Source organism: Mytilus trossulus, chromosome 14 (assembly GCF_036588685.1).
Source record: "Mytilus trossulus isolate FHL-02 chromosome 14, PNRI_Mtr1.1.1.hap1, whole genome shotgun sequence".
NCBI classification, from domain to species: domain Eukaryota; kingdom Metazoa; phylum Mollusca; class Bivalvia; order Mytilida; family Mytilidae; genus Mytilus; species Mytilus trossulus.
The window spans coordinates 38,239,919-38,299,555 of NC_086386.1; the positions used below are offsets into that span (position 1 = coordinate 38,239,919).

The 59,637-nt window shown below is 32.0% G+C and overlaps 3 protein-coding genes across 6 annotated transcripts; 2 read left to right on the forward strand and 1 right to left on the reverse strand.

Annotated features, from left to right (window-relative positions):
* The first annotated feature begins 10,502 nt into the window (after window positions 1-10,502).
* On the forward strand, window positions 10,503-21,952 carry LOC134695709 (calcineurin subunit B type 1-like). Of its 3 annotated transcripts, none has more exons than XM_063557079.1 (6): window positions 10,503-10,547; window positions 11,703-11,742; window positions 15,203-15,379; window positions 17,136-17,195; window positions 21,433-21,617; window positions 21,769-21,952. In XM_063557079.1, exons 1-6 carry the CDS (start codon window positions 10,545-10,547, stop codon window positions 21,817-21,819), a joined length of 516 nt encoding a protein of 171 aa, XP_063413149.1. In that variant the 5' UTR covers window positions 10,503-10,544; the 3' UTR covers window positions 21,820-21,952. The 3 variants fall into 3 exon arrangements, with proteins under 3 accessions (XP_063413149.1, XP_063413148.1, XP_063413150.1); XM_063557078.1 differs by lacking the exon at window positions 10,503-10,547 and adding an exon at window positions 10,896-11,028; XM_063557080.1 differs by lacking the exons at window positions 10,503-10,547; window positions 17,136-17,195 and adding an exon at window positions 10,902-11,028.
* A 7,974-nt stretch (window positions 21,953-29,926) lies between these two features.
* Window positions 29,927-48,099, reverse strand: LOC134696727 (amyloid-beta precursor protein-like). Of its 2 annotated transcripts, XM_063558652.1 has the most exons (4): window positions 47,900-48,099; window positions 33,215-33,445; window positions 32,292-32,522; window positions 29,927-31,314 (listed from the first exon to the last, which is right to left on the reverse strand). In XM_063558652.1, exons 1-4 carry the CDS (start codon window positions 48,030-48,032, stop codon window positions 30,986-30,988), a joined length of 924 nt encoding a protein of 307 aa, XP_063414722.1. In that variant the 5' UTR covers window positions 48,033-48,099; the 3' UTR covers window positions 29,927-30,985. The 2 variants fall into 2 exon arrangements, with proteins under 2 accessions (XP_063414722.1, XP_063414723.1); XM_063558653.1 differs by lacking the exon at window positions 33,215-33,445 and having other exon boundaries at window positions 47,900-48,094.
* A 189-nt stretch (window positions 48,100-48,288) lies between these two features.
* On the forward strand, window positions 48,289-58,705 carry LOC134696729 (ubiquitin-fold modifier 1). Its single transcript, XM_063558654.1, has 5 exons — window positions 48,289-48,372; window positions 48,459-48,515; window positions 54,716-54,773; window positions 56,386-56,458; window positions 58,323-58,705. Coding segments are annotated over exons 1-5 (276 nt in total). The 5' UTR covers window positions 48,289-48,370; the 3' UTR covers window positions 58,409-58,705.
* Window positions 58,706-59,637: the final 932 nt, after the last annotated feature.

The window sequence follows — 59,637 nt, forward strand, 5'->3', positions numbered from 1 at the left end:
AAGTATGTTTCTCTTTGTCGTTACTCGTATACGAAACAAAACAAGCAATTACTTTAAGCTATATTTCATGTTTTTTTCCTCAATCATTTGTGTAACTATTCAAAAGTACTTAAGGCAAACATCAGATTTTTTTTCTCAATTAGCCTAGTTAAACATTTATACAAGGCATCAAGCTAACGTGAATATATAAATGGTAAAATAATTCTATTAACTAAGGTATAGTTTTTAATTTCTTTGTCATTTAGTCTCTGTGGAGAGTTGTCTCATTGGCAATCACACTAAATCTTCTTGTTGATAAATGTAGTGTTGCATTTATATTTATTTTGTTTTGCATTAATATTTTAGATTTAAATGTAATTAAATGCTATATATTTTTGATAAAGAAAACAAGTGATGTTAGCTGATCCATTGAGTTAAACTTTTTGCATTTCATTTTACAGTTCTATCTTATTGTGTGCTGTTACACCTCAACCTAAAACTAGGAGATCAATATACATTCACAAATACATTTTTATGTTTAGCCAGGCCACATTCTTTTTGTCCTTGTCCTAAGTCAGAGGCCTGTAATGCAAATTCGTTGTCATCGGTTCATAGCTTTCATTTTTTTTATCTCTAATTGTATTGTCATACATTATGATGTTGGTTTTACGCCAGTAGTTATGTAGCTTTCCCCACGCCATGTTTCGACTCCTTGTTGAAGGCCTTACGGTAACATGTAATTGCTAACATCCATGTCATTTGAATTTTGGTTGGTGTTTCGCCTACTTGCAATTAAGCCAATTCTTTAGACTGTTTTAATGTTTAAAGCATGCCACAATTTGTGTGTTCTTAGTTTACTAGCGAATAATTCACTTATGGTTCACGGCAGTTTTATACGACAAACAAAAGAACACTGATCATAATATTTAATGTATACCTGCCTTTCAAATTCCCTAGATTATATAATCGGGCGTTCACACCTTGGCTAATGTTTTTCTCAAATTCATTATAAGCTTTGAAAATTGTGAGGTCACTACGTCTGGAAAAATATATAAACCCGGAAAAATAAACTTTTCATTCAATAACTTTCCACAGCAGTCAAAGTGTTTATCCAGCAATGAAATTCACTTGACAAGTAAGTTTATTGATTGACTGTTTTAAGTACTACATGTAGCGACCTTTTAAAGATGTAAACAGCCTTTCGTTTCCTGTTTGTTTTACTTCCTGAAATGAAGTCGGGATGTTGCATACGTGAATAAACACAAACTGGTTCATCACAATTGTATTTATTATACTTTATTCACGAATGAATTTGCTTTTATGATAATCAGAATTTATTATTTGCATCATTTGATGAGAAAATATGTTTAATTCATATAATATTGACGTTAACACGAATAAGTAGTATCTTCAAAACAATATTCGCAATACATTTAATGTATACTATGATTTAAGTACTATGCAACGGTCCATGTTTTCTCTGTAAAATCGTTGTAATCTTTTCAATTTTAAAAATATGGAGTAAAACTGTGACGTTGAATCTAGCCTACAACAATATGTTTTTATGTCTTTATAGTAGTTGTTTTGTGTGATTAATCAGACCTTTTTCACTTTATTTACAAAGAAATGTCCTGGCTGATGTTAGTTGTGTATGATATAAAATTTTAATTTCTTTTGTAGTTTTTCGAGTTTCATTTCATATATTTCATTTACTATTTAGTTGACCCTTTTTCATTGACGGGCAATGTAATAGAGGGCGATATCTTTTTGCGCCAAAAAGTAACTCATTTGCGCCACAACTTAATTGCTCAAATACTTCTTTTGCGCCACCTTATTTTCAAAACTATAGGTATCATTTGCGCCAATAAAATAATCATTTAATTGCGCCAATTTTCTTTATCTTTGAGGTTGAGCCGGATGCACTTTTCTTCTTTCTATTTCTATATAAATTTACTGAAGCACATATCTTAAATGATTCTTTTCTAAATGTTCTTCAATTTAGAAGAGCTCTGAATTTATTAATTTTGAAGGTCGCTCTGACAACATATCGGTTGCTTTTCTTTTGCATTTGTTTAATGAATATGATACAATTCTCCATTCAAAATAACTGTATACACGATTCATCTGTGAATAGCCTAGCACAACACGACTTTACTGTACATCTCCACCTTATTTCTCCACTTTTCTTTACAAATGTCTGAGGGAATTTGTGTTTTTCAACAATGATGACCGGTTTTCATCTATCAGACTCTATTTTCTTGAATGGTCTATCAGACATCTTGACTCGTGAAAAAATATTCAATTACTAAATAATTGGTTTTTTTTGGTGAGTTTTCTTAAATTTGATGATCGAGTGTTTAGCTAAATCTTAAGTGGAAAAGTTAATTATAGTACATGTATGTTATAGGTAAAGCATGTACAGGTATGATATAAGTAAAAAATATTTACAAGTTAATGTGGCGCAATTTCATTTCATTTATTGGCGCAGTTAATACTGACCATCAAATTACAAGAGAGTGGCGCAATTAATACCTTTTCAAAACTATAATTGGCGCAATTTGATTCTGCCCGTAATAGAATACTAAATATATACAAGATACTTTGTTACTCTGTCAGAAATAATTGTGCGCAAAACAAATCCGCAATGTCAAAGCAGAAGATTTATCAGACGATGCTTGATACAGTTTATCTCATTCCAATTCAATTGTTTTCATATCCGGTTTTTTTATATAATATAAAAAAAAACGAATATGAAAACAATTATGAAAATTAATATCGTATGATCAGAAGTAAACAAGATAATATAGGCAGCGAAGAAAAACGTTCATGTCCCTTGGCTTTGCTTGGGGACATAGGAATATAATATGTAACATACACAATGAAAAACAGAACGATTAAAAGTTTACTATTTATTCTTTTCTATTTGTTTAAAGATCTGAAATAATTAAAAAAAAAAAAAAGAAATTACTATACCATCTTTATAAAAAACCGATCTAAACGTATTAAACATTTACCGCAGATAACGTTACAGACGGTAATCCCGACTGTCAGAATGCAGTGGAATAACAGTAATGTTTTAATAATACATCTACCACCTTCGTGGAAAAGGAGACGGTTGACATGTAAAGAAACGTTTTGCGCAAATACTTTGACTGTAAAGTACTAGTAAATAATAGATCTTTAGTTACTGGGTTTTTGTTTTCAATCCCAATTGAATTGCTATAATAAGTCCATTACATTTGATCCTGCTACACACGTTGCTTCCGTCGTTATCTAAAGTTGTTTTATTATCGATTCAATGCCGCTTTCTCCATATCCCCTTTATTTAGAAAAGATCAATTTTTCATTGACCTGATTTGTTCTAATTACACAAAAAATGAAATATGTTTTTCAAAGGTATAGGAAGTTATACTTTAGTTTATATAGTTTAACATTACCCATAAATGTGCAAGAATCACTCCCCTTGACACTTGATAGTTTAACAATACCAAATTAAATAAGCCAAATGTAATGGACTTCGAGTAGCAATTCAATTGGGATTGAAAACAATAACCCAGTAACTATATTTATACCGCACTCGTTCTATTTGAGCAGTCAAAATGTGTTGACCGTATATTTTTATGGCATATACAGTCACTGACATGATATCACTTTTTCTCATGAATATTTAAATAGAAATTTTCGAAATTATAATTAATTATTCATACGACCTATTCAACCTGTTCCTTTTTCCCATGTATACAACGACTCAAACTTATTTCTTTTACAAATTTTATTAAAAAACATTTCACTTGTTAATATTTTTGGTCTGCAAACTATAAATCATTATGTTCTATGCTGACTGTTGATATTTTAGTTCATTCTTAAACCAAATTCGTTTACCATCGATTGCGAATTTCAACAGGTAATGTCGATTTCATCGTGTTGTATATTTCTCCGCCTCCATGATATGAGGCATTTTTATAAAAGGGGGAAGTTCACCAATATTAAATCAAATGATAACATTAACACATTCAACAGCAATTGGAAATGGTTTTTTTTTTTAGATTGCAGTATAAAGACAATAATAGTGCATTGAATTGACATATCAACGATATAAGGATTCGGCCCGAAACGGGGAAATAGCGTTTCTAAGCCTCATCCTTATATCGTTGATATGTCAAGTCAATGCACTATTATTATCTATAAACAGATCTATTATTTACTTTAGAGTCAAAGTATTTGCGCAAAACGTTTCTTTACATGTCAACCGTCTTCTTTTCCACGAAGGTGGTAGATGTATTATTGAAAATGTACGGGGGTGGCCGGTTGTGTTTTGATGTTGGGTTGGACATGATTTACAATAGAGATTTCACAACTATATTCCACTATGATCTTTAATATTATATGTTATTCAGGTCTTAGACAGGGTATATACTGTGACATTCCCGGCTTAGAGTTTATATCCCCTTTCTGAGACCTGAATTACACATATATTACGGATTACCCCTGACTTAATGTTATTTTACGGTGCAGGTTTTTGTTCACAACACATAGTATTAGGTGAAAACCCTAATATGTTCGGCATACGTGAAGGATTTTCTAATTTGCTGTTATCATAATTTTATCGTGTATGTAATAATTTATAATAACACTTTCAACATTAAATTTAATTATTAAAAGTGTAAATTGCGTGATTTTGTACCAAAAATGTATTATTGACTGAAGCACGTCATTATTTTCCCTCTGTGAGCCTCTGACAATCTGATAGCTTTTGACTACGTCACATAGTAACCGGTGTTATGATGACGTTTTTCAGGTTCCATTTGGGGATAAAAACGTCGTATATACCCCGGCAGTTTCCTGAATATATACTGAAATCTCTGTGTTGTTATCCAATCACAAACCTCGACACATTTGTAATCCGTAATATAAATATATATATATATACCAAAAGTGCGCATATTCAGGGCACAGATTCTGACTTCTTCCTTCTACAGTGTACAATTTCAAGGTGGAACTTTTAGAACGCACCAAGTGTTTTACCTATAGATAATGCATGTATGTTCTCAGATTTTTTTTCTTATATCACGATATTGCGTCTCAAACGGTAACGTCAAAGTTTTACGTTTTACGGCGATTACCGATTATTTGGGATAAGTTCTGTATTTCGCTTGCAATTTTTGTTTTGCACATCAATATGGATACTTCTTATAATGTTTTGCTGTACTGAATATGCATGAATTGAATGTAACGTAAGCAACAAACAACAAAATATATCGTATTTGGGTAATGCATAAGCTATATGAAATGAGAAGATATATACAATATGATGAGTGCCAATATGACAACTCTCTACCAGAGATCAATTGACATAAAACGTATTAAATGTTTTTGCCATTTAGATTAGAAAAGTACAAAGTAGGTATATAGCCACGCTTTAGGCCCAATTTTATTTTCACTTTCAGTTCTATACACATGAATCCTAATGCAGAGAAATAAAAAAAAAGCAGTCTGTTTACGCTTCCCAAATTTGAAAATTTGACAAAGATGATTTGTTATTCTCTTGTGATACCATACTTTTTCATATCTTAAGAACCTCATCGAAACGAACAAACCCAGTCATCCAATTTATTGAATACTTTGTGGTCTTTTTGATAGTATATCTTACTATCAAGAAATTTCTATCTGAGGACCTATATTCAGATGATCCACCTTATATAGCGTACCCCGACTCGACAACGTTGAAATCGTACGAAAATCGTCCAGTGGACAAACTTGCAAGACATTTAATTTCTTTGAAAACGAAGTTATCAAAAATTATGTAGCTGTTATGTAAAGATAAAGCACAATTACGGAAAAGCACTTTTTAGCATGCAACCAATCTAAATTTTTAATAAATAACGTCGCAAATGACAATTTATTTGTAAAAACGGCCAAATCCGACATTGGACATCTTGCAAGACATTCGCCAGAAGCCGTTGCTTTTTCATATTCAGTGTGAGTGCTGCAAAAATTCGATTTTGATATGGTCTATGTATGTACTTTTGTGAGCCGAATTTACACAAACGAAATATCATATAATCTTATATTTTAAAATTTTGATAACTTACTGACATCTTATTGAATCTGACCAATATGATCACTATTTGTTTTTGCCAAAAAATAGCGTTGGTCATATCAGAAACACATATCCAGTAATATTGGTATACTTTATATATAAATATATAAAGCATATCATTCATTCGAATTTTCGTGGATATAACACTATTTTGAAGAACACAAACACCCCTGCCAAAGTGATTATGCGTATAGTCTGTTACGTCTGACACGCATACTTTTGACGTTTTGTCATTATGTTGTCCTTATTTTAGACAAAAGTAAAATATAATAAAGAATTTGTACTTTTTTTCGGAATAGTATTTACCTGTCTAGTCTATGGATATAAGTTTTATATAACTTAACTGTTATGATTTTATAGAAAAGCTGTTTATTAATGTGGACTGGTTGATTACACGATCTTGATATGTATTATCTTTTCTTAAACTTTTACAACTGATGGGGTGTTTTTGTAACATTTTTGATGGCTGCATTAGATCTAGAAATGTGTTTTTTTTTAGACACAACAATTTCAAAATGGATTATATGGTCCTGAACATGCCTGAAATATTTGCCACTGGACATTTTGCACCTCAAATCAATTAATTTAAATTGTACTTGAAAATCACTGTACACCCAATGAAATTTTAAAAGCTGAATCGCAGACTCTACCCCGATAGTTGGAAATAAAACTAAATCGGTTAGAATTAATAGGAAATTTACGAAACCAGACACAGGGATATCCATGGCCTGTTTAACAATGGCACCCCGCCATCGTTCAATCTGTCATACAAGTGAGAGGTTTGCTAACCATAAAACCATGTCCAATCCACCATTTTCTGCATACTAAGAAAATGCCTAGCTGAACCAATTCGGAATATAACAGTTGTCATCCATTTGTTTGATTTTGCAGTCAGATTAAGGACTTTCCATTTTAAGATTTCGTCGGAGTCGTTTTTTGTTGTTTTATTTATGTTGTTTTACTTTTTATTACCACCCTCTTGAATCTTTTGATTCACTCATTTATTAAAAAATGATTTCCTGCTAAATTTTAATAATTTTAATACACATTTTTGTCTCCTTTTATACCCTTTCTCCTGTCCCTTCTCTCTTTCCTCCCGCCCCTTCTCTCCCTTCTCCCCGGGCCCTCATATATAAGTTAGGGCAATAAGTGAAATAGGGCATTAAGCTAAAATCATAGGCAATGAGAGAATATATATGAGACAATATCTGAAAAAGTATATTTATACATGTAATATTAGAAATGTAATTAAGAAATGACTTTATATCCAGAATAAATCACATTTTATAGCTGACTATGCGGTATGGGCTTAACTCATTTTTGAAGGCCGTACGGTGACATATAGTTGTTAATGTTGTGTCATTTTGGTCTTTTTGTGGGGAGTTGTCTCATTGGCAATCATACCACATCTTCTTTTTTATATGACCTCAGTACATGTACATGTATGACTAGAACACGGTGTCATGACCTCAGTACATGTATGACTAGAACACGGTGTCATGACCTCAGTACATGTATGACTAGAACACGGTGTCATGACCTCAGTATATGTATGACTAGAACACGGTGTCATGACCTCAGTATATGTATGACTAGAACACGGTGTCATGACCTCAGTACATGTATGACTAGAACACGGTGTCATGACCTCAGTATATGTATGACTAGAACACGGTGTCATGACCTCAGTACATGTATGACTAGAACACGGTGTCATGACCTCAGTATATGTATGACTAGAACACGGTGTCATGACCTCAGTATATGTATGAAAAGAACACGGTGTCATGACCTTAGTACATGCATGACTAGAACACGGTGGCATGACCTCAGTACATGTATGACTGGTCAGTACATGTATGACTAAAACACGGTGTAGTGACCTCAGGACATGTATGACTAGAATCCGTTGTCGTGACTTCAGTATATGTATGACTAAAACACGGTGAAGTGACTTCATTACATATATGACTAGAAAACGGTGTCATGACCTCAGAACATGTATAACTAGATCACGGTGCCATGCCAGTTAACAGGAAACAAGGAGAAATACCACATATACTGACTTGTCTCGGCTGTAGCTGAGGTCATGTAACGTTATAGCAAATAATTTCACATTCACGAAGTGTTCTCCATAACTATATGTTCAACGGTTTAACTTGGCAAAAAATCGTTTTTATGAAATTTATAAATTTTGTAATTTCAAAATGCTGTTTTTCAAAAGATTTCTCGTATCGTTTTTTAAATATTGATCTTTGCACTTTGAGGTATTTGTTCGCTGAATTTTCAGTAGCCGCCACCTTTATGGTCTATGCAGTATAGTCATTGTCAACCTTAGCCGACACACTGGCTCCTATTTTAGATTGACTAGTTACTAAATGACGTCCTGAAATGCTAAATTTCTTTTTTTTTGTCGTGTGACGCCTTCTTATGAGAGAATATAGTTATCAAAAGTACCAGGATTATAATTTTATACGCCAGACGCGCGTTTCGTCTACATAAGACTCATCAGTGACGCTCAGATCAAAACATCTGAGGAAAAGATTATAAAGCGGTCTTTCGATACGTAATATTTTTTTGGACTATAGATTGACCTTTTATTTGTTTTTAACATGTATATAGGGTCTATATATATATATACATTGTAGGCATACAGTCAACTGCCATGTGACCGCCCAATCTCATATTTATAAGTCGTGCAAACATGGTTCATAAGTTTGAATGGGTCTACTCACGTTTAAAAATAAATACTTTTTCATGAGCCCCTGTGTCGATAATAAATCTCATGATATGTAAATATTCACTTTAAAATAATAAACTTCATTTAACATAAAAATATTGAGCTTAAATTCTATAAAATTGTTATAAAGCCATGTCGCCAATTTCGAATAAGAAATATGCAGCCAAAAAACTGTTCTGTGCACAAATTTCATCAGTGCTATTTCTTGTTTAAATCCAAATGATCCTTATATATGAACTATTGAATATGAAAGTAAGAATAATATCATTCAAAACACCGTGCCACAAAATGTTTATCGTCAATTTAGATGTGTTCAGTTTCATGATTCTTCCATGACGCCGATTTATAAAGTTTATCTCAAAATGAGCAATTTACAGGTACAGTGCTTTTAATATTTGTTTATTGGTTGAATAGAGTTAAATTTTGACTGAATTACTATCTCAATCTGTCATTGTACCCGAAAAATCCTCATAAATATTGATGCATACCTGAGATAAGATTATCTTTTATGAGGGGACGACCGTTTAAGTTCAAAGAGGGACTTTCAAGGGGGAGGGGATACGGTTTTCCTATAAAATTTATTCTGATCGACAATTTGATGATAAAAAATAGTTTGCTTGATAATGTTGAAAAATGAAATTAAAATGTTAGCGCTTTGTGCAAAACAAAATCTTACTCAGAAAAAAAAACCATAACCCAATCCCTCTTGAGGTTAAATGGTTGATACCTAAGAAGATATTTTATTTAAAATTTATTAAAACATGAACACACATTTCTTTTAAGACTGAGCGTTCCTAATGACAAGTTACTAAATCGAATGAGAGGACGAAATCATACTTTTAGCATAGTCCTACTAAAATGCGCCCGGGGAAGAACAAATAGCGCCCGGGGGGAAAGAAAATGCGCCCGGGGAAAATATATAGATATTTCATTGGCATGAAACAACTTTGTGTCGATGAAATAAGTTATGTGCATTGATTTAAAAAAATAAATTTAGACAAGTAATTTGTAAATTCAGATAATAGACATTTATAATATTAAAGCACAATCACACGTATGAATGTTTCAATTTTCACAATAATATATATGAATACTATTTCGAAAGACAGATAATTAATAGATCACAGTTTATGTGGAAGATTTATGAAATGTAAAACTTCAAAAGACATGTTTTTCAAAAACAATATTAAAATGAAAAATGTAAAAAAACAACTTAAATTTCACAGATAAATATTTATCTAATCAAAATTAAAAGAGTTATTCATGATAAACCAGCAAATAAAGCAGAACTATACATGTACAGTAGGTAAATGAAGGGGGTAAAAAGCAGGAGTTTCTGAATTGGTTTAATTCAAAACTAAGCATTAAATTCCTGATAAGCATAGACAGTGAAACAGTCAAAGTTTTAGTTTTATAAAAAGATATAAACAACACTTTCGATGTAGCATCGTACTTATCCCCATTTATATTAAGGACAAAACAAGCAATGATTTTTTTAAGGAAAAAAAATATTGTTATAAAATATTATTATTTTATTCTCCGGGGCGCTAATTTTCCTTCCCCGGGCGCTTTTTCCTTCCCACGGGCGCTTTTTCCTTCCCCCGGGCGCTTTTCTTTTCCCGGGCGCTCTCGTGCGCTCTCGGGCGCTCCCAGGCGCTTTTCAGTAGGACCGCTTTTAGCCTGTTCCAAACAGTATAATGCATCCTGGGATTGAAATCGTCTGCTATGGTTCGTCCCGTCTAGAAATCTTTCTTCTTTGTCATTCATAGTGTGACTGTGTCATCATTATATACAGATTTCGATGTTGTTGCATTAGTGAAAATTTCACAAATCGTACTTTTCTTTATGACTATACTATTCATTGGTACAAGTTTACAGAAACACATAAAAAAGGGGGAGGGGTAGACTTATTCCAAAAGTAAATTGTAAACCATGATACAGTAAACACATTGTCTTTACTACAGTTTTCGTTGAAAGATAAACATAAAAATGTTATCAGAGATATGATAACGAATAAATTGTTACTGTTCTACTTTGGAAAAACAAACCATGGCCATGATTGAGTCACGAGAACATCTTTTAACCGGAAGTTTACTCTTGACACAGTTCTCAGGGCACAATATCATGAGTATTCAAAGATCATTATAGAGCATAAATGGAGAAATTCAAAATCCCAGAAATAAAGGAAGAGCTTGATTTTGACAGACAGGTTATTTAATTAAATAGACCAAAAAGGCATAGAAATAAAAATTAAAAAATAGGGTCTTTAAACAGAAAGAGTCTCTACAGAATTAAGTGAAAGGCTAAGTCTTTCAAGACCTCATAACTATTTGGACCATAAGGTTCACATACTAACTTTTATGAAAAATTACCAATTAATAAGTGGTGGATTGAGAACTTATTATAAAGGGAGTGTGTGTTTTTAGGGGGGGGGATATATGTTAACTGACTGACTTAGGGGAGGGCCGCTCTAGTCAACTAAATTTTTCCAACAAAAAAAAGGCCCCTGGATCATGCACCTATCGTGCCTATGTAAATGTCTAATATAAATTTAAAAAAATACCTATATTGTGCTTTTACCATGACTAAAAATTTCACTTCCCCAATTTTAAAGAATTATAATTTATAAGACTAGTTTTTATTGTTCATGTTAGGACTTAAAAAAATCATTACATGCACTTCTGTCATTTAGAATCTGATATTAAAAATGCATGGATAATTTATTGACATAATCATGATAATATTGAAAATAATTGTGATGCCAGGCTGATGTTATAAACAATAGATTGTTAACTAAAAAATGAAGATTTTCCAATTCACCCATGTTTTATATGAAATATTAGTATTCATTGTACATTAACAGGATGAGCATTTTGTTTTCAGGGTAATCACAATTCCATTGATGATCATCTGGCTTCCAATTGTAAGTAACAAAATACTCAACATTTTAAAAAAAAACAATTTTGTTCAAAAAGAGAAAAATAACATGAAGTCATTTTATTTTAAAAGAATATATATGGTTTTGTAACCAGTTTCTCAGATAATAATTGTCCTCCACTACATCCAGCCTTATTTAAGCTCTCTAACACAGTTTAAGATTCTAATCTGAATCACATTTTTATAAGCCAGTCAAAATTTTGATGGGACATATAATATGGTTTACAAATGGAATTCCGGGTTATTCAATGATCTGACGGGTGTCAGACTCCTGGTTGATACCTCAGAATTGTGAAAATCTTGGGTCACACCCGCTTTAAATGACAGGTATGAATGTCTGGCATCTGTCTGTTTATACGTCTGTGTCCAGCGAGACATGTCCCACCGTAACTTATGAACGACTCATCCAAATTTCATGAAACTTAATACAGTTGTTCCCTGTGATGGTCAAACGATCTGTATACATTTTAGCGAAAATGTGATTAAAACTTTTTGAGTTTACTGAGGGGACTTTGTAACTAAAACAGGGGTGTATTTATTTTCACATGTCGCCTTGTATCTCAAAAACTGTTTATGATAATTGCTTTAAACTTTACAAACTTCTTAGTTATATTAATCTTAAGATCTGTATAGTTTTTGATGCCAGATGATTCAAATTATATTTAAGTTATTGAGTTTTTTGTAAAAAAAAAAGGGGGTGCTTTCACATGTCGCGCTGAATCTCAAAGACAATTTATGATTATTAATTAAGACTTTACACACTTTTTAGTTATATTTATCTTAAGATCTGTACACTTTTTGGTGATGATTCAAAATTTTATTTTAAGAGTCATATCATTGAGTTTTTGTTAAAAAAAGGTGGGTTTTCACACAGGGGTGTCCTAACCCAGGATAAAGGAGAGGTTCCAGCTATACAACCCCATTCAAATGCATTGATCAGCCCCCAAAAAAGGGGGTTTTAAACACCTGGAACCCCCCTGGATCTGCTAATGTCACATTGTCACGCTGTATCTCAGAAACTATTTATGATTATATATTATAAATGCACACAAGACAATGAGCCTATCATGCGCTCATGGCGCAGCTGTTTAAAATATTATTATAAAATTTATATCAAAAGCTGAAATATAGCAGTGGTTTCTCTAATGTTCTAAAATCATTGCTAATCAACTATTTTTAAAGAAGTTATGTCCCTTTATAATAAAAATTATAAAGAAAGTTGCATTGTCAGATTTTTATGCAATATATATGTAAGGTATTTATCAGCAATGTTTGGACTACTTTAAAAACAGTACTGCATGATCAATAATTTGTATATGCCCTTCAGTTGTCTTGTCACATTTTTATGACTTGAAATAACCAATTCTTCTGTTAATGTATCAAAATAGTTGAATTGTCAATAGATTGAAGAATTCAGAAAGCTCCCTTTTGATTTTGAAAGTTTTTGACTTTTTTTGTTCATTATCATTAGCTGTGGGACTTTAAAACCAATTAATTTTTAAAAGGTTTTTTTTACATATCACTTACTTAACTCAAGAGTCAAGTATACTTGAATTGATATCCTCGAAACTTTACATTATTGATGTGATTGATAATTAAAATTATTATTACTTATAGAACTAATATATAAGTGTGTAAAGTTTTAAGCAATAATAATAAATTGTTTTTGAGATTTGGTGTGACATGTAAGAAAGTGTTTCCCCTTTTTATCTGCTTTGTTGTTGGACAGAGTTATGACAATCTAGTGTCTGATTTAAGTAAATTTTCAAATAATGTTCTACAAATTGGAATGATCTTCTAAAAACATAGCATATTAATCATGCAATTGTTTGAATTTGGTTTATAAAATATTTTTTTTGATTTTGAAAAATCTGATATGTTTTTCCAGAGTTATTGGACTTTGATCATCAGATAGATACATTAGGAAGACTCACTTATGATTTGAAAAATTTCTGGCATTTATATATATATATGTCATTCCACAGTTTCAAATATTTAGGACTTTTTAACAGTAATATTTGATACACTCTTATATGACTTAGTTAGTGTATCTTCATGCAGTTTAACTTTTCTACAGAGCTATTGAATATTGCCTTGGGAGAACGGCAATTGACTATCCAATTCTAGTTTTGAAAAAGCATTAATGATACGCACAATAAATTAGTCTGTCTGCTTTGTTCATGAGTTATTTTCCTTTGAATTGTAAAACTTGAACACAATCAAATTATTCCGGGTTTCCTGTAAATAATGTGGTTTTACTTCAAATTTGTTTTAATTTTTTTTAAATTTCATCAACTAACAGGTCAGAAAATATAATTAAATAAGCCAATTGTCAGAAATCAACCAAACTGGCACAGGTTAAGAAGTTGTGAACCTGTTATTTTGTATTTTTCTCTGAGTATTTGGATATTTCACATATTGAAACACATTAATAAAAGTTGTCTATCTTAGTATTTCCTGCTTGTATCAGATCATTTTGTTACCACAAATCCTAGAACAAGAATGTGTCCAAAGTACACAGATGCCCCAAACGCATAATCATTTCCATGTGCAATGGACCGTGAAATTGGATAAAAAATCTTATTTGGCAACATGTAAAATTAGAAAGATCTTATCATAAGGAACATATGTACTAAGTTTCAAGTGGATTGGTCCATTGGACTTCAGCTTCATCAAAAACTACGTACTTGACCAAAAACTTTAACCTGAAACTCACACTTTCATTGTCTTTGTTCATTGGATCCTGAAATTGGGGTCAAAAGTCTAGTTTGGCTTTAAGATTAGAAAGATCATATAATAAGGAACATGTGTTTTAAGTTTCAAGTTGATTGGACTTCAGCTTCATTAAAAACTACCTTGTGTGATAGACCATAAACTTTAACCTGAAACTTGCACTATCATTTTCTATGTTCAGTGGACTGTGAAATTGGGGTCAAAAGTCTAGTTTGGCTTTAAAATTAGAAAGATTATATTATAAGGAACATGTGTACTAGCTAAGATTCAAATTGATTGGACTTCAGTTTCATCACAAACTACCTTGACCAAAAAATTTAACCTGAAGCTGTACGAACGGACGGACCCACAGACCAGAAACATAATGCCCCTCTACTATCATAGGTGGGGCATAATAAAAAGACTTGACCAATATATTTTATGGATGGTATTATCTAGTGCACAAGAAGCTTGTTTTATCATTATTTATTTGAAGCACCAGTATTTCTTTATGTTCTTAAGAGGTAATCTTCAATAAAACCATCCAAAATTCCTGAATTTGTCCAAATTGGTAAAATTATATAATTTCCAAAAACTTTAGGTATTCAGGAGTTAAGGAAGAACACTAATTTTTGTTAATTTGCACCCATTTACATTAAAATTATAATTTTATATTTAATAGTGTATACACAAAGGAGGAGACATTTAAAAGTACATGTATGTTTTATTTTTAGTTGATGCAGATGAAGTAAGACGTCTTGGGAAAAGATTTTGCAAACTAGACAAAGATAATTCTGGTTCTTTAAGTGTTGATGAGTTTATGTCCATTCCAGAGTTGAAGGATAATCCATTGGTCCAGAGAGTTGTATCTATCATTGATACGGATGGCAATGGGGAAGTGGATTTTAAAGGTACTATAATTACATGTATATTGTAAAATTAGTTTTTTTCTTTCTTTGAAATAACTGTTTGGAAAAGTTTTAAATTAATCCCCACATTTGTCATTTATTATATACCTCTTCAATCTTACTGGAATCAATATTGTGTTGAAATGCAATTTTGGTTAGCACTTTCATCTCATTTAAGGCCAGGTGAGCATTAAATTGCCATTAGGGACTACAAAATTCGCTGTCAATTTAGTTAGCTTGGATTTTTTTTTATCTCCTCTTAAACTACAGGTAACAGGGCCATTTTTACCAAACTTTACAAAAGTTTAAAAATAGTTAAACCTTGGAATTAGATTCTATCTATTACATAGCCTCTGTTGCTGAAAAAGAGGAGTGGGAGAAGGGGCAGGTGTTGAAATAAATACCGTACTGTAAATGCAGAAATTATTGCGATATTTTTATTAATGCAAAAATTGAGACTGTTTTACAATTGCAATAATTTAAACTTGCATTTAATATGTTAAATAAAAATCTCTATGATATAAACAGGATTTTTCTTAATATCGCAAAAATTAAAATCACGTTGTTAAAAGTCTTAAATGACAAAATAGCAATAATAAATGCACGCAAATAATAACGTATACATTTACAGTAAGCAGGTCTACTTCCCCCATTGGAGTTCTTTCCCCTGAAATGCCAATTTATGGTAGACTATATCTCCAGTGAAATTTTCATAAAACCTAGAATACCCATTTTAGAGTTATATAACTGATATGTAAAAATTTTCTATTTTCACAGCTATACATTGATTATTATCTGGAAAACAATTACAGATAGATTGAAAATTACCAGAACACAATGAGTCAACATGAACTAATTATTAGTCAATTGACCTTAAATAGGAGTTATTGAAATATTTTACACAAATGATTTGAAAATTTTAATTATATCATTAAAGATTTTTAGTTTACTGAGGTACAAAAAGCATATATAATTTATACATGTTTATGACAATGCTCCACTTACTTTTAGTCAAAGAGATGATTTCTTGCAATATATCACTTATATTAAATCTTTGAGAAGTTCAGTGTGTTCTGTGTGAGTTGATGGACCACTCATCTACATGTATGTAGTAATGGTATTTGTATGTTTAAGGGGGCTCCTGGGTATAAATCATTTTTTTTTCTAATATAGGATTTCGCTTTATTTTTTTATAAATGAACTTTATCCAATACTTAATAGAAAAATGAAATAAAAAAATGGGATCACAGTCCATTTAAGCTCAAAATCTGACTCCGGAAGAAGCATACATTTTTGTTAATGCCCTTTTTTTCTGTTGAACTAATAGGCGAAATTAAGGTAATATCAAAATATAAAAATAACCTAATTACAGAAATCGCTTAAATTTTACAATTATTTAGTTTATGTACAGCTTATTTGAAACAATAATAAAAAGATGTAGGTCACCGATGAGTTAAAAAAGATATTTTAAATTAAATGCCAAAAAATTGCATTTTTGCACCAAAGGGAGACAATTTGGAGCTTTTTAAATGATATAACCATTTTAAAAGTCAGACTGATGCCAAACTGAAATAATTTTTTGGGTTGATTTTTGTTCCAAATCATAAAGTAATAACTAATAGTGTAATAAATAAAATTTGTAATGAAAAAATAAAGGTTTACATTTTTGCTGAATTTTTTGTACCCACGAGCCTCTTTTGATTGAAAAATGCAACAATTTCTCTAGAAATGTGTTACACTCCATTCTTTTTTATTTTAGAATTTTTAAATGGATTGTCGCAGTTCAGTGTGAAAGGTGACCCAAAAGATAAACTGAGATGTATGTTTAATTTTATTTAGTTTATGATGATAAAACAAAAATATGAATCATTGTAGAATTGTATATGATACTGTGTTCTTTAAAATTAGAAATTTAAGCCTGGTATTTTGTCAGTCACATGAATTAACTCATCAAAGATATCAGGACTAAATTTTGTAAATACACCAGATGTGTGTTTCGTCTACAAAAGACTAATTATCAGTGACGCTCAAATCCATAAAAGTTAAAAGGCCAAATAAAGTATGAAGTTGAAGAGCATTGAGGACAAAAGTTCCTAAAAATATTGTTCTTATAAAATATATATTATTTGCAATGCAGATATGAAAATCTGTAACATAGAAATTTGAGAAAGGTGTTTGACATTAGATTACTGTGGATTCATTATTATTCGTAGGATACCAATTTTCGTGGATTTCGTGGGCACAGTCAAACCACGAAATTAAATATTCAACGAATGATAATTTTTCTATAGGTTTGTATGCAGACTTCAGCAAAACCACGAAATTAAATATTCACGAATATGCAAGGTTTTCTTAATCCACGAAAATTGGTACCCACGAAAATAAATGAATCCACAGTATAGTCAGACAATTGGCATTACTTGTCTGACGGAACTAAAACTTGCATGACCTCTTGATAAAATCATGTATAATCACAAAATGAAAGCAGGGTAACAACATTTTTTAGCTCACCTGTCCCGAAGGGACAAGTGAGCTTATGCCATCACTTGGCGTCCGTCGTCTGTCGTCTGTCGTCCGTCGTCTGTCGTCCGTCGTCTGTCGTTGTAAACTATTTCAAGAATCTTCTCCTCTGAAACTACTGGGCCAAATACTTTCAAACTTTAACTGAATGTTCCTTAGGGTATCTAATTTATAAATTGTATCCGAAGTTTTGATCTATCAACAAACATGGTCGCCATTGCTAAAAATAGAACATAGGGGTCAAATGCAGTTTTTGGCTTATAACTCAAAAACCAAAGCATTTAGAGCAAATCTGACATGGGATAAGATTGTTTATCAGGTCAAGATCTATCTGCCCTGAAATTTTCAGATGAATCAGACAACCCGTTGTTGGGTTGCTGCCCCTGAATTGGTAATTTTAAGGAAATTTTGCTGTTTTTGGTTATTATCTTGAATATTATTATAGATAGAGATAAACTGTAAACAGGAATAATGTTCAGCAAAGTAAGATTTACAAATAAGTCAACATGACGGAAATGGTCAAGTGACCCCTTTAGGAGTTATTGCCCTTTATAGTCAATTTTTAACCATTTTTCGTAAATCTTAGTAATCTTTTACAAAAATCTTCTCCTCTGAAACAACTGGGCAAAATACTTTCAAACTTTAACTGAATGTTCCTTAGGGTATCTAGTTTGTAAATTGTATCCGAAGTTATGATCTATCAACAAACATGGTCGCCATTGCTAAAAATAGAACATAGGGGTCAAATGCAGTTTTTGGCTTATAACTCAAAAACCAAAGCATTTAGAGCAAATCTGACCTGGGGCTATCTTGTTTATCAGGTCAAGATCTATCTGCCCTGAAATTTTCAGATGAATCAGACAACCTGTTGTTGGGTTGCTGCCCCTGAATTGATAATTTTAAGGAAATTTTGCTGTTTTTGGTTATTATCTTGAATATTATTATAGATAGTGATAAACTGTAAACAGCAATAATTTCAAATGACGGAAATGGTCAGTTGACCCCTTTAGGAGTTATTGCCCTTTATAGTCAATTTTAACCATTTTTCGTAAATCTTAAAAATCTTAGTAATCTTTTACAAAATTCTTCTCCTCTGAAACTACTGGGCCAAATACTTCCAAACTTATTGTTTATCAGGTCAAGATCTACAATGTATCTGCCCTGAAATTTTCAGATGAATCAGACAACCTGTTGTTGGGTTGCTGCCCCTGAATTGATAATTTTAAGGAAATTTTGCTGTTTTTGTTTATTATCTTGAATATAATTATAGATAGAAATAAACTGTAAACAGCAATGATGTTCAGCAAAGTAAGATCTTCAATTAAGTCAATTTGACCAAAATTGTCAATTGACCCCTAAGGAGTTATTGCCCTTTAAGGACTTTTTTCGCAATTTGTTCATCATGTTGACTTACTTTAAAAAATCTTCTCCTTTGAAACTGCTGTATCAATTTCAGCCAAACTTAGGCTAAATGAGTTTCAGAGTATTTAGTATAAATTTTATATTTTATTTCCTTGTATGTCAAGAAACATAGCTACTATGGCTAAAATAGAACATAGGAGAAAATGATTATTTTTTTTGGCTTTTGAAGAAAATAGGATGATCCAAAAAACATTTAAATAAATTGAAAAGCCAAAATAATCATTGATGAGAGATTTAACCAAAAGAATTAAGGTGAGCGATTCAGGCTCTTGAGAGCCTCTTGTTTTTTATAAAGTTTTCGAGTATTGACATTATACCCGCCTGAAAAATGTTAAAAAAAATTGTCACATGGAGCATGATTGATTTACACAGATTTCTGTTATCCTCACCCAAGTGTTTAAAAGATAAAAAAAAACTAATATAAAGAATGAAACAAAAAAAAAACTACTTATGGTAATAAATAGATTAAAGACTTGGTAAAAATACTTTTTTTAATTTTTAAGCCTCCCCTTTTTTAGTTCACCTGGCCCAATCGGGCCAAGTGAGCTTTTCTCATCACTTTGCGTCCGTCGTCCAGTGTCGTCTTCGTTAACTATTTACATTTTGAACTTCTTCTAGAGAACAACTGAATGGAATGAAACCAAACATGGCATGAATGTTCCTTATGAGGTACTGACCAAGTGTTGTTACTTTGTAGCTGATCCATCATCCAAGATGGCCGCCAGGGGGGGACTTAGTTTAACATAGGACCCTATGGGAAATGCATACAAATGACTTAATTCTTTGAGAACCACTGAATGGAATGAAACCAAACATGGCATGTATGTTCCCTTTCAAATGCTGACCAAATGTTGTTACTCTGTAGCCGATTCATAATCCAAGATGGCCGCCAGCGTGGGACTTAGTTTAACATAGGACCCTATGGGAAATGCATACAAATGACTTAATTCTTTGAGAGAACCACGGAATGGAATGAAACCAAACATGGCATGAATGTTCCTTTTAAGGTGCTGACCAAGTGTTGTTACTTTGTAGCCCATCCATCATCCAAGATGGCCGCCAGCGGGGGACTTAGTTTAACAATAGGACCCTATGGGAAATGCATACAAATGACTTAATTCTTTTAGAGAACCACTGAATGGAATGAAACCAAACATGGCATGTATGTTCCCTATGAAATGCTGACCAAGTGTTGTTACTTTGTAGCCGATCCATATTCCAAGATGGCTGCCAGCGGGGGACTTATTTTAACATAGGACCCAATGGGAAATACATACAAATGTCTTCCATTAGAGAACCGCTGAATCGAATGATGTCAAACATAGCATGAATGTTCCTTATGACATGCTAACCAAGTGTTGTTACTTTGTAGCAAATCTATCAACCAAGGTGGTTTTCAGCAGGGGACTTGGTTTAACATAGATCCTTATATGGGAATACATACAAATGTCTTCTTTTATAGAACCACTGAATTTAATGAAAACAAACATAGCATAAATGTTCCTTTCTTAATGAGATGCTGGCCAAGTGTTGTTACTTTTAAGCCAAATTTCATCTTTTTATATGATTTCAAAAATACAAGTAGAATCAGGTGAGGGATACAGGCTCTTGAGAGCCTCTATAGTTTATCCAGCCATTGTCATACAAGCAAAAGTTACATGTAACAAACAACACATGAGTTCATGTAAAAAAAATATAATTTGATCTATGATATATATCCAACATTTTACAAACATACAGTTACAATTCAAACAATCCTAAGTGATAGCATAGAATAATGCTCCCAGAAAGGGAAGGCAGAAGTTCATAGTATTTATTCTGATGATATAGACACCATACCACCTTACACTTTAGTACTGTAAGATCACAGTGATTTCAACTCATTTATTTATTAAACTGCTGTAAAAATTAATATTAAAACATTAAAATCAACTTAATGCGGTATGAGCTTTGCTCATCGTTGAAGGTGTACCATGACCTATTGTGGTTAATGTCTGTGTCATTTTGGTCTCTTTAATGGACAGTTGTCTCATTGGCAATCATACCACATCTTCTTTTTTATATTAAACATAGACATTTAATAAATTTATTGTTAATTTTATTTCATATTACAGTTGCCTTTGCTATTTATGATATGGACAAAGATGGATATATATCTAATGGAGAATTATACCAGGTGTTAAAGTTAATGGTAGGTGATCATCTGAAAGACACCCAGCTACAACAGATTGTTGATAAAACTGTTGTTATGGCTGACCAAGATATGGATGGAAAACTGTCATTTCAGGAATTTTGCACTGTAAGTCAAAATAAATATATTGTTTATTATTAACTACGTGTATCTATTAACAAAAGCAACACTTAAATGAGCTGAGGCCAATTAGGAAATGATCATGTAGTTTACAGTTTAAAAGTTTAAAAGTAACATAATTATATATTCTATTTTACAGGTTGCAGAGAGTATTGAGTTTCACAAGAAGATGGTGGTGGACCATGTGTAGAGTTAGTATGCCAGGAATTTAAATGATCTCAGACTTATGTTATATTTTTTGGAGCCATGAAATATTTCTTCACAAATGTTATATACTTTTCATTTGAAAATAAAAAAATGTAAAATAAAACAGTGACACTGTGTTATATTTTGGTGTCAAAGGAATGTAAGCTTGATATAATAGTATACATGCAGTCATTACATGCGTTCATTATCACTGAACTAGTATATATTTGTTTAGGGGCCAGCTGAAGGACGCCTCCGGGTGCGGGAATTTCTCGCTACATTGAAGACCTGTTGGTGACCTTCTGCTGTTTTTTATTTTGGTCGGGTTGTTGTCTCTTTGACACATTCCCCATTTCCATTCTCAATTTTATTATATACCACCACAAGGTTTCTATAGTATTTGTCCAGTTATTTAAAAACAGTTATAATTGACTATTTTAAAGTTTAAATATATAGGTGTCCTATATATACAGATTTATCCTATAATATAGTTTGAATTGTAATTATGTTAAATAAAAAACAAGTTAATATCAGTTAAGAACAATGCAGTAACAAATATTTTAAGTGAATTTTCAGTGGTATTGAAAGGCTACAATATAACCCCAAAAAATTAGGGTTTTTGAATGTATGCATTTTCTTTAATTTAGGTTTGCACTGTTTTATTCATTTAACATACTGTACACATTTATACAATACCTAATTTTTAAGCTCAACTGGCCCAAAGGGCCAAGTCAGCTTTTCTCATCACTTTGCGTCGGGCATCCGGCGTCCGTCGTCAAGCATAATTTAGCTTTTACAAAAATCTTCTCCTCTGAAACTACTGGGCCAAATTAAACCAAACTTGGCCACAATAATCATTAGGGTATCTGGTTTAGAAAATGTGTGGCATGACCCCGCCAATCAACCAAGATGGCCGCCACAGCTAAAAATAGAACATGGGGGTAAAATGCAGTTTTTGGCTTATAACTCAAAAACCAAAGCATTTAGAGCAAATCTGACATGGGGGTAAAATTGTTTATCAGGTCAAGATCCATCTGCCCTGAAATTTTCAGATTAATCCTACAACCTGTTGTTGGGTTGCTGCCCCTGAATTGGTACTTTTAAGGAAATTTTGTCTGTTTTCGCTTATTATCTTGAAAATTATTATAGATAGAGATAAACTGTAAACAGCAGTAATGTTCAGCAAAGTAAGATCTACAAATAAGTCAACATGATCAAAATGATCAGTTGACCCCTTAAGGAGTTATTGCCCTTAATAGTAATTTTTTACCAATTTTTCGCAAATTTTGTAATCTTTTACAAAAATCTTCTCCTATGAAACTACTGGGCCAAATTTAACCAAACTTGGCCACAACCATCATTGGGGTATTTAGTTTAAAGATTGTGTTCCGTGACCCAGTCAACCAATCAAGATGGGCCCCCATGGCTAAAAATAGAACATAGGGTAAAATGCATTTTTTGGCTTATAACTCAAAAACCAAAGCATTTAGGGCAAATCTGGCAGTAGTTAAATTGTTTATCAGGTCAAGATCTATCTGCATTGAAAATTTCAGATGAATCAAACAACCCGTTGTTGGGTTGCTGCCTCTGAATTGGTAATTTTAAGGAAATTTTGCTGTTTTTATGCCCCACCTACGATAGTAGAGGGGCATTATGTTTTCTGGTATTTGCGTCCGTTCGTCCGTCTGTCCCGTTTCAGGTTAAAGTTTTTGGTCAAGGTAGTTTTTGATGAAGTTGAAGTCCAATCGACTTCAAACTTAGTACACATGTTCCCTATGATATTATCTTTCTAATTTCAATGCCAAATTAGAGTTTTTAGCCCAATTTCACGGTCCACTGAACATGGAAAATGATAGTGGGAGTGGGACATTCGTGTACTGAGGACACATTCTTGTTGGTTATTATCTTGAATAATATTATAGATAGAGATAAACAGTAACCAGCAAGAATGTTCAGCAAAGTAAGATTTACTTATAAGTCAACATGACCGAAATTATCAGTTTATTACCCCTTTAGGAGTTATAGACCTTTATAGTCAATTTTTTACATTTTTCATAAATTTTTGTAGATTTTCAGATAATATTTTCCACTGTAATTACTGGGTCAAGTTAATTATAGATAGAGATAATTGTAACAACAAGAATGTTCAGAGAAGTAAAATCTACAAACACATCACCATCATCAAAACACAATTTTGTTATAAATTTATCTGTGTCCATTGTTTAATATGCACATAAACTAAGGTGAGCGACACAGGCTCTTGATAGCCTCTAGGTTCTAAACAAATAATAATGGTTTATTACATTGGTTGCAATGAATTACATTGATTTCCCAGTTAAATAAAAATCGATAATTTCACATGTGAAATAAACGTGGTTATTTCACTCTCTGACTTCATACAAAAATAGGCGTTGTCAAGACGTCGATAACGTCGAAACAAAACTTGCGTAGGAAAAACATATAGTTCCTTACATTTTCTACATTAATTTCTTAAAAAAAGCAATTTGACAATGTAATAAAAAGTATAACTAATCGCCGTATTTGAATATCAAAAATAAGACAACTTGTGACCGAAAGCAGCTATGGATAAAACTCGTGCCACTCGTTGTCTTATTTTTTGCTATTCAAATACGGCGATTAGTTATACTATAAGTAAATACTAGGTCTCCAACAGTCAAGAGTGAGCTGCCAATCATGATAAAGAACTAAAAACACAACGAACAAGTCCGCAAAAGATTACGTACTCAAACTAAACGAAAACCAGAGATGAACATAGATGTGTTCAGAATGACAAGATACACCTTCTTTCTTTATTCATTAATTCTGTTAAATAAATTTTGGTAGGAGTTATAACCAACCATTAAAAGACATTCAACATCTTTGAACTTGGACTAGTATCTTGAAATCTCACAGGAAAAGATATACAGAATCTTTAGATGGCAAAGTTTTTCAGCTGCAAACGATCCTGAGACTGAAACCTTCAGTTGGCTCCTTATTGGTGTAATTCATTAGACTACTATTTTACCATTTTTATTCAGCTCTTTCGTCTTTTGTTGAAAACATAGATATTAACTTTAGAGCATTGAAACAAGAACTATAATGGGGAAAACGTCAGTTGACTCCTAATAGTAGTTGATGCTTTTGGATGCAGATTCTTGCCTTTTATGTGTGCTTTATTTTGAACCTAAATTAGATTAAAAAAAAATCATCGAGATAAGGTCTGCACAATTTGGCCATACATGTAAAGGATTATTTCTGCGATCTTGCTTCAGGGGTGATTGTCCTAGATTTTTACCGTGTTTGTGTTTTAGGTTAAACACTGGACATATAAAAGATAGAAATAATAAACAGTGAACAACTATAAGCAATACAAGGTCGACAAAAAACATTATTTTAGTCATGAACAATATTCTTGTCTGCAATGTTTGATATTGTCCATCGTATTGATAGGGGCGGCCTCGGTGGCCTAGTGGGCTAAGTAGTTTCTACTGTAATCACTAACCAGTCAACAATCCGTCTCGTGTGGCTTCACTCGACTCCAGTCTTAATTGACTAGGAGTGTCAGTTTTCCTATCGAAGGTTGGTGGTTTTCTCCAGGCACTCCAGGTTCCTCCACCAATAAAAACTGACCGCCACGAAATAGCCTATAGACGGTGCTAAAAAGTGGCGTTAAAACGTCAAAAATCAACCAATCAATCAATCGCGGTAGATTCACATCGATCAAGGTTACCAACACATACCCTTTTAGCATGGCATTATGCTGCGTGAATGATATCGGTCATCAAATTTTTTTGAATGAAAGACAAACAAGGAAATTTATAAAGATTATAACAGATCCAGTGTATAAACATGACCACATGTCGATCATGTGCATTATTCCCCTTCAATTCTACTGTTTAAGTCCATTGCCACTCTTTCATTGAATTAAGATGCTACAGTTATATGGACACTATAATGGTCTTGGTGGTTTTGCATATCGCTTACAACATGTACAAAATTCACAGTGTTCCTCTATACTATCTCTCAAAAGTGCAAACAACTCTTCATTTGTGGGTATTCAAATTGTTCGTGTAACATTTAAAAGAGAGGTTGCATATCTTTGTTCGAGTCTTATTATACCCCCGCTTTAAAAAAGAGGGGTATACTGTTTTACCTCTGTCTGTCCTTCCGTCAGTCCGTCCATCCCATGAATATTTTTCGTCGCATTTTTCTCACGAACTACAATACAAGGATTTCTGAAATTTGGTTTCAAGGTTTATCTAAGTCAGCTAAACCGTGTGATGCGTTTTCAGATTGATCACTTGACAACTTCCTGTTTACCGAACACTTGTATGATTGAACACATGATAGCCAAGTTGAAAATTTTCGTCACATTTTTCTCAGGAACTACAATACAAGGATTTCTGAAATTTGGTTTCAGGATTTATATAAGTCAGCTATACCGTGTTTTCAGATTCATCACTCGACAACTTCCTGTTTACCGAACACTTGCATATTTTTACACTATTATTATCCACTTGCGGCGGGGGTATCATCAGTGAGCATTAGCTCGCAGTTTCACTTGTTCTTCAAGATTCACAGCACATAACCTGCGACTGGAATTTTTCAGTTTTATCTATCAAAATGCAATAATAGCCTGACGAAGTTAAATTGAATGAAATATGTTGACCAAGTATCTCTGCACCTGTATACAATGGCTATTATATCTATGCTCTGTTGTATCATGTCATGGTCCATTTTCACACCAGTCTTTATCATAGTTATCGAGACAATAAAAGTGGAATGTCAGAATCTACAACCAGTTCTTATTGTGACATCTTCACCTGCAATAACTGCCTCAGCAAATACTTTTTTACGGCTTCCACCTCCAAGTATGAATCTTTTTGCCATCCTCCTTCAAAATCTTCACTTTTCCTTTTCCACTTTTAAAAGGATTCAACATAAATCATTATCCATAGTTGTAAGCAAACATTGCCACTACATGCGTTTTGAAAAACATCACAGTTTCGTGTATACATCCCAAGACCAGTGATATCCTCGCGCACATTTCCTGTAAACCTCTTCCTTTGTTATATTTACTCTGTACTACATATTTTACTAGCTATGTGGAAAGTTTGCCAGCAAATGTCGGATAGACCCACACGAACTACATGCCAATCATGTGCTGTCTCAGCGTGTTTGATTTATACACTTCTTTCCCCTTTTCAAATTTGTTTGTCTACTCTTCTGATTTTAATTTAATCTATGGTAATTGCCTCTATCTCTTGAAAAATTGCCCTTGCCACTATTATGAAAAAGTTTGTGTCTATATCTAGTGTACCCTTCTGCAAGGAGGGCTCTTCGTTCTCAGTCAAAAATGCAAGTTAACGTTAAATGCTACATATTGAGGAAAATATTTTGTCCGAATCACACATTTCATTCTTTTTTTTTTTAAATATCCTTTAACAGTACTTTCCGCTATATAGATGATGTTATCACACTATAGCGAATATGCATCTATCCCATCTTACTAGAGATAAGGATACAACAGATACAGTTAAGTCTGTCTCGCATATTGACATACATCTAGAAATTGATAATGAGAGTCGGTTGAATACAGAACTTTACGACTAACTTCGAGGAATATATAACTTCCAATTGATACGATATTCCGGGCTTGTATTTCCTATCACGATTTCCTTGATGCAGGTTTCCCGCTCACAAATAATTAAGCTATTAAACCAAGATATCTAAATGATGAAGTTGAAATGATCATCCCTTCGAAAATTTTACGGACGCAAACACGAGTTGGTTGACCATTATGGAATATGTTCCTTTCGTCGTAACTACAATCCCGTTCCATTTTGATGAAATTCAATGTGACTACCGAATTAGACTTTTTACCGAGTTTGTAATAATACAACAGGTGCAACATGTGTAGCAGGATCAGCTTACCCTTTCACAGCACCTGAAAACATCCCCAGTTTTAGGAAGGGGGCGTGGTGCTAAGTCTAGTTTTCTGTGTTGTGCCTTGTGAACAATATATACAATTATGGCCCGTTGAAAATGTGAATATTCAAAATTGTCAACACGAGAAGGTTATTTCAATGAGGGCGCAGCATGTCACGTGATAAGTTGTCATTTGTTGAAAAGGACAGTTTATAAGAGATCGATATCATCGGCTGCTGACATTCATTTCCCTGGCCTTATTTCCTCGTCTCTCGATGAACTGTCAATTTAACTTGAACGCTGTACGTCTGTGACGTCATTTTTTAATGGGAGGCAACTCGAGTGCAAATCTAGTCAATAAAAAGGTTATTCGCTGGTGAATAATAGGGTTATTCACCGCTGGTGTAAATTTTAAGGGTTATTCGTCCTCCCTTGCAATTGAATGAAAATTAAACGAATTATTTCATGTCACGTAATAAGTTGTTATCCAATAGAATAGACCACTTTCGAGTTCATCCGTCACCGGAAAAAAACTCGTCAATTATACGCGCCTTTATCACCGTCATATGTGCGTTTAGGGAAATCGTCACTTCCTTCCAATGTTGAGCGAGTGGTTGGAAAACTATAATTCTATATTGTACGAATTATTCGGCAAATTGAATTCTGAAAATTGACAATCAACACTGCTGTCATTAGGGAATTGTCAGTAAGTACCTACAGAGCAACCATTATTTCTAGTTTATCCTGCACAAAGACGACCACTAAGACGCTTGATGAACGTAAAAAGTGAAGGGATACAAGCGACCCCCTCTATCTGGTAAATGACGTCATAAAGGCGTGCATAATTGACGAGTTTGTCCCGGTGACGGATGAACTCGAAAGTGGTCGATTGTTTGTAATATATGTAAGGTATAATAATATTACATTTGTCTATTTGTCTTTTTCAGCCATTTCGTTGTCAGTTTATTTTCACTTTTTTTAAGAACAAGATTAAATATAATAACATAAATAAGAAAGCTTATCTAATATAGATTGGCCGCAATGACCCTTTAGAAACATACTTAATGGCGAAATTGAAGACTCTTACGTGAATTTGATTTTAAAGTTTGCACAGTTTTTCAACTTTTAAAAAATTGAACTTCTGAATAATTTTGGCATTCCCACTTATTTAAAAGGTTGCAAAAGGAAAAGCAAAATGGTCGTAGTAAATAGTAGTATTTTGCATAAAAAAACACAATGCAAAAACAACGTTGCATTATATTCATGCTCCTTTGCCCATTTTTTTTAATTTTTCATTTGCATTACATTTCTTTTCGAACGGGAACATGTAACAAAGAAAAACAATAATCTACAAAAACAGATATAGAAATAGATTTAACTACTAATTATATAGTACTGAGTTATGCCACTTTGCACGACGAATATTACTTTAAACATCTGAAACAGACGATCTATGGTTTAATATATGTCGCCTGAATACCGCTACTCCAAAGTATATTAATACATAATTGTTGGAACATAGTACACTCTTTATCTTGAAGGACACTTTTTTGTGAGCAGCATATATATAAACACTTTCGAAACGTATACCAAACGCACTTGCATCAGCAATAAAGTTGGATAGGATTTCTTATTGAAAGGCATTAATAGATTTGTGTTGTCATGCATTCAATGTAGGTGATAGGACATCTTTTAAATTAGACTTATCTTTCTTTTGTCACATTGAGTTATATATTTCGGTAAGAAATGTAACTATATTTACCTCACTAATACACACCAAACAACATAAACATTAATTAAGAAAGATTTTATTTCAAAAAAAACATTTGAAATGTATTTGCACTTTTCCTACGATAGCAAGAATATAATACAGTTGATGCTTACTACTAATTTTAGATCTGGTTGATATGAAAAATACTTTTGTCAAGGAGTTGTTTAATCCGAAAATGGAATATCGAAATTAAGCAACATGGTCGTAGCGATTTTCAAGTAAATAAAGTTTACTGAGACTTGATTTAAAATCTAATACTTTTAACCATGTGAGCAAACTGCGTATCGTTGCTTCAAACCTTAACCATTTCGAGAACCGTTTGTCATTGTAATTTTGTTTTCATATCAAGTTATTATAGGGAATGCAGTATTCGAGTAAAAGACACTCGGCAAAATTAAGAAACAACAAATAATTATTTAGAAATATTTCATTTCAACGATACAAGTTATAACAATAACAACAATTATTTTTGATAAAATCAGTAACAGACAACAGAATGATCACAATATTTTTTAACATAAATACATCTGGTAAAATAATAGTACACTGCAACATGTACATTCCTAAATCTTTATTACAATATGGTTTTTTTCATTTTCTAACCCTTTTTAAATGTGTTGTATATTTGTATGTCTCTGTGTCTGTATATGTGTCGTACAGATAATAATTTCTTGATTAAATAGAAACAAATTGTGAAAATATATATGAGCATAGTTGCATAGTTGTACATCCATGTGATATTTAATGTGTCGTTAAGTAAAACAACAAATGTATTACATCACCAGTACTGTAGTTCGTGCTCATCTGAAAATAACCTTCTTTAAATCTATTTGAACATGTAGTAATTAAGTCATAAACTCCTTAGAAAAAAACTACATTGACTATCCTCCTTCAAATGCAGAAGCTGTACCTGGTATGAAGGGTATAACGGTCTATATCGATTGAAAACTGGACTGATAAAAATGATAAAAAAAAAACAATTAAAAGTGTGTATAACCAAGTTTGACGTCATCAATTGAGCACCATACATCATTTCTACACAAAATGGATTAAATAGTAAATATTTGTGTCTGACTATACAAATACTTTGTAAAAATTTGATTATATATATATTCTAATACATATTTTCTTAATCAAATCAAATTAAATTGATTTGATATTTGACATTGATTTAAACATGAATGGCAAGAAAATATAATTGGACATTGGTCCACATTGTTTTTAGTTTGTTTCAATAAATGTCTTATGTAAACTTAATTGAGCTTATTAAACATACTAAACTCTCTTACTCTTCATTGTATGTCTCATACATGGCATAGTTATGTTGTATACAGGTAACATTAAATGCAGATAATCATAGCACTTAGTCTAGCGGATTTCAATGTTGCCACTAAACTAAATTCACTCAAATTTTGTCTATGGAATGATGAACCCATTTCACCGAATAAATTCAATAAAACATTTAAAATATTTATGTGGAATTCGACGTACTGTCGACTTTTTCGTAAGATTTGCAAAGTTCTTCGCAGTCTTCTTTTGTCTCAAAATTATTTCCGTTACCACGACAACCACCATATGTAAACGTTTCACAATTTTTGGATTGTTTGTTGAAGAAGTATCTCAGGATTGATGCCCGACACGGTCCAGTGCTTCTCGGTTCAATACAATTTGGTTCGGGTTTCTCATTTACTCCATCTAACAGTTCACTTTCAGAATTGTTATCATCGCTTTCGTCTTCTTCTCTCTCCATCATTTCATTGTATTCTTTTTCTTCTTCGAACTCGACAAGAATCTGATCATCTATCAAATAAAAGTTAAACGAAATAGAAAACAAATACTGTTCATGAGACGAGGAAAAACTAAAGGCAAGGACTGTGTATTAAAGCAATAATGTTTAATTTTTATACGAAAAATATATTAATGTCGACAAGACATATATTTGATATTGTAAAATGTATTTCGACATAGTCCTCCGTTCTGCGGGAATTGAACCCATGCTGTTGTACCTTATAACAAGTCCTCCACTGTGTTCAGAGCCATGAAATACTCGACCAACTAGATTTAACTAAATATAGCTGTCGTTAGTCGAGGGATACCTTGAATTGTAACACACTGCATATATGTGTTTATATACATGTTTATTATGTACATAAAAATCATCAGTATCTCTTTTCGATTAATTAATGTCGAGGACAGTTTCTGAACACTAAATTCCAGTGCATGTCAATAAAAAACGAAAAACGATGTTACTTATGTTTTATAAAAGATGCATTTAGGGAAGAATCTAGGTTTTATTGAGGCTGACAATAATACTGTACATACATATATTTAGTTTTTTATTAAGCAGGCACGACATAATTTAGTGTGTGCTTAGTGCTTATTTAACGATTTCTCTTATAAAGTCATTTAATTTTTCTTTTAAACCTAAGTACTTTTGATATTTTTAATAATGTTTGTAATAACATAAGCAACACGACGGGTGCCACATCTGGAACAGGATCTGCCTACCCTTCCAGAGAACTTGAGATCACCCTTAGTTAAGTGGGGTTCGTGTTGATTAGTCTAGTTTTCTATGTAGTGTATTGTGTCCTATTATTTTTCTGTTTGTCTTTTTCTTTGAAAGCCATGGTGTTGTCAGTTTTTTTTAGCTATGAATTTGACTGTCCCTCTGGTATCATTCGGTTAGTTTTTGAAACTGACATGTGCATCTACTTTAAGATGTGTGCAACTGTCAAATCACCGCCTTACTACCAATACTTTACAATTTCTTAACTCACCTGATTCTCGCTTAGCTCTTCCTTGTGATGACAAAGGTGGTGGTGGAGATACCTCGGGTGCTTGTTCCTTCGGTGATTTAGCAGATTCTGGAACATTTTGTTTTGGAACCCTGAAAGATTTACCAGGTTTTTCATTCGAAGGTCTGTTGTTACGACCTGGTTTTGTCAATTGATTTTTTATTTCCTCGTAATCATTGTTCCTCTTGGTAGGTGGTGTAGGATCTATTTCTTCTGAAAATACATAAAAAAAATCTTGTTATGAATGCCATAGTTACAATAAAAAGAAAACAATGATTTCATGCATTATTTTTGTTTTACCCCAGTTAAATTTAGATACATTATGTACCACTATGAAAACACTTGAAAATGAAAACGTGAGAATGTAATCTTTATAAAGTTGTACTTTAGGCCTTTTCAGTTGTAGATATTTATTTACTCAAAACTACAACAAAAGAATAATTCATAATCATTTGATTAAAAAAAATAACATAAAGTAAAACCAGTAGAATACAACATAAAACAATATGAGACAACTAGCTGTTCCTAAACATGCAAGGAATGCTGTATACTGGCACACACACTTTTGTCTAAACAAATAGTAACACAAACTACCAGTACTAGTATTGACATTATGGCATTAATTAGCATGAAAGTACAAATATCAATTTATATAAAATTGATGAGTGAATTGACATTTAAAGAAAGAATTACTCAATATATTCCTTTTCCGCTATAATTCACATGCAAGTCCCATCACCAATATTCTGAATTGATTTACTTATGCTATAATACATGTTTCCATCTCGATGAACTCATATATAAAGCTCCATCACCAATATTCTTGGTTGATCGCTATAATAAATATTTCCAACTTAATGAAATCATATATAATGCCCCATCACCAATATTCTGAATTTATTTACTTATGCACTTTGGTTGATCGCTATAAGACATGTCTCCAACTTGATGAAACCATAACGCCATATGTTTAAAAGGATTTGGTACAGCCTGACATTGCATTGTGTTAGCACCAATCAAGTGATAACTATGGTTACATGCTATATGAATTATAGATCCAGTGTCTACAGAAACTGGGCCTACAATATATCCGTGAACAGGCGGTGTTGGCCACTTACATTTAACGTAGGAGTCCTCTGAAAAAAATATAACAGTATTTCCCTTACAATTGATAGTAAAAAGGAATTCATTTGGTTTTAATAAACATTAGATCAAGTCTTGCTATGAGTATCACAAATGGCTTTTTAATGTTTTTCCTCTCGTTAAAATCATGAAGAGGTCATCAATGATGAATGATATATTATTTAAAAAGATATCAAGGTTTTATATTAACATTGACCTGTCTCTCGTTTTTTCTCGTATTTATGATTTTAAAGATTGAAATTAAAAGTTTTTGTACATTTTCATGACGAGTTGACAAAGACAACTGTTCATGATTGCAATTCATAGTCGTTTAGTTTAACAGTCCGAACTTCAGTCGGTTGATGTGAGGCTGGGCACAAATTAAAATTGTGAAGAAAAACGTGTCACATGATATTCGCGATAAACTCGTCAATACTGGGTATTATGTAGCACTTGAAATTCTTAAAGCCTTTCCACCTGATGCTCGTAAAAGATATAACTTTAATTAGCTCTTTATAAATTGAAGAAATGCGAAACTGCTACAATCATATATATGAGGTAACTTACTCAGAAAAAATATACGTTTAATCAAATTTGCATAAGCATAAAACTATCAGGGTAGCAATATCTAATATATTCTAGCAATAAATCATTTAAACAGCTCGTTAATGACCTGCTTTGCCTTTTAGAACAAATTAATAGCTGGAAAAAGGAGACTTTCATTTACATGAATGAACGTATCAAACAAAACCCAGTTTATTTATTGCTTCATTTAAATTTGATTTTCTTTAACATGGTATTTATTTATCTATGATACAAAAGACTGTCTCACATCATAAATAACAGTCGTGTGTGTTCCGCTACCGTAAACGTTCAAAACAAAGTCATTTAAAAACAGTAAAAGTGTATCATCACCCATGTAAGAAATGTTTAACAAAAATTCTACCAATATCTTGTAGGATTGTCGACATCCGACAGGTATCTAAACAATCAGACAAGTATATAAATTATAATAATATTTTGGATCTTTTCGATTTCCATTATTAATATTCTTGCAATCGGTTTATGGAAGGCAATAAGGCAATCTTTTTACTTCTATTTCATGCAAGACAAATATTTCGAATGTTAAGAAATGTTTAAAAGCATTAAGATATGGTATGATTGCAAATAAGACGTAGATAAAAAATAAACAGTCATACTACGTAAACATTTAAACATCACCAAGCAAAACACAAATCATTCAGTAAGCTATAAAAAGTCCAGCTATAACAGAAAATCAAATTATTTAAAAGAAAAACCCAACGTCATAATTAAAACTATACAACAAAGAATAAACATAAAAATGTCAGAAACCACCAAAGAAACCCACTTGATTACAGGTTCCTGACTTGGGCTTTACATATCTTTGATTGTCTTCAAACCTACTCCGTATGTGGTTATTGTTGAAACCTCAACACAAACGAAAACCACCAAATTTTAGGTTCCAGGCTTGGGCTTATAACACGTTTGGATGGCTTTAATATTATTAAGGTTCGACTCATCAGATTGCTACTTAAACTCAACAAATATCAAATAGACTTACGACACAAAGTAGGTACTAATCAAAGCAAGTTTAAACCCCAAATTTCCGTTAACATTTAAACCAGGTTCTCTCAAATCAGTTTGCCTTCTGCGAATCAAGTACAAGTACGTCATTAGCATTTTGAGAAAAGCACGACCTTGTGCAAAGACAAAATTTAAGCATATTTATTTCTATCATGTGTTGCTATAAAGTTATCCTCATAAAAATGAAAAAAAAAATAATGAATAATTGATGTGTATAAAAGAAGAAGTTTGAAATAACATCTTCTTAGAAACCAATCTGTCAGTTGTAATGATATATAGACAGGCTGATTCTCATGGTAAAATTTCAACTCTATGGATCCGTTTACCAACCAATATCATTACTAAAAGTGTGTAAAAACAACCACACAATCATTAACTCTTTAATGGTAGGTCCTCAAATGTGATTTTTGATTCAGTGGCGTTTATATAATACCTTGTTTAAAAAGTAAAATCCTAAAAATACTGATCGAAGAGGAAAACTCAAAAACAAAGTCCCTAATCAAATGGCAAAATCAAAATCCCAGACACACCAAACGAATGGCTAATAACTGTCGTATTCTTGACTTATATGTTACCAATAGAACTAGAAAGTTTTCACATTCCAGAAAGAAAGAAAAAACAATTCTAGCAGCTACATGTATATCTAAGCTTTGCTGATCCTTCAACCAACGAAATACTTAAAAAAAACTTGGTAATAGAATTTTCAAACTTTGTGAAAGTGTCCTTAAAATGGAGTTGCCTGAAGTAAAACACCTCGAAATTTTAAATAGTTTTTCCATATTTCAAATTATGTCTACAACCAGTGTTCAGTGTGTGTCTTTTCGTCAAATTTGGCGTATATCATTTGAAATAAAAAAAATAATAATGATGTAAAACAAACAGAAAGTGGGACAAAATGCGAAAGACGCTACATATTGATAACTATGATTGTCTTAAGTACACACGGATTTTTATAGATTATATAATTTAGTATTATAACTAGTATCTATATAACTCCGTATCTTAGTGTTTTTAGGCATGATTATTTTTAAGCAAATGTCTTGTTTACAGAGTACGCGTTATCTTCGTAATTTATTTATTCAAGAGACAAATGGAATGAATACGGAATCGTTTATCTAATGGAATAGGTTGTTAATTAATCCATCAAATCGACATATCAGGTATTAGCTTTCAAAAATACGTTTATTGGTTCAATGTAGAACCAAGACATTAACCATGCATCAGATAAACCATTATTTACAACACTTTCAGTAATATTTTGTGGAAAGATTAATCAAATTTGAACAACTAAGGTAATTTACGGTATTTCTTGAAGGTAGAATGTGATAAAACGTTTTGCAAAGACGCAGCGATGTCACTGCTCAACCCGACTGGTGTATTGCCTAACGTTATCTCAATCATCTGGTAATGTGAGACCTACCTAGGTTATTGTCAAATTTACATTTCAATTTCTACTGAAATCATATACCAATATAATCTGATAGCATTCCTTTCTAATATTAAATATGAAGAAAAATATTATATTTTAAATACTGATTCAGTGAATATCAATATTTTATACCTAATTTATTTCGTATATTTCACCAGAGTAATATCTTAACTTAGATAACACTTTTAATTTGAAGATTTGTCATTGAAAGTATTTATCATGATTTTTAAAATGTATATGAGACCCCAAACAAAGCAGTATACAATCCATTTACGTAACTGTGGTTTCATCAACAACGTGTATCACCACATATAAAGTGTATTTTGCATGGTCAACGAAGTATCCCCAAAATCGTTTCTGCTCTTTTTTATATGTATGCATTGTCCATTACATTAATTTCATGTGCTTTGAGCAAACAGTTCGTACCTACTGTTTGAAATGCTTCCATAATATGATTCAATTGAACGCATTTCTTTATATCATTTGAAAAGTATGATGCACATATTTGTCAATTGGTATTAATGAGGGGGAGGACAGGGGGTACTCTTCTCCCTTCTCCCACCCCTCTTCTCATTTCTCCTACCCCCGTTTTCCTTTCTCCCATTAGAATAAAACATCTCCTTTTGAGATATTTTTTCTTGAAATATTAGATCATTTTTTAAAAAGAGAGACATTTTATTTTTTCACCTTTCTCCCAGCCTTCCTCTCCTTTCTCCTACCTCCTTTCTCCCTGTCTCCCTTACCCCTGTCCTCCCCCTCATTAATACTACTCAGAATCTATTTGGGTGAGTTATACCATCGCTTCTTACTCCAAAAATATAATTGTATTCTTAATATTCAGGCGATATATATATATATAAGTGACGATTTTAAGGTATTTTAGCACGCTAATATATATATCTAACTGTTTACTGAACAAAAGGTGCATGACAAAACAAATAAAGCATTTGTCTATTGATATAATTTTACAAATATTCATTCGACTGAACTGAAAACTTTTAAACAGTGTTTACATATCAATTTAAAAATCACTCGTCTCTGACAGTTTCTTCTGACTTTTTAAACCTTTGTTTAGGACGTACGTTCTACTGAATAATTGGTCCCGTCCTTTTGGTTCCTTGCACCCTCTCGCACTATCGTCTTCTTGAAATGTATACCCGAGGTCACGTGAAAATATCAATATGAAAAAATGTCAATTGCAATTATTAAAAAATAATTAACATTGTCCTAATTGAGATATATCGGCATTGTTCATTGACTCCAACACAATGTGCAATCATTTCCGCGTTTATTAATGAATTTAAACAGATTTTTTATGTAGATATAACAGTATTTTTTTATCAATGAATGTTCATTTCTATATAAATTGCGTAACTAATACGTGTGTGTCACATTCGCGATAACTTTTCAGTGGTCAATGTAAAACATTATTACTAAATAAAACGTGTTTATAATAGTAAAGTAATGTTATTGTTTTAGTAAATATGTAATATTACTTTAAACTTCAAAATAAATATTACACAGTAGGTTATATATTAACCGAAAAGACATTCTACAAAGATATATAGAAATAACAGACCAATTAACCTTTCCTTGTCAATACACGAAGCGCCGAGTATCTGTGTGACCACCGTGCCATTACAAACGACGATATAATAAAAATACCGCCCATATTTAATGAATAATAACTTACTATTGTACTACAAAATAATTATAATTCAGTGTATTAACTTTAAATGTTCTCAGTGTTGACAAACCCGTGTCTTTCCTTTTCAATTAGCTTCAAGAAACTGTGATAATTAGAAAATATCTACTTAGGAGGGGGATTCTTTCTACCGAAATAAAAACAGGATGTAGGTCTGCACATTCAGTTTGCTATTAAGTTCCAATAGGTCTTTTAATGACGTTACACGAGAACCTATGCACTATAAATTATTGCAGCTTATTTGCACAAAAATAAAGTAATTTTAGTTGAATGTGAATTGGGATCATTTAATGACAATTCAATTTGAGTATCAAGTATTGTATCTTAATCTTGGCTAATTATTTTGGACTAATGTGGAGGTGGTTTTTATTTTATTCACTTGATGTGTAAACAAATTAAAATCGTTCTTTGTTGAATGATTGACAATGAATCCAATAAGGGATATCAAAAAATTTCAAATAAACATCTCCCAGATAGCTATGGACTTTACCTATATGAGACGGTTCAAGATGGTATTTTAATGATTGATATGGATTTAACAAAAAACAACATAAAATTTTAATTAAATCTAACATATTTCATACTAGGATAATGAATTTTAGAAAAATGTAATTCAATAAACTTATAACCCTCATAACGTTAGTGCACATAGATAGAAAGATGATTACACGTATTTATTTATTCAATTTTATCTATAGTAATTAATAGACAAATTCATTAAATTTAATTGCAAATTTTACGGCGATCATACACTGAACATGCATATTGATTTGTGGGTATCAAGTATGATGTGCAGTCGCTCGGTATTACATTGCGTTTAAAATCCAAATTAATTTACACTTTGCAAAAAGTTTGGATATACGGTAGAATACAAATAAACTTAAGTTTACACACAACTAACAGAGTATGACTATGTTATAGTAAAGTTCGTTTTTGTGTGTGTTACATTTTAATGTTGCGTTTCTTTTGTGTCGTAGTTCGCCACATATATTGGATGTGTTTCCCTCAGTTTAAGTTTTTTTCTCAATCGATTTGTGAATTTCGAACAGCGGTATACTACTGTTGCCTTAATTTAGCTAAACAATAGATTACACAGCAACTAGTAAATTTTTTGGCCAGACGCGCATTTTGTCTACAAAAACCTCATCCGTGTCACTTCAATGGATACAGTTAAAACATCAAATAAAAAACAAATTGAAGAGCAATTTCCAATATTTTTCATACACTTCAATATCATGTGCAGACACATTTGGTGGCGTTCAATCCCATTAAATTTCAACATTATTTTTTGGTTTTCCACAGAATATCAAAAGGACCAACTGAGCGTTGGTCCGATTTTCAACGATAATCTTTTGTTAAAAAAACACTGGGGTAATAAAACTACTCTGCTTTTCTTTTCACGTATAACGTTAAATGAAAAGAAACCATATACAAATTTCAATAAAGTAGCCAACAGGTCCGATGTTTCAATACTACTATATTTCTTGAAACCAAATAAACCAAATATGTTCCATCTGTTATTACTGTGATTAAAAAATAAACATAAATTTATGCGGTGTGATTGCTTATGAGACAACTATTCTTGATGACCAAACAGAAATGTGAACAATTACAGGTCATCGAACGTTTTGAGATTTAGCAAAACCCATACTGAATAGTAAGCTATATAAAAGACTTTCCCACGTCTACAGCTTATTTTTGTTGAATTTTTCGACAGACTTTGATTTTCTATCCCAGGATTTTCTATCCTTAGCTTTATTTGACATAACCTTTTGGAAATTTGGTTCATTGATATTCTTCAACCTCATATCACTGTATTTATATATATATATATATATATATATATTTGGCCTTCTTTACTCTTTTGATTCGAACATCACTAACATGTCTTTTATTTACTTAGCGCGCGTTTGGCGTATAAAATTGTAATCCTGGTATCTATGATGAGATTATTTTATACAGACATGGGTTCCTCGATCGGGGTATTGGTTATAAAGGACTTCGTTATTTGCTGTCAATGTCTATAGATTTTTCATGAAAAATTACTTATCCATTTAAATGCAACCCAATAATACTATAATACTTTTAATGTCAATACACTGTTGCTTTTAAATGATTTAAGAGTCATTGCATTATCCCAGCTATAGACAATTATCATTGTACAATGTCTGAAATATTTCCCATCAAAGTATTCGTTTATTCATGAGCCACTGTTTACTGCAAGACAGCTCTACATTGAAAATAGGTTAACAAGTTCAAATATTTTGCACATCTGGGTTTATGTTTATGAATTACATTTTAAAATCAATTTCACCAAAAATAAAACAATATGAGAACATTTAACAGCTTTATTTTATATAGTGATTATATTACATTGTATATGACTCAAATCTATGGCGAGTTCCTAATATATGGAAGATTCCTAATCTTTGGCAAATGTGACAGTTACAAACGTCAAACAAATCACACATATGGCTGGTTTTTGTGTTTCCAAATCTATGGCAGGTGTTTGTGTTTCCAAATCTAAGGCAGGTTTTTGTGTTTCCAAATCTATGGCAGGTTTTTGTGTTTCCAAATTTATGGCAAATCTTTAAATTGCTTTACAATTTAATAACGTCATACTAGTATAATATCGTCGCCGCCGCAAACGATGGTTGTATCCATAGATTTGAACTCCATTCATGCAGATGTCAGGTTATGGTTTCTAATTGCTGGTAGGGATCTGACAGTTTATCATCCTCTTATTATAATGTAAATATGTCAAATAATTTCAGATTTGTGTCATTTTAACTTATCAGTATATGGAAAATCAAGCTACATCTTTGTAACAGTGAAATAAATGAATTTGCTTATATTAATTTCAAATGATTGTTTGGATAGTTTTAATCAACATGCTATAGAGATATAACTGTAGCAATTGAACGAGTAGGTACGGATTGATCTGCATTCGATAAATATGATTTAAGTTATGTAATTTAAATTTTAGGGTGTATACATTTGAAAATCAACCTTCTATCGATATCAATTTATATGAAAATTCTTTCTTTACATGTATGTGGTTTGAGTGTGTCCCGATATTGGAATCTCATTACTTTTCAGATTTTAGTTTAAATTGTTGCGTATCAAAGAGCATCTGGCGTACCAATTTATAAGCCTGGTATACATGTATTTCATTAGTTTTAATTCTTTCCAAATGTGTATATAACTCCTTCTAATTATCCTTTAATTGTTATGAGAATCATTCTTTTTCGAATTACAATAAAACAGTTGAAAATGGACATAGTAAAAAACAAATTAGCAGAATAATATCTCTGCAGTTTTCTCTTAAATTTGAATGTATCACGCATTTGGTAGATGCATTGCTCCCTCTTCTTTAAAATTTCTAGAACATAATGTTTTTTGGATGATGGAAGTTTGATTTAAATATTTTGGTTTACATTTACAATTAAGATAGTGTAACAGTTTCAATTAGCTCACACCCATACGTTACAATTGTGTTAAATTACTAAATCATTTCTATCTAATGATCTCGTTTTTTTCATACTTGACTTTAAAGCTGGCTTATGGCAAATTCGTTAAAAAAAATGTAAAGCATTTTGGGTCTTATAAAACTTATAATTTGCTCATGTCAAGTTTACAGTCTCTGAGTGTTTTAGTTTTAAAACTGAGAACAGGACGATGAAGACAGTTTAGTCAAAATAAATTACTTCCTGATTACGTTGACGATGCGATACTGAAAATAAGGAGTAATGTACAAAGCAAACGGTAGTTATAAAAGAAGAAGGTTACCTTAACTTTTGAAAGTGTTCTGATGTATACATATTTAAATACACAAAGACCTTTAGTGACAGTAAACAATAGGAGTTAAATTTACCAACCTGGTCTAAGGGGGGTTCGAATCTATGTTCCTAAATCATTTCTGAATGAATCGACATCGAATTGATATTCATTGTAAACGTCATTTCAGTACGTTTGTAGCTCATTCCTGTATTTGCCTCGTCAATGTTGTATAAGAAAATGTTCAAGAATGCATGTAAGGATTAAAAATAAGTTGTATTTTGATTACACTATTTTTTGTTGATTGATATACTAGTAATAATTTCAAATACCCACTTAGATATCATATCTTGAAAAATTACAAAGTTCACTTTAAATTGATAATTCATATTAGAAATCATTATTGTATAGAATAAGGTTCGTCTGTCTATATTTTGATATTTCATTAACTAGCTGTGTGAACAATTTAAACAGATAATTCATGTAAAAACTATCTACACTGTTTAAACTGGGACAATGTATATTTCGCTGATAAACCGTTCAATAGTTGTCTGTTATATGATATATGTATCATAGATGAATATAGATATGCTCCATTTGTCGTTGCCAAAGTCCTGTCCTTTCTTTAACATAACTGAATGCAATTTAATACCAGATTTTAACATGTCACAAGCAGCTTGGCGGGTGTCAATAATGAAGCAAAAGTTTACACTTTAGCAGCACCCCTTTTCACGAACAGTAAGATTAGTTCATGTCCCTCAATCATTAACCTAGTGTGGTGTGTTTTGCGAACTAATATTGAGTTCGATTCGTCATCTTTAATATCTTTCTTCGTCTTATCGTCAGCAATGATAAGTAGCCACTTTAAGACTATACAAACATGTTTACTTTGTTTTTGCCATTTGATTACGGAATTTCCGTTTAGAATTTTTCTCAGAGTTTAGTAGTTTTGGTATTTTATTGTTTAGTAAACCTCTTAAAACCAGTAGTATTCCATATGTTTTTATTCCTTGTTTGTATTTTTCAAAGAAAAGAGCATGTGACGTCAGTTTGCAAAGAATTCCGCTCAACCCGACGCTTAGGGCCGTTTTAAACTTGCAATGAGTGTACAGGTTTTGCTCTGTGTTGAAACTATCATGTCATCCTGAGATGAAGATAAGCAATAGCAACGCAGTTATTTTGCTTTGTCTGTGTTTTCTGAGCATTTACTCATTTTGTGTAATGGTAAGATTTCCCATTTCCATCGTGTTCTATTATATATAAGATCTATCGTGTTACTGATCAGTCTGTCAGTAGGTCGTAAAACAAATGAGATTATGTTTGATATGTTATCTGTGTTTTGATTGAAATCCCCTACCTTGGCAAAATAAAAGTTCGATTTTCATTTTGCTTTGTCATTATCAACAAATATGTAATTCGAAATGTCTCAAATACTGTTTAAATTTATATTTGATTTCCTCTCCTAATTCAATTTAAAATGTAATATCTATTTACAGGTATAAAAATTGGAGCGAACCACGGTATTATACCGTTGTAAATATCTAGTCCTTTAAGTTATTCGTGACTTTGTCTTTCATGCTAAGATTAAAGGAAACATTAAACAAAACACAGTGTGAGTAAACAAAATATTCAATACCACATGTAAACAGAAGTTAAGTGAATATTTTGCACCTTTTGCTTGTACAAAAATTATTAAAGTTCCTCTTTTACACCAGTATTTTACAGTAACAGACACATACTCGTACTTAGTTAACGGTGTCTGCTGAGAACTCGGCCTCGCTCCGTCAATAGATAAATACAAATCTTCAATGGTGACAGTCTGCAATGTATACCGTGTAAATTTTGATCACCTTTAAATGTTATAAACTGTTATTCGATACATCATTACCTTTTTTCGTCAAATCATACTTGTTTAGCTTAAGGTGGGAACAACTGAAGGGTTATATATATCATTCAAAGGCTCACAAGTCCGAGGATCTATCGATCCCTGCGCTGTTTAACCCATAAATATAAGAGAAATTCGTACCGCCAACAGGTTAACACTTATTGTGGTTCACTGAGGGCGAACCCTTTGTTAATTGATAAGTACAAAAAGATTCATCTTTCCAATTGAATAAAGGATGTCATAATTAAAGGCATGTTTTTGATAGCAGATAGTATATCGACGACTGGTACCTACCAGATGGTGATTCCTATCGTTCCGCACAAGGTGTTCACGTCATCTGATACCAATGGGAAAGGACAAGGACAACTACGAGAATGGTACACAGAAAAAATTTGTGGAACAGAAAAAAAATGTTGACCGTATTTTATCGTTTAAAGAAATATGTCAATTTTACAAACCGGGTGTGATTAATTTAGTAATTGTTATTGGCATCTCTAAAAGCGGCCACAGTAAACAGAAACTAGCAAAAATCCGCTATTTTTCAACATAATGGAACAGTTTGTGTACCATGGGTTTTTCGCCATGTTTGAAAAATTTGTGGTTCGTGGTCTTGTCTTAATAAGATTTAAGTCAAACGGCATTCAAGTTGAATATTTCAAGCAAATTAAATGGAATACTGAAATTTATGTATATTCCATGTCTTGATGTCAAAGTACCGCCATGAAAGAGAAAGAGCGATATGAAAAATGATCACTAAAATTCAAGAAATTTTACGACAACTTAACCAATTCTTATCATATCTTGTCCTTTCACTAGCTTGTAACAATAATTATGAAATGGTCTCAAATGCTGGGTTTCCAGAAGTTCCTATATGATATATGTATGAAGTATACATGTATACTTTAAAACATTAAGAAGCTTTATATTACAAAAATGTATGAGGGCAACCAATCAACGAGGTCATATAAGACAAAGGGATTAGGACAGGCATGTACGCCGCATTTTCTGCTTCAACATTTAACTAGGAAATGTTGAGAAAAGGACATTTTTTTTATTTATATTAAATCTATCTTATATTTAAATTGGCCCTTTCTATGACTTGTGTAAAATTTAACAGTTCATTAATAAAAATCCTTTCCCCTAAGCAATTTTGCTTAAACAAATTAATATATTAATGTATGGTACACCCGATTTCCACATCTGCGTAAACTATTTCAAATGACAAGTTTCATAATTGTGTTAATTTTAAATTGATAATATAGATGTAAACACAGATTTGTGACCATATGTTGACTTTACATGTAGCTTATCTCGGATTCGATATCTGTACTTGTAAGAGACATTACGATTGTGATTGAGCTAGTTCATCATGTACGCACACATGTGTATATACTCCAGTTTTGCTTAGGTTTACATAATTTCACAATTTGGAGAAGTTCTGTGTTTATTTCTGTTTTAAGTGTCTTTCATTAATTTAAGCTAAATCGTTAGGTGGACTGATATAAGAATGGTTTTCTTCGTTAAATTGATAACCTCACTCTTTGTATGTTATGTAATGAAACGCATTGAAGAAAAATTCGAGTTGATCCAATTAGCGTTAAAATCTTTATAAATATGCTTCTTTGTGTACAATTTTTGTGAAATGATATTCTTTATGGGTTTTAATATTATAATGCACTATATTACATGTGACCCTCCTTTGTCCATAACGCATTACACCTAAAACTACCACAAGTAGATCGCTTGTGTGGCATATTATAAAAACTAGTTTTAACAATCATTATTTTTATATTTCATAGATAGATGCTTCAGATTGAATATTGTTTGTGTTAAGGATTTGAAATTATTTACATTAATGTTTACAGCGACAACAACAAAAAATCTTTATTTTGTCAACAAAATTTATCCTAAAACCAGAAAATATCTATTTATAATGCAATTTGTATATTTCCTTCATTCTTCATCACGGTTTAAAAATGCTGTTGCTTTTTCTATATTTTGTCATAATGGGGCCGTTACACCTTAATCTGTATAGGTTTGGTCGTTGTTCGTTTGTCTGTACTTTTTGTTTTTAAAATCATTGTCATTTGATCTTTAACGACAGTTGTTTTAATAGCAATCATATCAAATCTTTTAAGTTTTATATCTATAAGAACATTTGCACTATTATTGTTCATAATAACAAGATGACTTAATCATATTAGGAGTGGAGGAGGGAAGATAAAGTTTCATTATTTATATCTGACTTATTTTCAATTTATCATACTTGTTAAGTGCAAAATTGCTTAACATTTACTAATCAAACGGAAAGCATGTATTATGCATGCACGACGTGTTGAAAATATCTGACATCAAGAGGTGGGCCAATCTGAAAGGACTTAAATTTGGTGTGGACTTTTCTATTCGTGTTCATGTTAATACTTTTGTAGTTTTCCTATCATTTCCTATGAAGTTGAAAGTTAAGTTACAATTTTTGTTAGCTGCTGTTAATTCCCTTGGGTCCGTAGAATTTACATTGGCTAATGAAATACTTTGTATCTGTTATCACAGTGTTTGAAGTGTACTTTAAATGTGATTTCTGTATTTTGTCGAACTCAAATATCAGATATTTTTTTCTTGTAAAATTATAAAATTTGAAATGACAAAGCAAATTAAGAATAAATTTAAATCGGCATGTTTAATCACCAACTGATTATTTATCTATAAAAAAGAGACTAAACTAAGCAAAGTGAATTCATTGACAATATCTGATGTATAATCTGTGAAGTGTTATCTTACAACGATTTCAGTTTCATCGGCTACCGACACAAAATGGTACAGTTTATTTTGTTATGGTTATGATATGCTGTTTTGGTGCCCAGCAGCACTTGTTACAGTAAATCGTCGACCACTTTTAAAATTAATTTAATCCAAACATTCACAGTCAATTGAAACGATGGGAAAACATCAGACTCTTATAATAGAACTCAATTACAGTTTTTTTTTGTAGCAATGTGTAGCGAAAGGAAGGTTATGCAAATATAAACTCATCATAGATACTAGACTTGACATTTTGTATGCCAGACTCACGTTTCGTCTACAAAAGGCTAATCAGTGATACTCGAATTCAAAAATATGAAAATGTCAAAAAAACGTTACTCAAGTTAAAGAAATTTAGAATCATTTTGTCAATTTCTACTCAAATGTAATGTTTCTATGGGTTAGCGAAAATCATTATATATAAAGTATTTCAGAAAAAAAAATATTACTATACTGAAAGATAGCATGCCTTGTATATACATGTATATATAGGTTAACTGCTGGCGGAAGCATTATGTAACCTGTCAATGTGTTTGAAATTTATTTAATTAATCCCATTTTTTTCTTTACTATTTTCGGAGGGCCCGGGTCAATTTAAGTGGTGTTGGTCTAACACTGACCCAATTTCTTGGTGTATAAAATCTTGGACGGACATCGGCAACTGACATTTTACATAACTGCATGATTAAGCTATCAAACTAATAAATAGGTCGTTGTCGAAATGAAATGGTCCTTGTAAAAACCGAGTGTATGGGGTAACTCATTTCCAATATTGAATTTGTTTTTTCTTCTCCACTTCCAAATGAGTTCTTCGTCTTTTTCAACATAGATATATTGGTTGATTGATGATTTCTTTACGCCACATCAGCGCAAAACACAATGTTCAACTATATAGTACATAGATTTGATAAATCCACAGTAACACAGTTCTACTACACAGTTCTACTCAAATATTAATTTCTTCTGTTACAAAATTTCATCATTTTCTATGGGCATATCAGACTCGTATTATCTTGCTTTTTCTTATTTTTTAACAACAAATTTATATGGAAAAAATCATATTGCGGCAATAAATTTGCTAATTAAACAAAATATATCCAATGGAAATTAAAACTGCAGTCAAAATGTTACTGAAAGATAAATGTTTGAAAAGTTTTATAATACAAAGTCCGCTGCTGTATTGATAAATAGAATACGATATCCAGATAGTTTAACAAAGTGTGAAATACGCCTCTAACAAAAATTACTATTAGTAAAAGAAAACTTACCCAAGAATCCTTCTTCTAAGTCTCCCCTTCTAATTTTATTTTTAATTGATTCATCCGTAGGTCCTAAATAATTTGCTGCATACACATTGCATAAAGTAAATACTGACAAAATTAAAACAAAGTAAAGCCCCATCTCTGCACACCACTGTTCAAGAGATCATTTCTTATCAAGTCACATGATTAAATGCTAATAAAATAAACCTTTCCGCTAGGTGTCGACAACATCGCTGGGATTTCCCTTAGAACAAAAATAGTTTTCATTCAATAACTGTTTTCTTAAATTAAAGCATTTCTTCAAGGCTATTAAACAGAAATAAAATAGCAATTGTTTTATGTTTCCTGATTATAATTAAACGACAAATGAGATCTATTTTATTCAAATAATTAAAACGTTTTAATATTAAGTTTTTTTCATTTACATCAGCGGTATCAGAACCTCCACTTCCGGGATTGCGTGTCACAGCTGTCAAAATGTAAGCATGTGTGTTTATTCCAGAAATTTGTTTATTTTTAGTCATTATTATCACAGTTAATACACAACTTTACTTTCTAATTGTAGGTCTAAAGTTACTTTCAAGATCATTCTGACGTCGGATCCCAAACTTCCATACAAAGTGTAAGTTTTACAATATTGACCATTTTTGAAAAACATTCGAAAAGGGGTGCCGCGTAACATTCGTGTGTTCATAATAATTCATAGTACACTTAACTAACTTTACCGGTGAAGAATTAGAATTCTAAACAATTTTAACAAAATTCATTTTCATCTTTTAAACAATTCATTATTCCCTTGTGTGTACAATTGATAAGTTGGGTGACCAGAGTGTACCATATGTCAACACATGATACATGCACATGTTTAGTGTTTATCTCCTGTAGTTGGTGATGGCAATACTGGTATACTAGTATTGTGCACAATACTGGTATACAAGTTTTGTACCATTATTGTGGTGTTTTTTTAAATAAACAAAATTATACATATAATATACATGATATGTACATGATACATGTAGGTAATTATAACAGGTTGGGGACAACCCATCAAATGGGGAACTGATCCCCAAATGAGTAACAATCCCCCATTTGAGTAATCATTTGGTAGTGCTAAAAACAAAATTTTCTTAACCTAGTCTTTTTTCTTAAAATGGCACATATATACATGAAAAATGCAGCAACTTTGCCAAAAGATGATTATCCTTATCTTAATTTACTGAGAAGATACAAGCCTATGAAATCAGAAAATTTTACTATTTTCAAGGCTTTTACCTTTTTTAAAACCCACAATAAAAATATAGTTCTTTAGGAGAAGTTGTTCCATTTTCTATAAATTTTCATGGGAAAAAATTGGTTGATTATAGAGGGAATCATTAAAGCATGACTGGAGTGGGCCCCACCTTAGGAAAAGTTCTGGATCCGCCACTGCTGATGTTTTTAAATATGAGTTAAATACAATAATATTTTGTTTATTCATGTTATTTGTACAACAATGTACAAGTATAGTAATTACATTTATTTTAACTGGTTGTTAATTGATTTCACAATTATCCTGTATAATCATGATTTTTTATTTGGACACTTGCGCTTCAAATCATAGGACATTTGCGCTATTTAAAAAAGGACATTTGCACTTTTTACATAAGACATTTGGGCTTTTGCAATATTTGGTTATTATGACTATTCATCCTCTTTCATCCAGACTTGGGACTGGCAGGTATAACCTGGCAGAGTTAAAGTTATATTTTCCTTTATGGTTATATAATTATAAGCATCAAAATCACTTCATAGCACATGTCATAGCTCTTTGACATATATTTAAAGATTATATAGAGCTAAAAGTAAATATTTTGAAGATATTTAAATCACGTATAGTCATCACAGTTCAGTTTTCGCTTGATATCTGATGTCCAAAGAGTGAACAAATATAGCCCTAAGGCCTTGTTATCTGTTCTGACTGGTATTGGGCCAACATTTTAAATAAATAATTAAGTTTCACTTTCTCAATTGAATTCTTTACTGGGGTGCCTTTACATCATAAGAACGAATCTTAATGTAAATCGCCGACTGTTGTTAAATGATATACTCTTCAAATATATATTTAAAAAATAAATTGGATGAGTTGAGTAGAACTGTTCATTATCAGGGGCGGATCCAGGATTTCAGTTAAGGGGGGGGGGCGCAATGTTTATATTTGCGGAGCGGAGCAAGGCGAACAATTTTTGAGGTTATTTTTTTATGAAATATTCTTCTAAAGGGGTACAATGTAGGTATTTCGAACTATTGTGAGGTACAGTCAGCGAGAAATTAAAGTTTCAAGTAAAAACCACCTAAATCCAACGACCTGACAACAATCTACAATCACTAGTATCATGGACGGACAGATGTAAAACAATATGTTCCTGTTCCGCAAAAACCTCTCAGTTATGATGGCAAGGTCTCCTACAAACTTGAAAAATCTTCACCAATCTCCTAACACCAATAACTTACGCACTTCATGTAAGAGATTCATTCTGCATATCTATGATAGAGTTTATAAAGCTGCATCCCAAAAGAGAAGCTGAAGATCATGCAAACATTTTATTTTGATTCTGTGTTCCTATGCAAACCAATCTACACTCAAGACAACAGCACTTCTTAAATAATCTATACTAGAACACACCCGCGAAATCGCGGGCATATACAGCTTGTAGGATGATTTTTTGTAAAAGATATTATGTATGGAGAATAACATAAAAGGTATCTCCCTTTTTCCAAAGTCCGATATTTGGTTTTTTTCTGTTAAATTCAATTATATTCGTGTTTCTGGCCTACGACCACAATTCTTCTCCTTTGCAACAATGCTTCTTTTGGTAAAAGTCAAATCAAATTAAAAATTTGCACCGTTTCAAACATGAAATAAATGTAACTGCTTATATATATACCCTTATTAGTCTAAAAAATATGCTTCTATGACAATCCATCAGTACTTTTTTGGGGAGAGCCTTATTAACATGCCAATGGAAGGATTTGAATCATGTATAAATGACTAATACCGACTAAGGCTAATTTGAGGGGTTGTCAATCAGGAAGGGTCCTGATACCGAAATCCCGGACTTAAAACCATGAAATCCCGAGATGCAGAATTTAAAGAAATTAATATCCCGAAATCGAAAAATAAAATCCCGAGCTTAAAAACACCCAAACCCGACGCCCCAGAAAAGGTCCTGCCTCCCTCTAATCTCTACCTTACTTTTATTTTTGTCAAATCACTATTTTCCCTTTTAACAATAAATTGTTATGCCCCAATTATGGGCATTATGTTTTCTAGTCTGTGCATCTTTGCGTTCGTTTTCGATTGTTCGGTCGTCCGTCCGTCTGTCCCACTTCAGGTAAAAGTTTTTGGTCGAGGTAGTTTTAGATGAATTTGAGCATGTTTTATTTATTTTAATATATATGCAAGTGGTATGACCCCTTAAATAGTAAACATTTCAAAGAAAACAGTAAACAGACTCAGGGACTTTCTATACTAACATAGAAATTCACTGACAGAATACAAAGAGTCTATATATTTAAGTAGTATTATCGTAGTTTACAAGTTGATAAACGCGAAAAATATTAGTCCTCTCTAAGGAAGTATTTTTGCGATCTAAACACCATGATATGGAGAACGCTCTACAATTGGTTGTACTTGTGTCACATGTTTTACTTTTTTTAATATAAATGCAACTGGTATGACCCCTTAAATAGTAAACATTTAAAAAAAAAACAGTAGACAGAATACAGAGAGTCTCTATATATTAAAGTAGTATAATCGTAGTTTACATGTAGGTAAACGCGAAAAATAATTGTCCTCTCTAAATAGGTATAATAGTTGTGGTTATTGCGATCTAAATACCATGATATGGAGAACGCTCTGATTGGCTTATCTATTTTTCATTTTTGTTATCTATCATCATGATCATACGATTGGTTGTATTTGTGCATGTTTCAAACAGAATCCGGGTCCGTACGCCCTAATTCACGTTCGCCCTAGTACCTGTTCGCTCTGATACCTGTTCGCCCAGGGTCCATTCGCCCTGATTTTTATTTTTTTAATAATTGTTGTCTAGTGGCATAATTTTAAGTATTTGAATAAAATATGTTGATGTTTGTTGAAAAAAAATCACCGAATATTGATATTGCCGCAATCAATTTCATCATTTTCCCTTTGATTGCAGTAGAATACTGGAATAAAATGTATTTACCTTTGTTGATATTTGTTAACAAAATAATTGTATTCAGTCATTCACTAATGTATGCAGTATAACTTAGACTAGTCTCAGAGTATTTTAATGAATGAACTTGTAAATCCGTTTTACAGTTCGTACATTTTTAAAAAAAATATTTCAAGCTGAATATATTATCAAAACAAATTTGTTTTTTATATTATAAATCCATCAAAATACAGGTATCACAATAAGCAGTGATCCGAATTATTTTGTCATAAAACAATAAATTAATGATCCTTAACAAGCCATAAACTTTTAGATATTTCCTTGTTTCCATAAATTTCAAGAACATCTACCATAGAAAAATATCTGATTAATTTCATTCAACTTCAATGCCCTGAATATTAATATTTTTTAGTAGGGCGAACGGACTCTAAGGGCGAACGAACTCAGGGCAAACGGACCCAGGGCGAACATGTTACTAGGGCGAACGGTCCCGATACCTTTCAAACAGGAAGTCTTATCTATGACTAAAAGACAGTCTGATGACGGAGTCATATCCGGGCTCCTTTTTTTGTCGTTTTCTCCTAAAATAACTCAATTTGAATAATCATAAGGATAGATGACAAATGCGACTATGCATGTTACCTATTGGACACAGAGGCATGATGATTGATTTATTGTGGAAGGAAGAGAAGCGACACCAAAAATGAGGTCTTCTCGTTTAATAGTATAGATATTAATATCTGTCAACCAATCCTTGAAAGACATTGGTGCTGGTAGTTGTGATAAACAGAAAAACAGAACTTGAACATCACAAAAAAAAGAAGCCCTTGTTTGCAGATCGTCAATGTGTCTTAGCCATTCAATAGGTTTCAATTATGTAAAATAAAACCGGTTCACTGAAGAATTACTTTAACACTCCATAACACCATCCTCGACAAACTTGGTTAGGACGATGGAAATGTAAAGAGTTGACAGATAGACGGGCGGATCGACGGAAGCAAAGTGAGACAAGACAGATCACATTGGCTCACATGACCAATACTAGATACTAGAATAAGCTTTTGCAAACGAAAATTTCCACTACATATGGTATACATGTACATGATTCGGCACTTCGATTATAAAAACGGCAAATAGAATGTAACATTTTTTTGTACTTTAACTGCTAAAACATTTGTTTTATTTTTCATTCAGACACCTTCCTTTGAAGTATATAATATTTATAGAACTTGAATAAATCGTAGGTCAGTTGATTAGTAAACACGCTGCCGGATTCTGTTACTAAGTTACTTAGTATATAAGTCCCTGGTTAAACTGACTGTTTTATATACTAGTACTTGAATGTTAAGAAGGAATGGTCTCTTCTGATACTGAAACAGGTTGAAATCAACCGGGTGAACCCATACTTTGCAAATTTTAGGGGGGGCGCACGCCCGCCACCCCCCACCTAAATCCGCCCCTGATTATAGTACTACATATGTAGTGGGCATGGAAGGATTCTGGACCATTTGTCTTACTATATATAATGAATTGATAAATACATGTTTAAGTTAAATTTATTTGCAGGTAGACGACTATAAGAAAAAAGCGCAAATGTGACCGGTCAATTTATTACACACGAATCAAAATTAAAAGCACAAATATCCTATCGTTTTACAGGTAAACAAGCACAAATGTCCTGTGCCCATATCAGTAATGTACCAGTATTGCTGTTTTATTTTTTAAAAGTTACAATACGGGTACAAAACTTGTATACCAGTATAGTGGACAATACTGGTATACAAGTATTGCGATCACCAACAACAGGAGATCCCAACACATTAAGCCATTCACACTAAATGTTCATAATGGTATACTTTACAATGCTTGATGTTACATGTGTGCATGGTTAATTTAACAATTTGATAAGATGCAAGATGTAGATTTAATTTTTAAGGCACTTGACGTAGTTTTAACTTAACTAAAAATGCTAATAATTTTGTTACTTGTAGCTTTAAAATTTATGAAAACATAAATGGTACCCAAGGAGACACTTAAACATTGAGTGACCCTCAATAGAACAGTTTTAGAATTTCACTCCAATGTATGAAAAACATCAGTTTGATGACTTTGATCATTTCTCATGTAATAAAGAAAAAAACAAGTATTTTCTGTAATATAAAAGGGGACTTTTCTAGTCATGAGAGGGGTCTTCTTGTATTCAGTATTTAAACATTTAAAAAGAAGATTGAAAGTCAACAAATTATCCAAAATTCATGGATGTGATTTGTCAATATACATTTGTACCTGCAAAATCAGATACAAAAAGCATCTTGTTTTTTGGTAAACGTTTCTGTAAATACATGTAATATAAATATGTGCTGTTCCATATTCTGTCAATGTCAATGATATCTGTACTACATTTGTAAGAAGTGGTTTAAAAAAAAATTATTATTTTATCAGTCATTATTTGAGGGGTTGTTCCCATACTGTCCATTCCTGTTATTTCACACAAGAGTTCCATGTACATGTACATTTGTTGTACATGTTGTATGTGTAAAGAATGTATTTGAACCAACTTTCTATTATGTTATACATGTAGCAACTATTCTTCACATTTTATGTAGAAAATGATTTACAATTCCAGGTTAAGTGTTCCTGAACAAACACCATTCACAGCAGTGTTAAAGTTTGCTGCAGAGGAGGTATGTATACAACATGCTAAAAAAGGCTATACTACTGTAGCCTGAGATTTGTTTTAAAAAACTGGAAAATAAGTCTATTGTGCCACACATGCCACCCATTGGCGGATCAAGGGGGAGGGTTCCAGGTTTGGAATCCCCGTTTTGGGGACCAGCAATGCATTTTAATGGGGACATATACATGTAGCTGGAACCCCCCTTGTCCTGGGTGGAAAACCCCCTTTTAAAATGGCTGGAAGTGGACCCCCCTGCCACCACATGTAAATATGCATGGCCATGAGTCACCTTCCACATACAGATACAGGATTCATGTAGTTGCACCCATTTGTGATAACAAGCAATGTGTATAAGTTTTCTAACATTTGGTTGAGGCAAGCTAAAGTTGGAGAACAGAAATGACAGGTTTAGCATTTTTTCCAATTACAAAAGGAAATAACATTAACATGATTAACGATATAAAAAGTGACACCACCCAATTTTTAAACTTCATATTTGTTTTATTGTAATTTAACTTAAGCAATTGTGTTCATGATGAAGTTTGATAACATTTGGTTATGGCAAACTAAACTTAGAGAACCAAAACTGCAGCAATTATTATGTTTATCAAGGGGCATAATTTTTGAAAGGTAATATTACTAGTGATGTCACCCAATCATGCCAATAATGAATATGAACTTGATCTGTGTTTTATGGCTATAAGCATTGTGTATAAATTTACATTTGGTTATGTTAAAGAACAGAAACAAAAAAATCAGCAATTTTATGCTTATACATGTATAGGGACATAACTCTTGAATGATTGATCAGTAACAGGGACATCACCAAATTTTAAAAGTAGAGGGTCACAAGTTTTGGGTTTGATCATATGTCCCTTGTTTGTTTACTACTAGTCAGTCTCTCTTCCTCTTTTTGATTCTAGTAGTGTTTTGCAGAACATTGAGGTTGCATCTACTTGAAACTTAGTGCACTACTATACATGTACATCTTTTTTCAAGTACATGCATAGACAAAAAAAATACCTTCAAGGGTTTAATTTAAACTTATACACAATGTACAATGCACATTAGATGAATTCAAAAAGGCTCTCTAACTACAAAGCTTATATATGAAAAAGTAATAGATTAAATTGAATCATAAGAATATAACTATTCAAGATTGTAAATTTGAGTGTCCATTAGTATACTAGTAATTAGCTTGCCCGCTTTTAGATCACTATTTCAACCTGTGTGGCATCATGGGATGTCAAACACTGCATTAGTCTATCTTTTAGGGCTAGAAAGTCCAAAAGGAAAAAAGAAACTTACTGTTCTAACACTCTATATATATTAAATGCTGAAAATTTGGAAGTTATGATTTTCTACCAAAATATATTAGAAATACCATGGGAAAATAAAAATAATAGACTGGAAAGAAAGTCACAATACTTTGACATGAGTGAAATGAGGTAAAACAGTAAAAAAAAAAAAATTATCCACAAGTAAAAACAAAACCCTGACAAAAATGTTGAGGTTATGTACTTAAAAAAATATGTAAATATGAAAGATGGAAACAGAATATATATGTGTTTTAATTAAATTTGAATAACTTGTATCTGTGATTTCATTTATACTTTTAGTTTAAAGTACCACCAGCAACAAGTGCCATTATAACAAACGATGGTATAGGAATAAACCCGGCTCAGAGTGCTGGTAAGAATACACAAAATAGGATTAGATCTTATTTGGAAGTCAGAATTTATTGGCTGAAATAGAAGAGTATTTATGGAACAATTAAAAAATGTCTGTCATAAATTTAGAAATGACAATATGTGAAAAATAGCATATTTATAAAAAAAAAGAAGAGGAAGATTACTTACAAAATCAACCTTGTGATGATCGATGCAAGCATTTAACGTGAAATACAGTCATGACAGTACATGTATAATTTTATGGCTTATGCTTTAAAATTCAGTTAGAAAACATACATTAAGTCATAATTATGTAATTTCATTGCTACACATCCTTTTGTTAACTGGATTTTTGTGACAAAAATGTTGGTTATTGATTTGGGGATGTACATGTATGGCGGGCGGGCTGCAACCAAATGTTGTCCGTGCATTTATTCATGAACCGTTCAACCAAAGCTTCCCAAATTTTAATATGTTGTTACTAATTACAAAATGAAGGTCAAGTTTAATAATGACGATTTTGACTTTTACCGTTCAGGAGTTATGGTTCTTGAAAGATTGAAAAATGGTTTTTCCAGTCGTGTCCGTGCATTTACTCATGAACCGTTAAACCTAAGCTTTTCAAATTTCAATATGTTGATACTGATGAAAAAATAGAGATCAAGTTCAACAATGACAATTTTGACTTTTACCGTTCAGAAGTTACAATGTATGGTTCTTGAAAGATTGAAAAATGGAGTTTCCAGTCGTGTCCGTGCATTTACGCATGAACTGTTCTACCAAAGCTTCCCAAATTTTAATATGTTGTTACTGATGACAAAATGGAGGTCAAGTTCAATTATGATGATTTTGACTTTTACCGTTCAGGAGTTACAATATATGTAGTTCTTGAAAGATCGTAAAATGGCATTTCCATTCACGTTGTTGCATTTACTCATGAACCATTCAATCTAAGCTTTTCAAATTTTAATATGTTGATGCTGATGACAAAATGGAGGTCAAATTTAATATTGACGATTTTCACTTTCACCATTCATCAGTAATGGTTCTTGTGATATTACCAGGACACAAATAAATGTTAATAAATCTGGTTTGCTGTCGTTGTGACAGCCTCTTGTATGTATTTTGGATTCAATTTCTAATTCTCAGGGTATAGTTCTATTTTTTGTGGTTAAAGGTGACCTTTAATTCACGTGTTCAACAAAATACAAATTTCTTATATGTTTGAATGCAGAATTAAAAAAAAAGCAGGAAATCAATTTTACAGAAATACGCATTTTCTCGCAAATATTGGTATCCTCAAAATTAAATTAATACCAGTGTTAGATATCAGAAGATATGGTATAAGTGTCAATGAGACAACTCTCCATCCAAGTCCCAATTTGTAAAAGTTAAACCATTAGTGGACAAAGCATGACCTTCAACAATTGCCTTGGTTCACGGGGGGTCTCTTCCTATATAAAGGTATATACATATGTGCCGCTGGAATGGGTCCCTTTTTTGATCCATCAAATATATGAATGGGGGGCAATTTTACCGAGGAAATATATCAATAGGTAGTAATTGACCGATTGTGATATATCAATGGGTCATAAATATATGAATGGGTTATGATTTCGCTGTGAAATATATGTATAGGTAGGGATTTCACAATTATTCAATATATATGAATGGGGGTGTTTTTAAAATCCCAGCTGCACAACTGTACCCAAAATCCCATGTTGAGACCCCCCCGTGCCTTGGTTACCAATTCTTTAATTTTTTACAGAACATGCAGTATGAAGATAGAAAAATATAGATAAAATAACATGCAATATATTTCATTTTACCATTACATGTATATTGTATATCTAAACATATTGTGATTGTATATTTTGTATTTTCAGGAAATGTATTTTTAAAACATGGATCAGAGTTAAGATTAATACCTAGAGACAGAGTAGGACATTGTAACCATGGTAACAGATGTTGATATTAGTCATAGTTTAGAAATTATTTCATCAAATTCATTCATAATTCTTGTGGAAGTTCAACATGAGAATTGGACATTTACAGCTTTTCCATTCTGAACTGTTTTCCAAGGATAGAGACAACTAAAGGAAGATAACTCTGTTTGCAAGTCAATGATGCAATATGTATCTGTTAATTATCAATGTAAAAAATGAATGTCTTAAGTTATTGAATTGACATTTTGTATGGCATGTTTCTTCTGTATCATCTGTATTGATAACATGTTTGTATTTATTATATATGTCAGCACTTTTTTTTTTATTAAAAAGAAGGATTTGGAGTTTTAATTCACAAGACACTGATTTTTGACTAAATTTGACTAAAATCATAAGTAAAGGACCAGTAATGTTATTGCTGTTCTTCATCAATAGTCATACCATAATAGAGAGAAATACTTTTCACATCATTTACACCTCTATTTTTATTTGCTGACAAACAAACAAAATTTCATTGATTGTCAGGATAAATTTAAAGTTCACACAATAATTTATGCAGTGCCTTGATCATGTTGATAATTAGAGTTTCCAATGAAATAGTTCAGTGCAAAATTAATATTTGGTATTAGGTATTCAAAGACAGAAATATATAAATGAATTTCATGCATTTAAAGCAGAAAAAAGCATTTACAGTTCAAATTGTCTCTGTTGTCTACACACAAAATATACTTTTTAAAACATTTGTCAATATAGATTACTCATTTTACTCTTAAAAAATCTAGAATTTTGAATCTACTATGTAAGTTGGAGAGGCATTGAGGTCAAAATACAGTTTAAGATTTGAAATTCATGCCATGACTAAGTTATGCTGTACTTGCAATATTACTGTTCTTATATGTACATGCATTTAATACCAACATATTATTTGATTATTTTAATTTATTATGTGTTTTAACTTTTGATTTTTTTTTTATAGTTGTGTTAACTGTTATTCTAAATTTGATTTAAGATACCAACATTGTTTTATGTTCTTTAGCATGTTTATATAGAGAGGGACCTTTCCTAAATTGCAATATAGTTTTTTTTTTCTAAAGTTTTTATTAGATATATATAGAGAGAGAAATCTGGTTTTCTTATTTTGATATAAAAGAAGTAAGGTCTAATTCAAAACATATTTTTTTTATTTTCATACCCATTTAAATTTATTGTAAATCAGTATATTATTTTGCCTTTTTTCTTGATAAATCAACTTTCA

What these genes read in the sequence shown, in the direction of transcription:
- LOC134695709 (XM_063557078.1), top strand. Translation starts at nt 10,975, where the DNA reads ATGGAGAAATTCAAAATCCCAGAAATAAAGGAAGAGCTTGATTTTGAC. An exon ending in TGGGGAAGTGGATTTTAAAG is followed by an intron (nt 15,380 to 17,135) that starts GTACTATAATTA and finishes TTTTTATTTTAG; the next exon opens with AATTTTTAAATGGATTGTCG. An exon ending in CCCAAAAGATAAACTGAGAT is followed by an intron (nt 17,196 to 21,432) that starts GTATGTTTAATT and finishes TTCATATTACAG; the next exon opens with TTGCCTTTGCTATTTATGAT.
- LOC134696727 (XM_063558652.1), bottom strand. Translation starts at nt 48,032, where the DNA reads ATGGGGCTTTACTTTGTTTTAATTTTGTCAGTATTTACTTTATGCAAT. An exon ending in CGATCAACCAAAGTGCATAA is followed by an intron (nt 32,523 to 33,214) that starts GTAAATAAATTC and finishes ATGTATTTTCAG; the next exon opens with AAGAAATAGATCCTACACCA. An exon ending in AAGAGCTAAGCGAGAATCAG is followed by an intron (nt 31,315 to 32,291) that starts GTGAGTTAAGAA and finishes TTTATTTGATAG; the next exon opens with ATGATCAGATTCTTGTCGAG.
- LOC134696729 (XM_063558654.1), top strand. An exon ending in CCCAAACTTCCATACAAAGT is followed by an intron (nt 48,516 to 54,715) that starts GTAAGTTTTACA and finishes TTACAATTCCAG; the next exon opens with GTTAAGTGTTCCTGAACAAA. An exon ending in TAAAGTTTGCTGCAGAGGAG is followed by an intron (nt 54,774 to 56,385) that starts GTATGTATACAA and finishes TTATACTTTTAG; the next exon opens with TTTAAAGTACCACCAGCAAC.